This window comes from Amborella trichopoda, chromosome 11, assembly GCF_054954075.1.
Source record: "Amborella trichopoda isolate Santa Cruz 75 chromosome 11, AtrichopodaSantaCruz75HAP2 v2.0, whole genome shotgun sequence".
NCBI lineage: Eukaryota > Viridiplantae > Streptophyta > Magnoliopsida > Amborellales > Amborellaceae > Amborella > Amborella trichopoda.
In genome coordinates, this window is record NC_142346.1 from 4347183 (window position 1) to 4418434 (window position 71252).

A 71252-nucleotide genomic window follows, 5' to 3' on the forward strand; every position below is an offset into this window, starting at 1 on the left:
TCTTAGAGAGAGCTGAGTTTGGAGAAATGGGAATCTTCTCCCTATAAAATGGGATCTTCGCCTACATGCTTGCAGGATCCCTCCAAGGAGATGAGCTATATCATTAATTGAACTACTACTACTCCTCTCCTTGGTATTATAGATACATTTATTTAGAATATGTTAAATTGTGGTGCATATCAGAACGCGGTATACCAGAATTGTGGTATTAAAAAACTATTGGGAATATCATAGTAAACCAATTTATGATATCATTAAATTGTATTATTGTAGTAAATTGGAGTACTTTAACCATGACATTGGTAATAAGTTAAGGTGTATGATAATGCATTGACTCGATCGTAATTCTGATAGTATACTAGTAATTGATCTCGTTTTATGTATAGTAGAGCTTAGATCCCTCCAAGACAACCTTGACGCCAGTGCATCAGATCTTGCTTCCATGTATCCGTTGTCGTCATCATCATCAAGAGCCTTTTCCTAACCATTTGGGGTGAGCTATATGAATCCTGGTCCGCCGTTCTGCTCTATCAAGGGTCATACCCTTAGTGAGGCTTCCACCCTATGGTGGTTCGGCGTTCCCTGAACCGAACCTGCTACCGCCTCCAACAATTATGACACAAATCCAATGTGTTTCAATATCACTAATTTCCTTAAGGTGCGTGAATTGCATGTCCTGATTATGTAATGTGCACTTCTTTTACAAACTGTTGAATAATTTATGAACATAGAATGAGTGCAAAGCTAATCCCAAACTTAGTTGAGGAACCCATGCAACATGTATAGTATAGCTTATACGGCTTTGGTAAGGCATATGGAACAAAGCCATGGTATCTTTTATTTTCCCAATGAGCACAAATATTCTAACATTGAAATGGTATGCACATCCCACCTCAATATATTAATTGTAGTCATGATGGAGCATATCAAAGTTAATCTCCACCATCCACCAATGAGAACAAAAAGTGGATGCACTTGCATCATATCATGTAACATATAGAGGTCCAGTGCAGTGTAAACCAGAAGGTCAGCTTCTATTTCAAGAACCTAGTTCAAGATTTCCTCAAAAATTCAGAAAAAGTGACAAGCATAAAGAAGGCTTGCTCAATTAGTACCTTGGGTTGCAATAAATCAATGTATGCAATGCGCACCTCTTCGTCTTTTAAAATGGGTTTGATGGTCCGCAAAGTTATCATAGGACCCTGTTTTGATGGGCCTGCATCCCACAAAAAAGCAAAAGAAAAAGCCAATATAAATTTCAGTATGGATTACTACAGGAAATCTCATTTTCAAACTATATATATGTGTGTATGGAAAAATATCACATGAATGGACCAGCCTATAGTACAGCACAGGCTGGATGGACCGGATTACACAAGCGGCGAGATTGCTGTGTTAATAAATCATTTTTGTGAAAAAAGTAGGGATTTGATGGACCCTAAATTTTGCACACATGTGGGGTCTGATCTAGGAGCTCAACACAAAAGATTAAAACTAAGTTGCATACACATGAAAATTTTGGGGTAAACTGAATCCATGGTTCTCAGCCATGACGTTTTTATTTATTCAATCTCGGCTCTCTGGCCTATACTATGCTATAAGTTGGTTGACACATAGGATCATACACAGACACACGTATGCACAGATCGAGAAATTTAAATCCACCTGAATTGCATCCACCTCCACTCCACATTCGCACCTACTAAATCCAAATATTTCATCAGACCAACAGAGCTATTTTCCACAAGTGAATCACAAAAATCCAACCATTAAAAAACTTCTAAAACCAAAGAACCAAAAATCAAAAGTCACAAACTTACACTAACCATGGATTCATTGCTTATCTCAGCATTCTCCGACTCTGGTTTCAAATGCAAACACTCATTCCCCATAATTTGATCGTCATTCGTAATGTCCAATTCTTTGCTAAGTGAAAACCAGTAACAGGCATTGGGCCTACAACTGTGATCACACCATGAAAACAGAGGCCCATAAACAGCACTACCAAGAACCAAGCCCCCAACCTCAACCTGAACCCCATTCGTTATAACACAGCACAAAACTGCTTCTTCCAAAATGTTTTCTCTCTCTTCAGTTTTCTGATAACCCTCGATTCCATGAACCATTTCCCTTCTCAAGAAACGCATAATCCTCGCCCATTTCCTAATATTCTCACGCAATTCAAAATCCTCTTCATTAACAACAGGTCTCTGCAGGAATTCATGGCAGTTTGTTAATAAACCCCCAATTCTTGAGTGATCCAGGAACGCTGAAACCCTAAAAGCGTGAAGCAACCGAAGAGCTAAGCGTATAGCGCATGAATCTTCTTCTGAGAAAGAAGAAGAGTTGAGAATGTGGAAATAAAAGCATTCTCCACTCGATACATGGGAATAAGAGTCGGATTCAAGGCAATGGAGAGAACAATAGAGAACAGAGCCTCTGCAAGTATTCGTGCAAGGAAAGCGAGAGCTAGGGTTTTCCGATAATGGCGAGAAGCATGAGGAGCAGCGTGTGTGAAGCAGTGGGTCGGAGAGGGAAGCGGCGACTGGAGAGATTTGTGAGATTACGTTTTGGGCTCGACTCAAATCCTGGAGAGCTCGCAACTTCATCTGGTAGGATGAGCTGGGAATTGGGAGTGGAAGCTGGAGATGGTTTAGCTGATCATCATCGTTTAAAGAGTAAAGATCCTGGGAGACCCAACCCCACCTGTTGTGTACGATCAAAGGATCGCTATTTGCGGGACTTTACACGATCCGTATCAAATTTAACGGTGATTAATGGGGATATTTTCGATCGAGTGAAAAGATTTTATAAAATTATTATTAAAAAATAAATAATAAATATTAAAGTACAAAAAATAAATTTTTTTTATAAAATTACAACCTTAAAGTGTAGAATTAAATATGTCCTTAAAATAGTCATCTAAAAAGGTTGTTTTAATGTTGAAAACCCCTCTATTACATCATCTCTATAACAAAATATGAATATAAATAAATAAGAAAGATGTTGAGTCTTAGAAATAATATATCTTGTAACACATTATCTAGACCGTCCATTTTAAAGATTTGCATAGGTTTATAAATCTATTTAATTTAAACTATTTTTGGAGTTTAAAATTTTATAATTAGATATGAAAATAGATTTTAAAATAATACTAAAAAAATTTTATATCAAAATTATAGTTTATGATAAAATTTGGAGGCGCACCTTAATTGAATTGTTTAATGTTGCAACTTTATAGAAATCACACCCATTAAAAATAGTCAATTTTGCATTATATTAATTGGACCGTCTATTTTCAAGATTTTTGTGCTTATAGATCTACTTGATTTGAACAATTTTGGAGTTTAAAATTTTATGATTAAATACTAAAATAGATTATTAGATCATTTCAATACCGAAATTACACTTTGTAACAAAGTTTGGAGGCACACCTTAATTTGATTGTTTAAGATTGCAACCACAAGCAAACCACACCTTTTTAATATTAATCATGTTAAGATTATCGACTTGTTAAATTGAGAGGAGATTGCACTTGAATAGAGTGCATCGGCTAATATACCAATTATACTATCATAAAAGCGATAATAATTAAATAATAATAATCTTTAAAAAGTTTACATCGTCATTTTATTACAAGATAATACACACTAAATGGTCAAATCACCTTAACCCACTAAACAATATAGTTGGTTCAGGACCGGAAACCTTCAAGACTCACAAGGCATGGGATCTGCTAACACTCGAGTAGAAGGCCCAAAATGCTGGAAACACATGTTGTTCAAGGTTAGCAACACAAAACTACCCAATAACAATAACAACCCTAGTTGTTCAAGGTTAGCAATATGGAACTCATTTTTTTTTACTATAAGCCGTTTCAGCGGTATGTATGTAAGCCCATGTTCTGGTTTTAGTGGTATGTATTCGAGACGGACATTAGGGATGTTCATGTTAATGCAAAGATGTGATTGTTGAGTACTTGGATTGCAAAACGAATTGAACATGCATGATATGAAGTCCAACTTGCATTTTATGTCATCCACCACGATATGCAATTCATACTATATATGCCATATTGATGATCAAACACCTACATAGGTAAAAAAAAAGATGATCCATATTCCTTTTTACCATTGTGTGAGAAGCGTTTTCACAAACACAAGACTCAACTAGGACACTATTGAAAATAATAGTCCTCCGAGGGTGGAATAATGTAGGTCACAAGGGTAAACCATTTGACATGACATCCCACTTAGGCACATGAGTACACATTGCGTGCATATTGAGCATAATTGAATGTGAAGCAAGTTATCTCTCAATCTTGACTTATGAATGATTTGTTAGGAACTCGGTCCAGTATAGTCAAATCGGGTTCAAGGCAAATGGATCTATTTATGCATTCTTTTGTAGGAGAGATGAGGTATTTTATACCGGCCGGTTAGTAACTGGATATGATTCTCTACACACATTGCTCAAATAGGTCACACACTGTATTTTCTTATTGTATAAAAGAGTATTCGAAATGCAATACTATATTGTAATTAAGAAAAGTCTCTCATTAGTTATTGCCCCCAACCCACACTATAAGTGGGACACAAGCATTAGGTTGTGTCTTTAATGGGTGCACCCAGGGGTAAGCATTTGGTTCTCCTCATAAATAAGGGCATGCATGATAAGAGGCTTCCCTCATCATCTATGAGGGAGAGCTGCGATGGTCTTTTGAGGGGAGAGAGGGTCTAGAAGAAAGGAAAAGAGAGAGAAACCCAAACTCCACCTTTCATTTTAGAGAGAAAAACTCAACCTTAATTTGGGACCTGAATCCTTCATGAGACTTTACTGTTAAATCAGTATATAAATTTCTTTACGACGACCGAAATAGAATTTTGGACTAGGTCTTTCTAAAGTTTAGAGTATGCATATTCCACTGAAAGTACAATTGTTTCTATAGGTTGCTTGTCAAATTAAGTTGGCAACCATAAACAACCTTAGGAAAAGCGGTTTCATTTTCATTAATGTTTGTCTATTGTGTAAGGAAAACAATAAATTTGTGGAGCATATCCTTCTTCATCTGCCCTTCGTGAAGGAGTTAGGAGTTGTAGTAGACAATTGCTCACTTTGCAAATTCTTACACCTCAAAATGGATGTTGCTCTACACAGTGGATGAACCGCGGCATCTCAAAATTAAGGGATGGTTGTATGGAGATCCATTTGGGATAGTTTTATGTGGAATGCAATAGAAGGACTTTTGAAGAGGCTCATGTGGATATTGGCGTACTTAAATTTAATATCCTAGCCATGACTGCTGATTGGACTTCGATTCACAGGAATTGCAAATTCATTTATAAGAACTAGATTATTGTAAATCTCACCACGAAAATCAGAGAAGGCACGTTTTATTGTCTCCTTTACCTTTGGATTGTTTTAAGCTACATTTCGAAGGTAGTGCCTTTGGGAATCCTGGTCCTACTGGTTTCGGTGGACTCATTGGAGTCTAGAGATCATAGGGGAAACCTAATTATTTCCTACTTGGACCCCTTGGTTATAACAGGCATATCACAAGGAGTTGCTATGAGGTCTGAAGCTTATTAATGGGGATTCAATCAATGTCATGGCTTGGGCTAAAGGGTACGTAAACCCACCATGGAGACTGGTTACCTTTTTTTTTAATGAAATTAAAACTCTCTTGTTCTGGTATTCTAGTCTCGCTGCACTATGATTTTAGAGAGGCAAATTCTCGTGCAAAGGGTGTACACCAATCATCGTTCGTAGTAATGACCTTCACTTAATCATTGTTCTCCCACTTCTTCTTGTAATCCGTTTATTTATGAGTAAGCACTTTGTTAATGTTCAAAAAAAAAAAAAAAAAAAAAAAACAACGAAAAGAAAAGAAAAAAAAAGAAGAAGACCAAAAGAAAAAGATCAAGAAAAAGAGAGAGAAAAAACCTGCCCCCATAAAACAATGTCGGTCCCATAAAATAAAGAGAAAAGAAATGTGAAAGAAAATTGAGCCTAGTCGACTTGAGCCTAGAGTCATGCCCAACTAGAACCGTATGCTTATAGTTTGAGCGTACCACTTGTGAAAGGTTCTTTAATAATGGACCTTATGAATATCTTAGGGCAATGATTGGTTAGGTCCTGGTATTCATTACTTGAACTTCAGTTCACTACCCCGTTCTTTAAAAAACTCCACAAATTGCTCCCAAAGCTACTAAAGGATATTTGCTTTTCTATAATTTCCACATAAATTGCTCTCTCTCTCTCTCTCCCCGCAGAAATGATGCCAATGGGATGCCATCCAACAAGAGTAATACTAATCCATCAAAGCCGACTTCGATTAGTTGGGAAAAGACATCGACTAAAAAGTACACTACTGCTTCTTTCCTTCGTTTTTTACACTTTTTAAAAGATAACTAGGAAAACCTCAATTAGCCTTGAAAATGTCGCTGTACTGCATTAGCAAACATAATCACAACTCCCATACCCACCACGTTCCTCTGAATCGCAATTGTTTCAAGCCAGGATGGAAACCTTCACATGAATTATGTGCAATCCCAGGCTTCACATTAATTATGCGCAACCCTAGGAGCATTCATCGTACACGAGTTGAACAAATGATTCACAGGTTGACTCCCTCCAGAAAATTGCAAAACCAGAACCAAGCAAAAACAATGAAAATTTGTGTGTGAGGGTGTAAGAGAGAGAGAGAGAGAGAGAGAGAGAGAGAGAGAGAGAGAGAGCAACATGAATTATGTGGAGACTTTGAGAGCATTCTCTATACGAGGGATAAGCTGGTTCGCAGGTAATGCTCCTTCCTGAAAATCAGTGTATGTTACATGTTAGAAGAAAAACAAGAAGGTAGTTAATCATGGGAGAGAGAACTGATTCAACTCACAAATCGATCACAAGGCTTCCCATCCTTGAATATGATGAAAGTGGGTAGTCCCTCCACTTTATAGCGGTCAGCGAGCATTGGATACTTCTCAGTATCAATTTTTACCTGCTTTCCCAGTAGAACAGTAAATATGTGAGAGAGAGAGAGAGAGAGAGAGAGAGAGAGAGAGAGTGAGAGAGCATACCACAGTGATTTTATCTTTCAAGGCAGTTGCAACTTCATTGAGAACTAGCACCATGTACTGGCAAGGACCACACCTAAATCACAACCAAATTGATCTTAAAGACCACAGAAAGATGCCCCACACGAAGCAGAAAATTATAGGCCAACTTTGCAATGGTGATTGCAGAGCATTATGCTCAAGGCTTCAAGTGCATTTTGCCTCTTAAGCTAAGACGCCAAACGGGGGACACATTTCACATAACAAGTCTTCTTAATGGGGATTATAAATATACCTATTTATGGATCTCCCCTCTAGTCTAATATCACGAAACATCCAAAGGAACTCAGCTATAACTTTTTAGATTTTATGCAGACTAAATTTTCAGCAACACTCACCAACTCCATGGATCTCAAAAGTTTTAAATGATTATTCAAGGGTTGATTAAGAAAGAGGATCACCACCTCTAATCTACCATTTACTGCTTTCTTTTTGGTAAGTAGCTCATACACACTTACAAATAAAAGTATGAAGTTCCATTACAAAAAGGAAGGCAGATGATAGAAAGGATGGGAGTTTTTGATATTATATGAGGGATCAGTTTTCAAGACTCAGCCAAGTTACTCGGACTCGCCGTATTGGCAAGGCAAGTTTTTGCCAAATTGGTTGTACATCATGTATATATGGTTTATACTTTATACATATAATATGTGAATTTTGATGTCAAATCCGTTCAATGCCCTAGTTGTAGAATGCATGGCCATTGTTCATCATGCTTCGGGTTCCATTCTCCTTGTGAACACTACCTTTCGTACTTTTGTACTCAGCACCTTTGTTTTTAACAAGTTAAAAAAAAAGTTCCTAAAACTCAAGTTTGGAGATCGAGCTCAAGACCTCTCTGACTGAAAGGCATGCAAGGGCAGTAAAGATAACCAGCACGCCATTTTGGGTTTTATGCAACCATGTTGCAGATTATAGATATATATTGAATTTTTGGCCTTTATTTTGTTTTTTTAACTTGGATTAGACTTGGCCATATCGAACTCCTCTTCAACTCTTAAATTAGCACTTTCTAACCTTTTCAACGATTTTTTTTTAAAAAGGAAAAAAAATGACAATTAGACTACAATCAACCTACTCGAACCCCCCTTTAAAACAAAATTTACCTAGCATATGCTCTACAAAGCCCTGGTGTAGATAGCCATAAGAGATCTCCATACCCGCTTTGTGTCCCATCCATGGTCTTCATTTTGTCTTGATCCATGAACTCGTTGCACTAGTTGCCACTCAAAGATTTGCCTAATTCTATCAAGAAACGATTAGACAAAGGGAAGTAACAATCCCTATAAATCTGCAGTGTTAGAAAAGAGGACCTTGCTTTGAAATAATCCATGGGCTTCAAACCAATTTGTTTTTTAGGGGGGATTCAAACCAATCCCCCTAGCCCATCAAACTGTGCCCGTGAAAGCAATGAAAAATCTCCCTCAAATTTGGATTCCTTGGTCTTCCAAGTTTAGTCTCCTTTGTCTGATGCAAGTATTAGCATAGGTACAAAATCTCCCTCAAAAGGGTATGATCGCTATTATTTGTTTGCATATCCAGTAATGCCATTTTCAGTAACTATAGTTCAATTAATTTTTTAAATAATTGGGATAAGGTTTGGATGATGCTAGTTCAATTGATTCTCTAAATCCTAAAAAATAAGATACTTGAAATTTCAACAGCTAGAGCACTCCTCCAGGTAGAATCTCAGAGGAGCACCGAATATCTCACCAGAAAACCCACAGCAGCATGCTTCATAGAAGCTAAAAAAGGGATGGCGTGCAATAACTTTCTTAATATATTATTACAAATTCAGGAAAAATGTAGGCAATATCTGACTAAATTCAAATCTAAGTCAAGGACAAGTTTTTGTGAGCATAAAGTTCAATTTTGAGTTAAACTAGTTCAGATTACTGCAACCGGTTAGAGGAGTTGATTTGGTTCAAATGGAAGGCTCTAAAAAGGCAAAGAGAAGCCCAAATGGATATGGATGGAAGTAGTGAGAAAAGATATGGTGACTTATGGCCTGACTAAGTTATGGCCCTGGATAGAGCAGAATGGCGGGACAAGATTTGTGCAGCGGACCCCAAGCAGTTAGGATAAAGCTCATATGATGATGATGATGTACACAGTATATAATGTACATAGATACATGCCAAGCAAGACACATAGGCACACATGTGACCAAAAGGCAAAAGAAGTTTAGACCCACTTCGTAGGTACACAGATTATATCCACTACTCATACAGAGTGAGTGAGAATGCATGATAAGTTGGGTCTCACATTGAAATAACTGAAAAGGATTGTGATTTTTAAAACCACATCTAACGACTTGATAAAGGCAGGATAAAAGCCCTATTTAGGTACATTCTAAGATAAAGAAGAGTTACCAGGTCGCATAGAAATCAACCAATACAGGCTTATCTGAATTGGCAAGCAAGTCATCGAGTGATGAAAATTTCTGTTTCTTTGCTTCTACCTGCAGAAGAAAGTCCAGAATAAAGAATTAGTAAGTGTTCTTACAAAACTACATCTATGTAATAAGAATAAAAGATATATTATGTGTTCTGATAGGCATAAAAGAAGTTTGCTTTTTGACAAAGACAGTACAAGTCCATATAACAGAGCTCTAAGCTAGCTCTCTGGTGAAGTATGGGTTCATTTCTCAATCCCGATTCTTAATTCCAGGCCAGTAGCAACAAGAAACCAACTAAGAAACATTTACGCTAGTTTACCCAGTGCATATGAGTTCAATTCTCAATCTAGATTCTGAAACTTGCAAACAACAACCATATCCTTGGAAGTCCATAATATGGATAATGTAATTCAGTTGTCAAAAATTGTTGATTGGATCTCCATAATAAATGAGATAAATTGAAGACATCCCCTAAAATCCCACCCACATGAGAAATTCAAAGCTTGATGTCCCCACAAGAAAACCATCTTCTTGTTGACACCCTTATGAACATCACAGGAGATGGCCCACAGAAGCATGATCACTAGATAAGTAAAATGCAAACTGGTGCAGGATAGAAAGTGTAGATATTCCTAGGGAATACCATCGGGCCACGTAAGTTCTGGTCTACCGATCTAGAAGATAGAAACAATGTTGGTTTATTCTTAAACTTTCTAACTAAATTACTCACCAACGTACTCAGCAGTCACAAGCCACTAGAACCATGTGATTGAAAAAATTTCAATCAAATACTGAGAATAAGTGCTACATCAAAGAAGGAGAAGGTTAAGCACAAGAATCAAACAAACAACGAACATGTTTTCAGTACAATTCCAACTAAGTAACAAAAGCAAGCCTGCAAGTTTCAATAAAGAAAAAAGAGTTAAGTTTAGTGACAAGAGTTCATGGGATTCTTAGTTTCATAAACACTTGCTCTTGACCATCAACGTACACAACCTGAAATTCTTCTATTTCTCGAAATAATAGTTAGCATTAGTTTTGTTTTTGGTATGTGTCCTACTCTTACAGATATACAAAAATTTTCAAATCCTGGGTGATTTTAGACACTATACCCTTGAGTTAAGGTCTTATATAAAGAATGTAACTTTGGACCTGGAAGTTCCTATAGAAAAGATGTAGACTAGAAAGGATTTTGAATTAGATAGTCAGTGAACTTCTTGCTTTTAGTTCAGGATTAGTACTGGGATACACTATCTGCCCATTGTATTGATCCTTTCTCTAGGAAATAAAGAACCTATGTGTAATTGCCAAGGAACACCTAGATTCAGATACAAAGAGAGAAATCTTGGTGTAGCTATACACAGTTTTAAAGAATACCCTCCATTATGGATACTCCAAAAGCTCGCAACGCATCACAAAAAATAACTCCTCATCCCACTTTCCAATTAACTTTTCATAGGAGGTTATGAGTCAGTAGATCAGCAGACATATTCTCTTGGAGGCAGTGTTTAAAAATTTGGCAAGTCCAACTCGAACTTGCCCGAGTCACTCAAAACACGCAGGGAGCCGATTAAAGATGAACCCAACTCGGATTATCCAAGTCTGATCTGAGTCTGACTGAGTTTGACCGAATATGGTATAAGTCTATCCAGGCCTTTGTAAAAACCAGTGAGTCTGATCCAAGTCTTGGATTTCTTGACCAGGCAAAACTTGGGATTTGTGGGCCAAGTCGCCTGCACCCTAGGACCTGTTCCATGTTTGTAAACATTGCTTGGGAGAGTTGAGTAAGCGCGCTCCGATTTGTAGATGTTTTATACCTCAAAATAGTTTGAAAAATGGTAACTCAGGCTCAGGTTCAGACTTGCCTGAGTCACTCAGACCCAACAAGGTGCCAAATCCAATTCAAAACCTCAGGATTAACCTGAGTCCCATTGGGTTGTGGACCCTACTATGTTATTTCAACAAAGGCTCGGTTGGGTCTTAGTCAGATTCAGCTGAGTTGAACTGCTAACCTGGGCTCGAGACCCTAGCAAGTCCGAGATATAGTCCCCTTTGTTAATCATTGACACATGCCTTGTTTCCACTTTTTAGAATTACAATCACTTTAATATGGTGCTACTAAAATTGGATGAAAGGTTTCAAGAGCAAATCAGGTTGCCAATGGTTCAGTACGCAAGGTTGAAAAGCATTCCACCAAATTCCATGGGCTCCTTGTTTACATTTTACAAACCCTCAACATATCTTTAGGATCATGTCTGTTGTCTTTATAAAGGCCCTAGATAAATCCCACAATGCAATAACAATATATATTAGAGTTGCAAAACCTGGCAAGCCTGATTCAGACTTGCTCGAGTTGTTCGGACACAGCTGGGTCCCTTCAAAAAAGCCTCAGAAACAGGCGAAGGCTCGCTGGTTCCCAAGGTTGCTATATTAAATTTTCATAGAATAGGTCAGGTCGTGTTGGGATTCGCCATGTCAGATAGGTTGACTCGGGCTCAGTGGTTCCATGTTTAGTCCGATTTTTCAAGCATTGATGCATAGGATAACGTTATACATCCGGTTTTGAGATTTGTGATAGCATTATGGAGGTGGAGAGAATTTGAGGAACGCTTATAGGAAGGCTGTGTGTGTGGGTCATGAGCATCACCATCATCATCATCATCATCTAAGCCTTATCCCAACTATTTGGGGTCGGCTACATGAATCATATTCCGCCATTTTGCTCATAGGTTCAGGATTCATGACAAGATTTGGCAGGGTTTTAAGATGGCTGCCCTACCTAACACAACCCTCCTCCTTTACCGAACTTGGGACCGGCATGACCAGCTTGGGGCCGCCAAGGTGGAGTTATGTAACATGAGCATCATCATGCGAAGGCAAATAAAATTGAAGGTTTGAAAGCCCAAGGAGTTCAAGGTGACTAGAAGGTGTTCATGTTGGCCAGGGCATTATTTGCTTGAGGCTGCCGAATAAGGCCTTAGGAGATTAGGTTTAGGTAGGAGATACAAGCAAATGGATATAGAATTCAGGAGAAGAATCAATACTGCAGTAGCTGAATTTAGAAAGGGGAGTAGTTAGTTTCTGGTCTGGGGCTGGCTATGGTGAACATGATGTAAATATTTGGTTACATCATTTGGCAAAACTAGTCTTGTTTCCTGAAGAATTGGTTACAGAACATATGCAGCAAAGAGGACAGGGCAGTGTACCACAAGTTGTTTAGAAGGGACCACAATGATATAAAGATTAGGATGTAGGATGGTTGTTGGGTTGCCTTGGATTGGCTGTGGAGTAGAATAACGGGGGCTTTTTCTCATATAAGTTTTGCCACAGGCTCTTCCGATGAAATAGATGAGCCCTTATTCATAATGGGGGATCTAGGCTCTGCCTCATAATAGAACCTTTGTTTGGTTCGCAACCTCAGGCAAGATGCTTAGAATAAACCATCTCCAAATGCATATTTTAGGGATGCTTTTATTAGATGATTATTTAGCGGTCATACCTACAAGGACTTGATTAGTTTTAGGGCAGAGGTCACCAAATGTTGAAGTTAATTATTCGGAACAATCCTTTCGGATCTAAACCAAGGGTATCAATCACCAAATGAGAAGAGGAATCCAAACCCTTGTTTAGGACTTTACATGAGATGAAAAAAACACTATAGCATTATAATCACACAATTCATGCTTTAGAACTCTTAAGAAAATGAAAAAGAATATCCGTAAAAATTGCTTGTAAATTTAATTTTTCAAAAAGAATAACATAGTTGCTTGTCTGTCTAACCCAACGGAGATAAAGTTGTCATATACAAGTTTTTGCTTATAAGCTTCATAATTTGCAAATTCCTCTATGGTCGGAAATTGAATTGTACAATGTGAAAATCCGTATCTCCCCACCAAAAGCAGTTGAAATTTCCATCAAACGAATACACTTGCATCCTCTTGATGACTATTACAAATGTCAAACATTGGTCTTTTTATCATGGTCTTTCAAAGTTTAAACAAAGGTCCCAATGTTATAGCAAATCAGTACAATCTTGAATTCCATGAGAGCGCTATCAGCAGTCGTACCCAATAAAGTTTAATTCCTTTTAACACCACTTCCTATTCAGAAAACAAACATTTTGGCACTAAATTCCTCTTTTCTCTCTGATTGAGCAGAAAATAGCAATAATCTGTGACGAGATTACTACAAATTCAACAATTGCGGAAACTACCTAACACCAAGGCTAGGCTTCAGCATAAGAAGTCAAGTAACTTCATGTGAAGTCTGGTTTAACTAAATTTCCAATTTTGTGTCAGAAGTTATAACCATAGAGAGAGAAACTAAACCCAATTACAGAAGACGCGTTATCACCAAGAAAGAGAGAGAGAGAGAGAGATGAGCTATTACCTTTATCACAGGTGGGCGTTGTGAATAGAGGAATCTGGAACTTCCTCTTTTCAGTCGTAGAAGAGGCTTTCCCAATCCAGAACCCCATGATAAGCGCACAAAATTGGAGGAGGAGAAGGCCTTACGATTAGAAAGAAGAGAAGGTTGAAGAGGAGAGAGAGTGGCAGAGATACTCGCCGAAAACAAAGCCATTTGGGTCTCTGCAATTCCAAAAATCTAGGATTGGGAGACGGACATGGCAACACCCTCTTGTTTTGAGACACTTGAAGCATTCAATATATTAAGGGTGGCAAAGGGCCCAGGACCCGCTCTTATTTTTTTGGGCCGCCCCAGGTCCAGGCCCGGACAAATGAAGAAAGAATCCAATAAAAAGGATTTTCTATGAAGAACCTATTTATTTCAGCCGAGGCTTTAAAAATTAAAGTAGAGCCCACCTCAAAAATTGCACATCTTCAAATTGGTCGTCGCGACATCAAGATGCATACACATGAGTAAAAAACTAGATTTTAAAGTTTTAGAAATAGTATATCTTGTAATACATTTTTGGGTCGTCAACTTTTAAGATTTTCAAGTTTTCATAGTTATGCTTAATCTACAATATTGTTTGGGTGTAGTTTCTATAAGGTTGCAACATTAAATAATCCAATTAAGACGCACCTCCAAATTTTATCATACCATGTAATTTTGGTGTAAAAAGTTATTAAGATTATCTGAAAATCTATTTTAATATCTAATTATAAAATTTTAAACTCAAAAAATGGTTAAAATCAAGTAGATCTATAAACATATGAAAATCTTAAAAATGGACAGTCTCGATAATATGTTGCAAAATACACTATTTTTGGGACTCAAAATATTTTTTTTTTTTATATTCATACATCTCAATGTCGAGATGATCAATTGGAGGGTTTTCAATATTAAAACAACCTTTTTTTGATAGAGTTTTAAGGTGCATATCTAATTCTACATTTTAAGGTTGCAACTTTGTATAAACTTTTTCCATATTTTTTAAGCTTTAAATTTTATAATTAAATATAAAATTATATCTTGAGGCTATCACAAAGATTTCCAATAATGAAACCATATTTCTCGACACTATTTGAAGGTACACTTTACTTCAATTATTTAGAGCTTCGGCTCTATACAAACCGCACTCATAAATCTTTTGTATATGGAGGTGACAATTATTTTCATTCATTAGATGTCAAATTAGACGGCTTGGGGTGAGTCACGAAGTTTGAGAGTTTTTTTTTGGAATTTTGTGTCTATTTAATGGCACTCTTACAATAACCCATTTTGAAATTCAAGGGATAAGAATGGTTGCGACTTCTTTGTGCAAAAGATAAATAGCCTCTTTACGGACAATCTGAAAAAAGTTAAATAAATAAATAAATAAGTAAAAGGCAGGCCAGGATGAACTGGCATGGCCGATCCCTACTTTCTTAGATCCGGGCCAACCAGCTCTACAATATCTGTCCATTTGCAAATGCTTGGGTAAACACGCATCCTCGTGTAATTGCACAAACTCCTGGTGTGCCATGTTTGGTATGAGACAATAGTCTCGTACCAACATTCACCGTCTCCTTTTCTATGGATGGCAGATATTAGTAACTACTTTTACTTAAAATAATTTTTGACATTTAATAAATGGCCTCATAGTGTATCCTCTATATTATGAAAAAAGTTTATAAAGAGCCGAGACTCTAAACAATCAAATTATAGCGTATCTCAAAAATTTCACTAGAAGAAGTTATTGTGATACCCAAATATCCTCAAATTGATCATCTCGATTCATGGACAACAGAAAAAAATAGATTTAAAGTTTTGGAAATAGTGCATCTTGTAATGCATTTTTGGACCGTCAACTTTTAAGATTTTCAAGTTTTCATAGATTTCCACGATCCACACTATTTTTGAAGCTTTAAATTTTATAATTAGAGATAAAAATATGTTTTAAGGTTATCACAAAGATTTCTAATAATGAAAACACATTTCTTGACACTATTTAAAGGCGCGCTCTACTTTGATTGTTTAGAGCCTCAGCTCTATATAAACCACACCCAAATATTAACGAATATAACTTATCGTAATTCTACCTCCTAGTTAGCAAGACTCCGTTAAAAACACGATGTTTTTTCAAAAAATCTCCGCTTTTTTGAAATCCGTTAAGAACTCTGAGTTTTTCAAAAGATCTTCAAAAAATCGTGTTTTTTAATGGAACCGATATAAACCTGTATTTTATCTTTTTTAAAAAAACTTTTCAAAAAATTTCTTCCCTATAATTTTAATTTTTCATTAACTTAATATTATTGAATTTTAATTTAAAGATAAGCACATTAAGAATCTCGAATTAAAGTAAAATTCCATAAACACTTTCATCCATAAATTCCCTTAAAAAAAGTGTATAAAAAAATACCAGCAATATATTCCCCCAAAAATAAGATATCAAAATAATCGTATGTACTAAAATAATAAACAGAGTTAACCCATGAAAATCTTTTTCTTTTTAAACCCAGAGCGTCCTTATAAAGAACAAGAGAGATTCAATGATACCAAAGATTTAGGCAGCTAGGAATCCGATGTGAGATTTGGATTTGCTTAGCATTTTGTTGCTTTTTCTATGCATAGAGAAATTTGATTAATTGCTTATTTTTATTTTTTTTATTGGTATATACAACATAGCATTGTGGATGAACCACTATTTTATATATTTGGATCTTTGTATTTTGTTTTAGTTATTTGCAATCCTACACCGCTGTTTTTTTTTTATCATTTTTTTCTTTAAACAATAATCCTATACGTTGATTTAAAATTCTTATTATTTACTAAATGTAGTTCTTGTGTTAAGTATTATTGTTGTTGTTTTATTTTATGCTCCCCATAAATTATCAAGTATTACTGTACTGACACTAGGCAAGGATATAAAAGTATTGTACAATGGCTTTAATATATCTGTACAATAATTGCAAATCATAATCATCTATTAGTCATCTTCATATATCTGATTTTTTTTACTCCATTTTTTTAAATAGATCTGAAATATTCATGATTTTGTAACTTTAACTTATTTTTTGACGATCCATATTTTTTATCCAATTTTTTCCTCCGACTACTTGAAAAAAAACCGATTCGATATATATTACTATTTTCCCGACTTGCTAACTATGGTCCAAAAATAGAATTCTTCTTCTAGGTTAATAGAAGATACATCCTCGAAGGGCTCCTGAATTTGGCTGAAAAAGGATTCATCCTTTGGCTACAGGATCCCTCAGCTCGGTCAAGCCTTTTAGGGGAATCTTATTTTGAAAGTTTTTGAAAGTTTGCTATGTACTTGATCAATCTTTCTTAAAATAAATTTGAGATCAATTTAAAAAGAGGGAGGCATTCATAAAAATCGTAATTAGTATCACAAAATTTGTATAAAAATATAAAAATTATAATAAAACTATTAGTCAAAACTCACAATTAATATCACAAAATTATTATCAAAAACCACAAAACTCATTTTCTCCATCATTTATTTACTAATAATCACAAACTGAGTATAAAGTTTTTGGTACAAATATTGTATTAAAATTAGTATCAATAGATACTCACACAGAAAACAGCCGCTCAATATTCATGTATTTTTGCAAAATATTGAAAGTCCATGATACACTACCCATTTTTTTGAAACTCAGGAAATAACATTTCTAACATTTTTAATATCATTATGAACTTTTTTTAAAGCCAAATCAAGCCAATCCGGCATTCCGGACCACCGATTTGCCAATGTAGACCGGTTTGTGGGGTGGGCGATATAGGTCACCAATCACTTTTTTAAACACTGGTGAATATAACAGGGGAATGAACTGTCACTAAGGCCACCTGAAAAACCAACATGGCCCAAACTCTCCAAAAGAACTACCCAACACGAGCAGAGCCTACAGGTTTCCAAAAATTATCCAAATAGATATGAGATGATAAAAGCTTATGGCTAATAAACAGTCTATAAGGAAACAAGCATAATATTAAAACAAAAACCATCAAATTACAGAAGCCCACCAGCAAGGATCTTCACCCATCAGTTGTCAAAGTGAAGGCAAGGAGTGCAATACCAAGAGAAAAAACTGTGGTTACACAGGCAAAAGTCCAAAGTGCCCACTTTGCAGAAGACTTGTTTTCTAACCTCGATACCTCAACGTCTTTTAGAAGCTCCCTTACTTCACCAATGTCCCCATCTTTTGCAGCTTGCACCAGTCTGCTATGGACTTTATCAAGCTCAACCATCCTTTTGGCTCTTTGAGCATCTTTGGAGGACCAAATACAGCTTGTTGTCCTCCATAAAAGAATGCCAACATATATCGCTACAACACAATCGACACTGTAATGATGCCTCTCTCGAATTTCCCTCTGAGCACTGTGCAGAAGGAGTAGCCATATGAGACCAGATGCCCAGCCCCCATAGGCTTCCTATTAGCAAGAGGGTATCGAAGTTAGTAAAAGCCATAATATGTTTAAAATCTACCAACACAGGTCCATTCATGTGAGCAACAACAGTACCGGCCATGTCAGGTAAAAGACAAAGCTGAGAGCAAAAATGAGGATGTTTCATTGCGGCTGTGAATTAGGGAGAGAATGTGTGTGTATTTTTGTGACACAGAGAAAGAGAGAGAGTTTTTGTATGTGCAAGTGCATGCACTTGTTCTCTTTTTAATGCATTTTTTTTTTTTTAATTTGTTGACTCTTTTTTTAATACATATTAAGGGAATCTATTTGTTTCAACACAGGATAAAAATTACTCAAGAGACTTACTGTCCATGCCATTGCTGTCAAAACAGCAACAAGCATGTGGCCACTATAAACGAGATCATTGCAGCCACCACCGGTTCTTTTAAGGGTCGCAAACCATGAAGATCCTTCAGAAGACAAAGTGGGCCTTAAGAGATCAACCAAGAAGCTCATTGACCCCCAATCTGGTCGGTATTCAGGAGGGTGATCCTCAACTGCAGCTAAGTAACCAATACATGCAACATAGCAATTAGGAAAGAATAAAGCTAATAAGAAGCAAAAGGGGAAGTAAACCCTAATGAGCAATGGATTATGGAATGTACCTACACAAATTTGTATCAGTCTAGATATAACATACCATAATTTGTATCAGTCTGGATAAGTCTACGGATAGCATTACGGTCAAAAGCATAAGGCATGTAATACTCTTGAGCCCACGGATGAGGGTGCTCAGGTATTCCAAACCGAGCAGATGCACACCAAGGCCGAGCAGAAGGAAGAATAGTGGATACAAATGTGAGCACCCTAAGAAGACGGCCAACTGCCATTGTGAACATGTATCGTGCACCAAGCCCTAGGCCGGGGGCTTGTACACAGTCAAACAGAACCGAGAAGGCCAACATTAAGAAAAGCATTAAGTAATGGTGCAGGCCAATAAGATGAGCCCTTAATAATTCCACCACTGTATGAGGAAGCTTGTCATTTAATGCCAGAAACAGCCACTGGCCTGTGTCTGGAAGTGGATGTGCATTTCTGTCATTACAAATACCATAACACTTAGTCATCCTTCTTGCTTCTTGGTACTTCAGTAGAACATAGCAGACAATATTATGGAAAAGAACTTCAAAAATAATGTGCATGTGAACCCATTAGGTAGGAATGATAAGTCAATGATGCCTATTGTGAAATGAAGATTACTAGATTAATATCAGCTCAACCGAGCATCATGTTCTTCAGATGTCGAAATTCAATAATTGTTGTACAATTCAACAGTGGCCAAGAGACCCGTATTATAGGAATAAACAAGCAAGGAATTGGCATTATTATTGGTTCATTTAGTGAAGCGTACAATATTGGTTTATACTTGATTTCCAAATCTTTCATTAAAATCGGCCAGTCACCTTTTACCAAATATTAATAAAATGAAATTCATTGCTTTCACCAGATTGATTTCTCTCCTTGGCCAAGTGGAAGTTTGTCGGAATACTGTGTCCATGAAGGTTAATACAGTTTCTAAATTAAAGAGATATATTTTCCTACAATTTATTGCAATGACATAAGTTTTTTAATACACAAGGGTCTCACATACATCATTTATGAGTGAGTAGGTGATTTCTCTAATGGAGGAAATCCTAAATGATGTAGAAGATTTAACTACTAATTTCAATAAGCTCCTGTTGACTCACCTGATCTTTATCTCTTGCTCAACTTCTTATATATAAATAAAACTCATGTGAGCATCACCCATTGAGCATAACCCAATCCAATTTCGTAGAGAATTATGGGTATGCGCTTTTGCAAAGTAGGGTTGTTTAAATTCACTGAGAAAGAGAAGCCATTGCCAGATCTGGGGAAAAAACCAAAAGACAATGAATATTTCCTGCAGATTAAAGGTACACTATATCTTATGAGCTATGCTTCATGAACCAATTAATTTGTAGATAACATATTTATTTCCACATAAAAATATCTGATTTTGAACAGGAAGAAGAACTGCTCGCATGAGGTTGCCCTTTATAGTGAAAATGACATAAGGACAGGTGGGCAATCCCTTTTTCTTCCTTCTTGAGTAGGGGAGGGAAGCGGGGAGTAATCATGAACCTATCAAAAATAGAAGCTCTGTCTCATATTGACTAGTGATTTACCCCATAAGAGAAACTACTTAATGGCATATGCAACCTTATGCATTTAAAACCCATATGTCCCTACTAAATATCACCCAAAAAAACACAAATTTTTTATTTTAAAAAATAGAAACTATCTTGACCACATGGCCACAATATTCCAAAAAAATTCCAATCCGACACATTTTTTTACGAAGCTTGCGTCCCTCGACAGGTTTGTTTTCACCCTCAATTTTGCCACCTTTATTTCTAGATGTCAATATTCCCATCTAGTGTAAAGTATTGCAAAACTGCCACCCAAGTATTGAGATCCACTCATTTATACTAACTTTTCAAAGTTCTAATAATTTGTTTGAATACTGCCCTTCATATAATAATCAATAAATGGGAGTGTGTACTTTCTCTCATGAGATCATACTAGAAAAAAGTACCTGGGAGATTTTTATAATCTGAAATTTCAGGATCCACTTAAGAATCGCCAGATGATTATTTTCCAAAAAAAAAAAAAAAGGATTTTAAGTTAATTAACACATAGATGTCGTCCTGCAAAAATTGGATAGTCAGTGTTTCAATCTTCGAATGATTTTTTTTAGGCACATACAGAAATCTATTTGTGTTTTTTTTTTGGATGCTAGTTGCTAAGTTGAAGAGGTTACATTCCCAAAATCTGGCATCCTAAAAATACTCCTAGATCGGGTTTTACATGATGGAGTAAATGGAAGTATGCTCCCGTGGGACCATAGAATCTTTCAACTTAATAATTATTAATATCTTCATTTTTTTTAATATCATTATTAATATCATTATTTAGGGCTGTACATACTATATAACACCATATTAAGGGCTATACATACTATTTTGTTCCAAGATTGCCCTTCAAATTTGGATAGTCAGCGTGATATATGAAGAACTAGAAAATATTTAAAAGATGGCATAAATGGGAGAAAATCGTTACTTGGGTGGTAGTTTTGTAATAATTCAACCTAAGATGCCAAACAAAGGTGGCAAATTGAGGTTCTCCCTTTGTTTTTTCCTGCAAACCCATAAGTCGACGAGCATCTTAATTTTAATCTAAAACTTGCCCTGTTGCAAAAGATTTATATCCTTAACCTCATTTGACAGGACACATTCCAACTTGAAAACACTAAGAGTATTCCATCATCTCCATGAGTCTTCTGTGCATTGGGTTCTGGATCATCAATTAATCAACTAACTGAAAATGTGAATCTAAGTTGATTTCCTTCTCTTTTTCTTTCCCAAACAATGTTAATTTTCAGAGGTCATTAATTTGTTACCTGAAAGCAGTTGTTTGTAGCTCAAAACCTCATCAATTTTCAAGGCAAATAAAGATGAAACTTTCTAGTTCAACAGCAACAACTCATGAATATATAGGGAAATTTGTTTTTCATCAGTTTTTTATTTTCTTTGTAGTTATTAACTATGTGTGTGTGAGGGTGTGTGTGTGTGTGTGTGTGTGTGTGTGTGTGTGAGAGAGAGAGAGAGAGAGAGAGAGAGAGAGAGAGAGAGAGATGATACTGACACGAACAAAAAGAAATGACAAACCAACCAGAGACAATGTAAATACTGATAAAGTGAGTCATCAAAGGAAGGAAAATGAAATAAACCTTATCTTCAATTGTTAGATATTGTTAATTGTAGTCTCAAGGTTTGTGAATTTTCAAGGTTTAAATGCTCATAGTGTTACTTGTAGTCATGTTAAAAGCGTTGGTTACTAACAAGTAGACATTTTTTGCTTTGAAATGTTATTAATAAGTAGGCATACTAATTTGTTATTCTTTTATTCATCATTTATAAACTATAATATGCTATTTAGTATTAAACTTTTATTTTTAATATATATATTTTTTATACTTAGGTGTAATACACATTGGACATCATGTTTGGATATGAAATGGGTAATGCTAACATAATATTACTTCTTACATTATTTTGGCATATGAATTATAACTTTCTTAAAGTCGTTTTTGTTAAGTTGGAATGCTGATATGTACTAACTATACTAATTTCATTTTTGTTAAACCATGTTATGAACGTTAAAAATATAGAATGACAACAAAATTTTCAATAAATCATGTCATGCTACTATTATGTGGTAACTTTGACAAATTGTGTAACACAGAGATAGTTCGATACACAGGAATACTGATTATATTACTATGCATACGGCATATATCATCTTTTAAAAGAAAAATAGATTTTTGAAATTTCTAATTTTCTATAAATTAGCGTACTACTGTGAAGATAGGTGTCTCTCTAGCCTCTCCAGGCCCCTACATATCATAAACTACTTCGGGCTACATAATGCTTTTTAACTAAAAAGATTGTGGCGATGATCACCACTACTCGCTGAAAACCAACAAAAAAAAAACACAGATAAACTGTTTACGGTAACCCATGGAATGAGACAAATGATTCTGTGCAATACTTTGGAACAAAAATATAAACCATACAAGTAAGACATGGTTCCACATGGGGCAAGACTACATATAGGGACAACCAGCAAGAGTCAATCGTCAACTTGAGAAGTGTGGGAGAAAGTTACACACTTACAAAGATCAAGCACTAAAAAGAGAAACGTCAACATACAAGCCATAAAAGACTCCAAAGCACCACAAAATATCAACTTATTTCTCGTCTTCCAGGGTATCTACACATAACAACATCTGTGCCCTCTCAGTTCCCCTATACCGCTCATTTTACCTCTTTGTCAGGTCTTAGAGGTTCGATTTCAATCTTGCTTTTTATCGAGGGGCAATACTCAACTCTTTGTGCTTATTTCTTTGGTAACATCACTCATTCTTAGAATAAGAGATTGAGTTTTCTCCAAAGTTTTCAATCCAAAGGAAGCCAGAGATCACCAAGTTACAAAAGCGAATAACCAAATGCCCAAAATGCCTTCAATCTCACACGAGATATCTTTTACATGATCATATTTTGCAAATAGTGGATTCTTATCACCCAAAAACAGTAATCGCCACGTCAATGACACTGCATTAGTTTTGTCGTGCCAATAGTTCCCCATTTTATTTTTTATTTTCTTTTTCATGCGTACCCACTCTTATTTTCTTGAGACCTACGGAAGTAAAGCTTGATAAAATTAAAACAGATCTTGTGAGCATATCGATTAAATATCCTATGTTATACAATCACTCATTTCCAATAAACTTCTGATACTATACTGGATTACTGGATTATGATTTTCTACTCTATTTTTAAACCGAATTCTGAGTCAAGAAATATCACTCATCGATAATTTTAAATAGACTTATCTCACTCACCAATCCTTGATCCCAAACTGCTTTCTTGTGAGAATATGCTGTTGCTATGTGCCCAATCTTGGGCAGCTGATATTCTATAATATACCAAAATACCACAATCGAATAAATCTTTGACACCTAACATATAGTTAAACCAAAACAAGTGCCTCATACTGGCCCTTACCTCATCATGATCATTGAGGAAGTATGCATCTACAAATTCAATGTCCAAATATACATCTCAAAGTCCACACGACAAACTGTGAGTATATCAAATGTGATTGAATAATTCATAATGCCTCCATATCCTGATGCACGTGTTATGCCATATCCCAGCGCAATTTCTGAGATTGATCATATATGACTTACTAAATGAGTTTCTTTCATCTACTGAATTCAGGCTGTTGTTGGGAGATAACCAGAAAGATAGGCTAATGAAATGTAGATCGGTATTGCCTTGCTCACATGAAACTTGGAAGTAACTTACACAACCCCTTTTGTGCAAAAGGGGTACAAGTTTGACCATAACATGGAATTCCTACACCTAAGGATTTGGGTAGCTGGGCAAAATTTCTCCAAGAAGGAACTTCAAAGACGAGACATCTCGCCATTCAAAGACTTCAAATGGATACTCTGACAAATAGTCAACTCTCTCATGCAAGTGACTTTCAGAAGCCTAACGTGTTCCATATATGCAAGAGAAGGCTGTAGATTGAGGCTATCAAGGAGGCAATCCCAAAATGATGCATTGGAATGCAATAAAATGAGTCATTCAATGATTGAAAGGCACATTGGATTTTTCAATCATAATCAACAAAGACGTCAAAATGTATACAAAAAACCAATTAGATTTCTCAATCATAATCAACAAAGACCTCAAAATGTATACACAAAATCATAAACATGACTTTTACACAACTATGGGTACACATTTCAGTTTGCAAATGGACCAGCAAGTTGGACGTTTAAGCTTCAATTAACAAAGCATAACCACAACCAATACCAACTAACAACAACAATTAAAAGTTACAAAGAAACATTTCTTTGAAGGACAAGATACTTAAGGTATCCAACAATGTTTTAAGACTCGAACATGGAACTGAGGAAGGCTTGAGCCCAAATCATCAGGTCTAACTCAGCCAATTCTCAACAAGACTAGGCCGTGTAGGAAAAAATAACACAGTAACCTCAACTCAGCAGTCCAAAGGTTTTTTTGACAAGGACCCAGGACCCTGCTGCGTCCAAGTAAATTAGGAGAATTTAAGTTGGAATCGCGTAATTATAAAACAATGGAATCCAAAGTTATATATGTATTTCATGACAACATCAGGACAATTTATTTAGTTAAGAAAATGGTTTAACAAAAAAGAACACTGTAAGTAATCAAGGCATATTTTGTGCATTTGACAAAAATGCCATAGCAAGTTGTCCCTTGTTAACTTACAAAATGAGGCCCCGGTGAGAACAAACTATCTAATCATCTTAGAAACACGGGAGATTGACAGAGATATGAGCACATGGGAAATTGACAAAGATATGAGACCGGAAATGGTAAGCATTATTTACTTGATAGGTAAGTAAGACTTGTAAGTAACATTAGCCTGTATTGAACTCGATAAAGAAGAAACATGAAGCGCGTACAGAGGCCCTGCCAAGTTTTGGGCACCCATGGTAAAGTTCAGAAGCTTATAGTAACTCAAAATTGTAAAGGAATTCCAAGTTGTTGTAGTTCCAATGATACTTCATCATTGATATATCAATAAAGTAGCTAGCTTTTTCACATTAACATATAAAACCAGTAGCAATAGCATAAATTAACAGAATGTTAGGGTTTTCCACTAACCCATTTCACTCTATCCTCTGATCTCATAGATCACAATAAATTGATGTCAGGTAAAACAAAATCTCAAACAAAAGATAGAATGCATGTCTTTTAAACAAACAAGATCAAACTTTCTATCAAAGTATTCCAACTGAGTCTACCATTATAGAAATCCAACCAATTCCAGTAGATCTCAGTGAACAACAAAAACAAAAAAAAACAAAAAGTGAAAAAAAGGAAAGAAAAAAGGATCCCCACAATGTCAATGGCGAAAATAAATGTTAGAGAGAGAGAGATTACTGGTGCCAATCAAGACCTAGAACAGCGGTGACGAACTGCACAGAAATGGCCTCAACTACAAGGGCAGAGAGCATGAAGAACAGAGATCCCAAGAATGGAAGTGAAGCTTTGAGCTCAGAAGACCAGTGTTTGTAAAAGGGGGCCTTGGCAAAGGCGGCAATGGCAAGAACTCCCCATAGAAGGGGTTGGAGAACAGAGTGCAAAGACGGAGAAACAATTCTGAGGTAATCGACTCCTACGTAAGCCATGGCCACAAGCCCTAAACTTCCTCTGGCCAGTGGCCGTGGCCGTGGCGACGCCATGGGGTCGATCCGTGCTCGGTAGAGATGAAGAAGTTGAACCGCAGCACGACAATGGAAGCGTTTGGACTTTAGACATTGGACATTGGACCTCGGACCTCGGACCTTGCGCAATAATAGGGACCACTATTTCTGTACCTTAGTCCCTCGGTCTGAAGCCCTACTTCGATGATAGCCTAGCTCTAAACAATCAAATTAAAGCCTAACTTTATCAAGAAATATAATTTCAATTGGAAATTTTTGTGATAGCTTCAAAATATATTTTTATTTTTCATTATAAATTTTAAAACTTAAAAAATAGTATAAATTGATCAACAAAAACTTGTAAATCTTGAAAATATGTTTTTAAATATTTTTATAACTTACTTCCCAAGTAGATTGTTGACCATCATCCCCACAATAAAAAGACTATATTCCTCCATCAAGAGATTACACCTCTATATTAACAACCTTTGTAGAATGAAATCGTACATCAAAAGTTTTCTTTCTCTTTTAAATTTTAAATGTTTTCTCTCTTTTAAATTTAGAAAAAGTTTACATAGAGCCTAGGCTCTAAACAATCAAATTTGAGCCTATCTCAAAAACTTCACTAGAAGAGGTTGTTTTGATGCCAAAATATCTTCAAATTGATCATCTCAACATCAAGAAGCATGGATATGAAAAAAAATGGATTTCAAGTTTTGGAAATAGTGTATTTTGTAACACATTTTTGGACCGTCAATTTTCAAGATTTTCAAGTTTTCATAGATCTATCGATCTACACTATTTATTAAACTTTAAATTTTATAAATAAATATGAAAATATATTTCAAAACTATCACATAGATTTTCAATATTGAAACCACATTTCTCGACATTATTTGAAAGTAGGCTCTAATTTGATTGTTTATAGTTTATGCTCTATGCAGACCCTTTAAATTTAATAAAAACCATATTTCAAGACACTATTTGAAGGCACCTTACTTTGATTTGTCTCAGCCTCCGCCTTATACAAACCGCATCCAAATTTAAATTTTTGAAAAGTAATATGGATTTAGATAAGTCTCCCTATTATTTATTGGATTCCTATATGGTGTTCCCCTAGACCAATATTTCATATGGTCTCACGGCCAAAAACACATATTAGGGGATTTGTGTTAACATAATCCTTTTAAAATATCTTTGTTGAATAGTAAGATCAATATAAAAAGGAAAGAAAAGTGATTTTGAGCTCAAAACTTCCGAGATCTAACGTCCAAATTCAGCCTCTGAGTTGAATTTTTATTTTGGGCACTTTATAGCTCCAATCCTTTCTTTTTTTCTTTTTTAAACTTAATTCGACCTTAGACAACTAGAAACATGAATTTTTCAACTGCTAGAAATATGTTTTCAGAGATCAGGATCCAACAAATACCCCTAATTGACCCAACGAAATGGTCTCATAATCATTGTCATTATTTATTTATTCACATTCCTCCTCTGTTGAAACAAGGCAAGAACTTTGATTATTTTTATTTTTGAAGCGAATTATAAAATGGGGCAATCTTATGCTATTGAAATAAGATGCACGTCAAAAATCCCCCATAAAAGGTTGTCACAATGTCGGAAAACTCTTTAATTGATTATTACCTTGAAATGGATCAATATTGAAAAAAAATAAAAAATAAAGTCCTAAATTAAGTGCATCTTATAATACATTATCCGGACCATCCATTTTCAAGATTTTCAAGTGTTTATAGATAGGAAGAAATCTAGATAAGCTTGTAAACTTAAAATGTAGAATTAAGGTGCACCTAATCAGAAAAAAGCTATTTTGATATTGAAAAACCCTTTAATTGATCATCTCAACATTGAGGTGTACGAATATGACACTCAACATTGAGGTGCATAAATATGATAAAAACAAAAAAAGATTTTGAGTTAAAAAAAATAGTGCATCTTGCAATACTGTACCTAGCCAGTTTATTTTCAAGGTTTTTTATATGTTTATAGATCTCCTTGACTTGAACTATTTTTTAAATTTTAAATTTTATCAATAGAGATGAGAATAGATTTTTAGATCATTCGAAAAAATTTTGATACAAAAATTACGTCTTTTGATAAAATTTGGGGTGGACCTTATTTTGACTGTTTAATATTGCAACTTATGCAAACCGCACCCTCATAAATGCCTTTGATCTGCATTACTTTGGAACTTAAATCTTATAATTACAGGTGGATATGGGTTTCAAGTCATCGTAATATTTCCAACTTCATAAGTGCTTCTTCCAGTAGAGTTTAAAAGTGTGCCTTCCTTTAATTGTTTAATTGTTTAAGGAGGATGCCTTATAAAAACCCCACCCTATTATTTTTGTTGTAAAAGAATCATCATCAGAGGCCGTTTGGATCGTAGGAAAACGAATGTATGGAAAAATCTATTTCGTTTAAAATACATTTCTTGAGAAAAGTATTTCATATAAAATATATTTATTTTGTTTGGATGGTACATTGATGCATAATATTTTTTGAATATGTGAGAGAAATTTAAAGTTTGGGTTTTAGAGAGAGATAGAGTTTTGAGAGAGACGATGATGGGAAAGAGAGATGGAGTTTTAGAGAGAGAGATAGAATCATTTCATAAGTTGTTGAAGTCAATAATATATGGTCAAAAAGGTTTAGGGGGTTGGAAAATATAAAAGATGGTGTCTTTTTACTTACAAGTGATATTTTCAAATTTTGGTTCTGATGAGATATAGAAGTTAAAACTAGGGGATAATAGGATATTTTTTCTTTTTTTTTTTACTTTTTGTTAAATGCATTTGCTTGTATTATTTATTATATTGTCATTTTCATTAAATTTGAGATAGTTTCTCACTCTAAATTTTTTGAAAGAGTTTATCTCTCTAAAATTTGATATAATTTCTCTCTCTAAAAATTTCAAGCACTTTCACTCTCTAAAATTTAATATAGTTTCTCTATGTCAAGATACTTTATCTCTCTAAAACTCAAAATGTGAGATAGTTTCTCTTTAGAAAAATTTTCTAGTAGTTTTTCTTTAAAGCTTGATATGATTTCTATCTCTAAAATTTTAAAATATTTTCCCTCTTTAATACTTAAAACTTGAAATAGTTTTTCTCTCTAAAAATTTAGAGATAAGTTTCTCTCTCTAAAAATTTTCAAGTACTTTTTCTCTTTGAAACTTAAAATTTGAGATAGTTTCTCCCTCTTAAAATTTTGAGATAGTTTATCTCTCTAAAATTTTTGATGTAATATCTCTCTCTAAAAATTTTCAAGTATGGTCTATCTCTAAAACATAAAATTTGAGATAATTTCTCTCTTTAAAAATTTTAAGATAGTTTTTCTCTTTTAAAAATTTTGGTATAGTTTCTCTCTAAACTTTTTAGTGTATTTTCTCTATCTAAAACTTAAAATTTGAGATAGTTTCTCTCCTTAAAAATTTTGGGAAATTTTCTCTCTAAAAGCTCTTTAGGTCTCTAAAACGTAAAATTTGAACTAGTTTTTCTCTCTAAAACTTAAAATTTGAGAAAATGTTTTTTGACCGAAAAGAAAGTTTTCAAATTTTAAGTTTTAGAGAGAGAAATTTGAGAAATTTTCTCTTTCTAAAAATTTTCAAATAGTTTCTCCCTCTGAAGTTAGATGTAGTTTATCTCTTTAAAATTTTAAAATACTTTCTGTCTCTAAAAATTAAAATTTGAAACAAATTTTCCCTCTAACTTTTGGGGGTGGTTTCGTAGAATTAATTGTATTCTATATAGTGGGTATCTCCATCACGTAGAGATCTAGCTAGAAATCAATTTCTAAGGATAAAAACAAGGATACATATTTCTTTAGTTTTGGCTTGAAATGAAGAAATTAATTTATAACGGAACGTGTCCCAAAATTTCAATCCAAAAGCTAAAAATGTGTCATAACTGTGATGACTTAAACCCAACAGAAAAAGGATTTGAACTCTCTATGACCATCACGACACTGAAGTAACCGTGATGTCCTTCACAAACCTCACTCTATTGTGAAGGTTATTTTAATAAAAAGTGCAAATATTGATAAAAAAAAGTATGAATGAAGTTTTATAAAATTTGACATTTTTTTTCAATAACCTCAAAAAAGAGGGATATACTTAATGATTTCCTTTTAATATATAAAATATTCAAATTTAAATCTTAAATGTACTTACATTTGTTCATTTTCTTCACTTCATATATGCATATTGACAAGACGCATGGTCATTATGAAAACTTGTGAAATGGATTCTTGGCAGAAGAGAGTAGAGTAGAGTTTGCCACAAGATGACATCAAAATGCAAAGAAAGATCTCTGAGATGGACCCTTTGGCTTTTAGGCCTATTATGAGATATCCGCATGAATGAAAAGAGAGTACGGGACTCGGCCGAGTTACTCGGACTCATTTTATGGGAGGGGTCGAGTTGCACCAAGTTGTATGTAGTATGTCCAACTCAGGGGATAATTTTTTTTAAAAAAAAATTCAAAATTTGTGAAAAATCTCTCTCTTACCTCTCTTCCCTTCTTTTCTTTTCTTTTTTTATTTTTTTATTTTTTATTTATTTAATATTTAACAATGACTTTCATTAATATAGAGCGGAGCTCAAAATTACAAATTACAAATCTCTCTAACCCTTTTCATTCCCTTCTTTCTCTCTTGCTCCCTCTCTCTTTCTCAACCTCTCTCTCTCTCATTTGCAACATAAACCCCTATCCACACTGTCTCTCTCTTCACTTGATGAGGTAGCAAGGGATTGACAATGGGAGGGTGCACCGGAGATATGCTGCAAAGGATCCACGATGATTGTTGAGAGTACTCTACAAAGAGAAAGGGGGGCCTATGGGATAGGTGGAGAGACATGATGAGAGACAGATTTGAAACAAATAGAAGAAGACAGTGGCGTGTTGTCGATTATGCCGTCTATTTGAATAAAGCAATTGTATGGCGTGCTCGTTCTCTTGATTTTGTAATCTTTTTTATTTTATCTAATGTTACTAGGATTCCTTTTAAGGATAGAAGCTGTTCATGTAATACTTCTTTTGATTCCTTAATAAAACGGGTAGAAGCCTAATATCCCTACTGATTCACCCCAAAAAAGAGGGGCTGAGAGAGACATGAAGAGAATGCCCCGTCTCTATTTTTTTTTTTTTCTCTTTTTGGTTTTTATTTTATTTTTTGAAACATACACTACCCGAGTGAGTTATATGGACTCACATGAGTAACTTAGTTTGGACAAGAGCCCAGTTCTTGGCCCGAGCCAAACTTCGAAACTTTGAATTTGATCCTCAAAATGAATCCATGTCTTGTTATTGTCATTTTTGTACATATTCGAGGAAAGCATGAAAATGAAACCACTTCCTCATTGCATTAAGAGTTTAAAAATCTTGATATCCTTCCACAGTGATTCCATGTAATAACTTCCATTACGTTGAGCGTAAACTCCAAACTTGAAGTAATGAGAATGGCCTCCTCGATCCATCATCTCCAACTTTTGAACTCCATCTATAAAAACAATAACCTTGTGTGCATCCATATCGTGAATAACGTTGAGCTTGAACTACCTATCATAAATATGTGAAGCCAAGACTTGGGATTGGTAATACATGAGCTGACCATTGTAGACTCTGATCTGCAACGTCGTTGCACTGTGCGCTGCGAGTAGGATTTGCATGATGGCAACACCTGTTGTCCTATTCGGAACGAAGGCATGGCCTTCAAATTGCCATACTCCCGAGGAATAATCGTATCCCTGCTAAAGATAACCTTTAATGCAGTTGCAAAAAATTAGAATTAGGCTCGGCCTCGGCAGGAGCCCAAGATCAAGCCCTTATGATTGGCTCGGGGAAATGAGACTCAGACTGTGTTGTTTCCAATAAAAACAGAAAAAGAAATTCAAATGATAAATTAATTAAGCATTTTGAAAAATGCTTGAGCCTATGTGTAACATTTTCTAAAGAAGTGAGACTCGAACTAAAATGTTGACAATCATGGCTATACTCCAGGATCTTCTCATATTATGTTAGAAACTACTTACTCTTCTCCCATGGTTGGATTGTGGTAGATGGAGTAAACCAACAAGATAGATGCCATGGCTTCAATATTGGGTCCTATTTTCTCAACATCGCAATATACAATGGACAGTGATGGTCCTCATGACTACACATCCCTGGTTGTGATCACAAGTCTCATAATATACTTCTCATAATCTCAGAATATACTTAAAGAATGTGGAGATATTATCGGCTTGTCTGATATTTGGAAGCTGGAACCTCCCTGGAAGATCTCCCTTTATGGAGGCAGGAACTTGTGATATTTGGAACTCGCAAATTCGTGGTTGATAACTTGTCTGGAATTTTAAGAAAGTCTATGAAATCACATTTGATTGTATCTAGAATTTCGGAAACCTAGAACTCTAGGGTTCTAATCTAGTTGAATGCCTCGGATCCTACCTTTAAGGATTCCTTAATATATGCTTGCTATTAAAATAAGATGCCAGTAGGTGTGTTCAAGTAAAATATTAGCCTTTTTCTTGTTTTTTTTTTTTTTTTTGGATAAGTTAAAGGGTGGGGTTTGTATAGAGCCTAGGCTCTAAACAATAAAATTAGAGCCTACCTTCAAATAGTGTCGAGAAATATAGTTTCAATACTGAAAATATTTGTAATACACTTAAAATATATTTTCATCTTTATTTATAAAGTTTAAAGCTTAAAAAATAGCGTAGATTGATAGATCTATGAAAACTTGAAAATCTTGAAAATTGACGGTCCAAAAATACATTATAAAATATACTATTTCCAAAACTTGAAATCCATTTTTTTCTCATGTCCATGCATCTTGATGTTGAGATGTTCAATTTGAGGATATTTGGGCATCAAAACAACCTCTTCTAGTGAAATTTTTGAGATAGGCTCAAATTTGATTGTTTAGAGCCTCGGCTCTATATAAACTTTTTCCTAAGTTAAAAGTGGTAAGTGAATGCCCCTACCTTTTGGTGAGAATGGAGTCAAAGACCTCACCATGGGGCTCGCCAAGGCCCCAAGCCATTCTCAACAAAATATTAGCTTGCAATGATAATGTTGCCAACCCAACTAGAGAAAAAGATCAATAAAACCTGTGTCAAAAAAGTCGGCGAGCCAACTTGGACTCACCTGAGGATTCTCTACCTTGGGGAGTCTGAGTATCCTTGAGTTGGGTGGTGCAACTCGGGGATCTTAAAAAAATAAAATAAAAATTCTATTTTTAATATTTTGTTTATGTTTTCTATCATTTTGGCAAAGATTTGGAAAGTTCATTGGCCATGAATACGTATTTTTTTATTTTTTTTCTTTTTGGATTATTTCTAAAATACCTCTTTCCCAAATTGATTTTTTCAGAATCCTTTTTGTCAGTATTTTTTTTAACCTCATTTAGATCTGTTTTGTTGAATTTTATTTTAAAGATATTATATATTTTTTTGAGATTTTATTTTATTTTTTTAACGCTCCTCATTTGGGCCGGGATTGGACTGGCTCGAGCCGTGTAACTCGGACTCCGCACACATTACTAGGCTCGGCCATGGGCCTATCTCTGAGTCATGGTTTTAGTGGTAGAAACAGCCTATCCATCTAGTATCAACATTAAAGTAAGATAAAATAATATAGCATAACAAAGGAGATCCCCATCTAAGGAAACAAACGACACACCTTTTAACTCAGAAAATCATTCTCACGCCCATCTTAATGAAAAAGCTGCAAAATGAGGGGGAAGGGTAATGCTTTCATGTGTAGGTTAGCTTATTATGAACCTTGGACCGTATGAACCCAACTGCTCTTGCCACCAAGAACTCAAAGCCTGGCTTACAGACTCTGTAAGCTCATAGAAATGACTTTCCCAATCCTTGATATATACAAGTGTTGAGAATATTTCTTACCACCAAGTGAGTCAGTTAAGTCCGAGTTTGGGTGATCAGGTAAATTTATCTGTATGTTAATTTGGAAACAAGTGTAAAACAATTGTTTTATTTAATAGGCTTCTGAGCATTTCGCGACGTTGTTCCAAACGACGGGAGAGACAAACAGACGTAGTTGAAGTGTCCAAACACTCCCGAAAACTATTATCTAATGGACGAGGAAGACAATTCTATGGTTCATGTTTAATTGGTCTGTTTAAATGAGGCCTTAAAAACATAATACAAGTGAGAGACAGATTGTTCATCGATACTTACACTTATTCGGATCTCAGTTCGGGGCTTCGTATTGCTAGTTGGGGTGTGTGGCTTATCGTCGGCAAAGACCCACATTCTATAGACTCCACCGCAAAAGCTAAAGCGTTGCTCCGCTGCTACATCGTAAGGTCTCTGGACATCCAAATTCTGACTTTGTAGAGGAAGTTCAGTGAAGCCATAAGTGGAATTAGCAGATTGCATTGCACTAACCGCAACTCTTACAGAAGACATCATAGAAAGAAAAGCTGAAACTAACTTAAACAACCCCACCTTCCCTATACTCAATGGCAGCTTTGCCATGTTTAGGGATATCGTATTCTCCACTTTGTTTGGGTTAATCTTATACATATATAAGGGAAATGGCATTCTTCACTTCGGATGGGTTAATCTTATATATCATCATCATCATCGTCAATATGATCTTCATGTTATATGTTTTTTGGCATGTCTGATCATTAGATAGAGACATCCATCGCGTGAAAATTGTTTAGAGGCTGTTTGGTTCTTTTGGGGTAGGTTGATTTCTCGAGGTACTTAATCTAATAAGTTTTATTAACCTTCTTTATTAGTTTAGTAGGAGAAAATATAATCCTCAGTAATAAAATGAAGGTAAAAATTGAAGTAACCTGAACTGGGGCAAAGTTTAGCGATTTCAAATTTCAAATCAATAAACTATGGAGTTTATTGCTTTGGTACTAAAAAATTTTAATCAGAATTTGGTGGATTCTGAAAACTTAGGCCACAAACTGTCAATTGCCAGATTTAAAAAACCAAGCAAATATAACTTTTATACCAGCCTTTATCTAGCTAATTTGCAGTTTTGCATTAATTGACGCTTTATCTACCATGGTTCGAATGATTTTTTAATTGACGCTTGCAGTCGACCATATTTGGTTTAGTCCCTAATTCCACGAACAATTTAACGCGCGTATCCCTCAGGGGAACATACTGTGAGATGACACCCTCGAGCAAACCAGTTACGTAGGAGCTTTTTTTTCTGTCTGAAATTTTGGCTTCCACTTTAAAATTAAAAGTACCAGTATTCTCACAAAAAAAAGAAAAAAAAAAAAAGAAAAAAAGGAAAAAGATAATGAGTTTCTAAACACTTAAATCTAACCATTGGTCCACATCTTAAAATGATTCTTTTTTCAGGCATATTCAAAGACAGGTTTTTCTTTTTCCTCGACGTTGTTTGCGAGGTTGAGTAGGTCACATCGGGGTCACAGGTATCAACATAGGATTTTATAGAACGGAGTAAATTCTGGCTATGCTCCCGTGGGACTATATAATATTTTGACATCTTTTTATTAATATTTGCAGTTGAATAATATTTTTACATGTGAGTAGTTGTAAAATTGTTTAACAAATCAATACTATAATATTTTGACATCTTTTTATTAACATTGGCAGTTGAATCATATTTTTATGTCTGAGCAGTTGTAAACCTTTTTAACAATACAATACTTGTACCTGCTCAAAAATCATGTTGACTAATGACAAACAATAGTTGTGTAGTAATAATACCATAGTATGCCTAGCACCTCCAGAGCCATCCGATGTCAATAATAGACGATTGAGGCGCATCGTACCCTCTAAAAGTCCATGAGAAAAGCGAAAATGATTCCCCTAAGCTGTTGTTTGTTGACATCAATGGCTGGGAAGGTAGTAGCCACATGTAAGAAACTCAAGTGCTTGCATTATATTCATAACCTAAATAACAACAATAGGAATAGTCTTCATAGTTAGAACAGAGCTGGTTTGTACATCCCATGTTTTCAGTGATTAAAATCATATGCTTTTGGGAAGCTGAAAGTTAGCAGGGTGGATTTACATGCTTAAAGTGGGTTTCAAATAAAAACTTAGTAATAAGATTAATTACACCAAAACCAAAAAAATAATCATAGGAGTGGTTGGTTAGGGATCATGGCATCTTACACCAAAGCCAAAAATAATCATAGGAGTGGTTGGTTAAGGGGTCATGACATCTTTGTCCATACTGCATAATTAGAGGATGCTTGGTCCTGGGTCACAAAATATGGCTAGTTGTGTAAGTAGCTGGGGAAACCCTTATCTGGTGAACTACCCCAAAGAAAAACAGAAATAAGGCCCTCTAACTTCTCTTGAACAAGGCAAGGACATTGTCCTTTACAATGTGGCTCCCAATATCAGACAAATTCTTGGTTGATTTCATCATTCAATTTCTCTTAGAGCATTGGCCGTTCACCTTTTACACGACTCTGTCCTTTACAATGTGCCTCCCCATATTAGACAAATTCATAATTGAATTTCAGGTTTCAACTTCTCTGAGAACACTGGAAGCCTTCACATTTTCCCTAAAAAAGGTGCCCCACCTGTAACTGGTCCTAGTTTTCATGGAGGGAAGGGTCTTAAATCTCACTTTTGACCCAAAAGTAAAAGAATGAACAAAATAAATAAAATATGGAAAACGTTAATATGAGGGTGAGGTTTTATACAATCAAATTAAAATATACCTAAAAAATTCACTGGAAGTGGTTCTTTCGATGTCCAAAAAATACTTAAATAAATCATTTCGATCTCAAGAGGTACGGACATATGAGAAAAACTGGGTTTCAAATCATGGAAATAGTGCATCTTGTAGTATATTTTCTGGATCATCAATTTTTAATATTTTTCAAGTGTACATAGATCTGATCAATCTACATTATTTTTTAACCTTTAAATTTTATAATTAGAGTTGAAAATAAAATTTCAGACCATCACAAAGATTTTTTTGTTCTTAAACAAAATATATATATATATATTCTGGTGTTCAACACATGAGACCAAAATTTATAAAAAGAGAGCCATATACGTTGGTCCAGTATTCCTAATATCGGAGTCCCATAACTACCCCTATAATACCAACTTATGTTCTAGGTTGTTTGCTGGACCACAAACATTTTAAAATTTTTTCCGTTTCCTTGATTTCATGAGCACACTCTTACTTTTCTGAAATGGCGACAAGCTCTTAGACTACACTAATTTCGTCAGATTTTAAACTTTTTTGTGGCACACTAGGGTTTTTATGGTAAGATGGATCACCTAAGACATTAAGACTTTAAAAGTCTTAGAAAGCTTTATGGGAGAGTCGGTCCGATATTGTAGACATTGCACCAGCCTATTTTATTGTCTTTCTGAAACTTTGGTCTTGCCTCCAACATCGGGCCATGTGCTTTAAAAAATTACTAGGGATGACCGGTCTCATATTTTCAACATCAGACTGGTCCCTGCACTTCAAAAAAATAAATAAGCAGTCTCATGTTTGGAACATTGGACTTTGAGCAAAATAAGAGAAAAAAAAAAGAACGGGGCATATGGGAGTTAATGCAGTTTCTATAAGGCCTAGGCTTTATGAAAATAAAATAAAACCTCATCTGGAATCCTCATCTAGAAAGCACTTTGGGCATTGAAAATCTCCATGACGGAGCTAAAATCAATTTCCGACACCAATTATGAAATTTGGAGCTAAAAAAATGGTATAGATTTTGCAGATCTATGAGTACTTATTTTAGGCTGTAAGTCTAGATAATATGTTACAATATACACTATTTTTAGATTTTGAAATCCTTAATTTTTTCACACCCCTAACCATCAAGATTGAGATGATCAATTTGAAGGTCATTGGACGCCAAAACTGCAAATTTAAGTGTGTTTTGAGGTTGGACTTTACATATTTGATAGGGAAGCAACCCTATCAAACCATTTTCCTTTAAAGAAAAAGCATCGGTTTGATGTTAAATATCGGATTGGTGTTCTTGTATGTAATGTTTCGACAAGTAAAATAGTAGTTTTTTAATGATGAAAATACACCCCCCGGTCTCCCCCCAAAAAATGTCTGCATTCTTTTGCTCCTCTCCTCTATTGAAGCCAGTCTGGCGTACTATGTGTCGTATCAGCTTCACTTGAAAAAAAAAAAGAAAACATCAGGGATTCGGTACAAAACAAAATCAAAGAAATGTGGGTTATAGGAGATATTTTCATCCTAATAAAGAATGTTTTTCTAGGGGCTGGGTACAAAAATAAATAATATTAAGATTAGTGGCATGGTTTAAAAAGTGTAAGTGACGTCGATTGGGTATCTATAAATTTTCTTCAAAATAAAAATCCTTAAAAATAAAAAGAAAAGATTTGGAGCTAGAAAGTGCCCCAAACAATAAATCAACTCCAATACGGAATTTGGACGTTAGATCTAAGGCCGTTTTGAGCTTCAATCATTTGTCTTTCTTTTTAAATTCAACTTAGTACTCTATAAATTTTGAGAAAATTCGAGGTATCCCCCTAACTTGGTGTTTTTTGGCTGCGGAAAAATATGAAAATTTGTGCTCCACGACTATGAAACATAAAATAATGGATTTCAGGCCCTAAATTAGTCCATCTTAACAACTCTCTAGGCACCTATTTTGGACCATCCATTTCAATGGACGGTAGATCCATCATGTTTGCATCATTTTAGGTGCTCCAAAACCAATTTTAAGTGGGAAAATGGATTCTACAGGTGTTTAAGCAGATAGTACGGGTTTGTCAATCATATATCAAACGAGGTCTAGTTAACATCGGGTGGGGGAATCAGTAATTTTGGGCTCGAACCTAGACAAAGTTATAAAAGAATGCTATGTTCATCAAAATTTTGGGCCTAAAATATGGAAACATTAATTAAAAATAATTAATTGACCATACTATCCTCAATCATTTTAGCAGTATTTTTGTGAATTTATTGTCATGTTTTATTTTAGGTGTGTTTGTTTGAGAATTATGAATGCTTAAAATTTCATATAAATTAGATTTATAAATATTTTTAAAATAAGTATCTTATGTGTAATAGTAATTCTTTTCTTTTTTAGTATCTTATGTGTAATTGCAACTCTGTTTATTTTTTTTAGTAGATCAGATAGTGGTTTTCCAATGTGTCAGTTGGGAGTGGAATTATTTTTTTTAGTAGATTAGTGGATAGTGGTTTTCGAATGTGTCAATTGGGAGTGGAAACTTAGACCGGTAGCTGAGGCTGAGGTGGTGCTACCACCACGACCTCAACACCATTCAACACCATTCACATCTGTCCATTTTCTTCCTTTTCAATATGTTTGAACAATGATAGCGCAATATTTACGTGTCCAAGTGGTGTAAGCACTATAATTTTGGATGAAAACTTCTGGGATGGTTTTTTTTTTCTTTCTATATATTCATGGAAAGCATGAAAAGAAACACCCTTTCATTGCATTAAATCTCAAAAATCTTGATATGCTTCCACAGTGATTCCATGTAATAGCTTCAGTTACGTTGAGCGTAAACTCAAAACTTGAAGTAATGAGAATGGTCTCCTCGATCCGTCACTTCCAACTTTTGAACTCCATCTATGAACGATTCAAGAACGATCAAATTGCCAACCCAGCAGATCTGAATCAGGATTGGGTGTGGACGATCTGCCTCACCGATTCGTTTTCTTAGACATTGGTCGTTACTATTACTAAACAATTATTATTTATCATTAGTCGACATGATCTGTGACCATGTACATGAATTGAATTATTAAAAAGGTTTCATATTGTTCACTGCTTTCATACATGCATCATCCTTTGAATCATTCAAACCATGTTTGCATGAAATCATACAACACAAGAGTTTCCACTGGGGGAGGCCGAGGGTCCGACATTTGTCCAATAAGAACACTAGTCCTACCTAAAATTAAGATTAAAAAAAAAACAAAGGGGGGTTAGTACCTCGAGGTTAAAGTGTCATACTAGAGGACATCTCCTTTGCTTAACTATCATTATTTTTATTATTATCATTGTATATGAATTTCTTTTTCTTCATTTTCTTTTTCTTCTTTTTTTTTTTTCTTTTTTTTTGCTACACAGATTTGTAGTAGGAGTTAAACTCGAGATGCAGCATTGCTAACACTAGTTGCTAATCACTCAAGCCCAAGCCCGATTCTCATCATTGCATTTGAAGTTAATCTTTGATAACAAAATGAAGAGCCAAATTGTAAACCGTTTCAATGCAGAAATACAATTGAGCTAGGTAAAGGCTGGCCTAAAAGCTATATTTGCATGTTTTAAACCTGGCAATGGACAGTTTTTGGTTAAATTCAAGTTTAAAATAGAATGTGGCTTGCTGGCATGTGTATATTTTGGCCTCATTTTTCAGAATCCAATAAATTCTGACAAGAAATGTTTGGCACCAAAAGCAAGACATTCCACAAATTCGAGGTTTGAAATTTGAATTAGCTAAACACTGCCCAGTTCAGGTTCCTTCATTTTTTTACTTCATTTTGTTACTAAAATCTAAGGACTATATTTGCCCCCTTAGGGCTAATACTAAACTTATAAAGAAGTATCCCCTTAGGGCTAATACTAAACTTATAAAGAAGTATCTAGGATTTATCTATATATTGCATACATTGAGAAATCAGCCTACCCCAAAAGAACCAAACAATCTCTAAACAATTTTCACACCATGAGAGTCTCTATCTTTGCTCCCTAGGGCTACTACTAAACTTATAGAAGCTTCTAGGATTTATTTATATATTGCATACCTTGAGAAATTAGCCTACCCCAAAAGAACCAAACAACCTCTAAACAATACACACCATGAGAGTCTCTATCTAATGACCAGCCATGCCAAGAAACAAATAAAATCAGAATGATAAAGTATAACCTATTTAACATGTATATAAGATTAACCCACCCATGGTGGATTAATGCTCTATCCCTGAACATGGCAAGGCTCTCACTGAGTAAAGTGAAGTTGGAATTGCTTAACTTAGTCACAGCTTTTCTTTTTGTGGTGTCTTCTTTAATTGTGCGAGTCGGTGCATTGCAAACTGCTGATTCCACATATGGCTTCACTGAACTTCCTCTACATGGTCGGAATTTGAATATCCAAAGACCTTATGATGTAGCAGTGGAGCAACGCTTTAGCTTTTGCGGTGGAGTCTATAGAATGTGGGTATTTGCTGACGATAAGCCACACACCCCAACTAGCAATACAAAGCCTCGAACTGAGATTCGAATAAGTGTAAGTATCAATGAACAATCTGTGTCTCTCTTGAATTCTGATACTAGGCCTTGCTTAGACATGCCATTTATACATGGGTGATAGCATTCTCTTCCCAGTCCATTAGTAAATAGTTGCAGGAAGTGTTTGTTCTTGGTTTTTCTTTTCCTTTCTTTCTTTTTTAATTATTTTGTAAATGATCCTGTTGATGGTTTTACTCGATCTAGCATAATCCAACCATGGGAGAAGAGGAAAGGAGCCTCTAGTATAATAACAGAAGATCATGAAGGACAGCCACATTTATCAAAATTTTAGATGGAGGTGTCTCACTTCTTTAGAAAACCATTTTTCTAAGGGTTACTAGAAAATAAAGTTATAAGAAGCAATCGATGGTCAACCTGCTAGAGAGATAGCCGTTAGGGTTGAAAAATCGCTCAATCCGAATTGGAAAGTCAATTGCTCGGTCCGACTTGGGACTTGACCATGTTAGACATGATTAGGAGCCTGGTCATTCTAGGTGGGAAAACCCTAGAACTACCTGTCTCCTGATTTTAAGTCCTTTTTGTTGAAAACAACCCGGTCAGAATTGGACTTGCCTGAGTCAGACTTGGGGGACTTGGGCTTGGACAATAGCTTGACTCGATTTTTTTACTACTTTGCTAAAGGTTCTTTGAGCAGGGATACGATTACTCGTCGGGTTTATGGCAATTTGAAGGCCATGCCTTCGTTCCCAACAGGACAACGGGTGTTACCATCATGCAAATAAAAAACGCGGCGAAGGACCATGCGGCAACGACATTGCAGCTCAGGATCTACAATGGTCAGCTCATGTATTACGGATCCCAAGTTTTGGCTTCACATATTTATGATCGATGGTTCAAGCTCAATGTCATTCACGATATGATCACACACAGTGTGATTGTTTTGGTAGATGGGGTTCAAAACTTGGAGGTGAAGGACCAAGGAGGAAGTTCTCACTACTTCAAGTTCGGTGTTTATGGAGCAAATAACGAAAGCTACTACATGGAATCATGGTGGAAGGATATCAAGATTTTTAAGCTTTAATGCAATGAAGGGGTGTTTCTTTTTCATGCTTTCCATGAGTATGTACAAATATCAGAAGGAAAGAACCTTCCCAAAAGTTTTCACTGAAAATTATAGTGCCTGCATCACTTGGCCACGTAAATATTGCGCAATCAATGTTCAAATATATTGGAAAGGAAGAAAATGGACAGTTGGGAATGGAGTTTAGATTAGGGTGGTAGAAGCCACTTAAGCATCCAAAAGCCACTAATTATTTCAACTGTATCCACAGATCTACTCAAAAACAAAAAAAAAACAAAAAAAAAGAGAGAAAATGGACAATTACAATTACACATAAGATAAAAAAAAAAAAATGGACAGTTGCCATTACGCAAGGTATTATTTTTAATGACGTTTATAAATCAGATTAATATGAAATTTTAGGCATTCATAACTCTCTATCAAACACACCTAAAATAAAATATGACAATAAGTTGACAAAAGTACCCCTAAATTTTTTAAGGATATTTTGGTCAATTAATTATTTTAATTAATGTTTCAATATTTTAGGCCCCAAATTTTGATGAATATAACATTCTTTTGTAATTTTGTCTAGGTTTGAGCCAAATTTCAGTGATCCCCCCACCCAATGTTAACTTGGTACTATAGTAGATATGGAACTATAAATATCATGTTATGGCATCTTGCTCAACTATAAACATCATGTTGTGGCATCCTGCTACCCTAACATCGTTCTACTATTGACGAGACGGGTGTTCTATTCTTTAATGTGTCTAGCTTAAATCACCAAAATTATGCGTCTCCCCCTTCCCCAACAAAATAAACGAATACTATTTGCTTGAACACCGGCAAATCCATGGTTTTGGAGCACCTAAATGATGAAAACATGATGGATCTAAGGTCCATTGAACTGGATGGTCCAAAATAGGTGTGGAGAGAGTAGTTAAGATGGACTAGTTTAGGGCTTAAATTCCATTATTTCATATTTCATAATCCTGGAGCTCAAATTTTGGTTCTTATGTTTTTGATAGATTTTGAAGAGGGGATGCTGGGCCGAATACCTTCCCTGGTCCATTAGCTATTATTTATTGGGTTCGTGTACCCCAGGCCAAAATTTCACATGTTTCTGCAGTCAATAACACCTTAGGGAGAATACCTCGAACTTTCTCAAAATTTATTGAACACTAAGATGAATTTGAAAAGAAAGAAAAACGATTGGGGCACTTTCTAGCTCCCAATCTGTTCTTTTTAGTATTAAGGATTTTTATTTTTAAGAAAATATTATAGATACCCCATGGATGCAACTTTTTAGGCATGCTACCCAACACTCTTCAAACCATACTATGATCCTCAATACTATTTATTTTTATACCCACATCTTAAAACAGTTATTTATTATGATGAAAATACTTTTTATAATCAACATTTCTCTCATTTAATTTTGCACCCAACTCCACATGTTTTCTTTTATTTCAAATGAAGCTGATCCGACAGATAGTGTGTTGTGTTGGATTTGGTGCCATCCAAAATCACCTACTTAAGGAAATCCCATATTATGTGGATTGAGATATTTCCTTATTATGTGAGATTAATATTGATAATTGATAAGTTTACCAAATGAAATAGAATTCCAAAATAGTTTAGAACTTTTAGATATATCTCTCGGTCTTTTTAGATATATGTAACATTAATAGGAAGTTTCCTATTTAGTATGACTTCCTAATCATATATGTATAAGATGAAAGTGCTTAGAATTTGTGTGCCGTATTTGGGCCACCATATGGGAATGGTGGTTCCTCTAAAGGGAATGAGGTAGTGCCTCATGTGCATAAGATGCAATTCCCTCTTAGAGAAGAGTGTTTTCTATGAAGAGAAATATTGTGATTGTGCCTCATGAAGATTGAGAGGCTTGCTTCTTGTAAAGAAGTGGTTCTCATTAAGATATTGGATTGTTTCCCTTTTTTAGTGAAATAAAGTCTCGTTTGCTTTCAAAGTTGTTCTCTTCCTAGACAATGGTCTAGTTAGAGTCTCTTTCTAGACAGTGGTCTAGTTATGAAATAGAGATGAGAGATCTGCATAGTACCGTTTGGGAGAGCGGGTTTAAAAGGATTTGCTTGATTGTATTTTTGTCGAGGTTTGTTCCAAAATCTTTGATGTGACTTTCATTAGTATAGTGAATTTATGTTTACCGTACCCGTGGATGCAGCCATTTTGGAGTGAACCACGTGAATCTTTGTGTTTTTGTTGTATGTATTTCATACTTTATTTCTCATACTTTATTTGTCAAAAATCAACCCGTAGGGTTTAGAACTTCCATGCACAACATGTTGGATTGGCTTCGATCGCGGGAAATGAGTAAAAGAACGTGGCTTGTTTTCTTGTGGGGCGGGGGGGGGGGTGGGGGAGTGAATGCAAAAGTAAATAATAGTGGAGATTAGTAGTGTAGTTTAAAAAGTAGGAAAAATTATGTCCATACTGTATTAAAATACTTAACTATGGATTGATTACAATTTTGTGGAACTATTACATGCTATTACAAGGTCCGATATTTGAACATCGGACTGACGTTTTTCTTTAAATGAAAATGATTTGATATGGCTGCTGCTCTATCAAAATATGCAAAATCTAAGCTCAAAATCCACCAAAAATTGCAATTTCTAGCATTAGATGACCTTCAAATCGATCATCTCAACCATTATGGTTGTGAAAAAAATAAGATTTCAAAATCTAAAAATAGTGTGTAATGTAACATATTATCTAGATTGTACATTTCGCCCTAAAATAAGTGTTCATGGATTTGCGAAATCTACACCATTTTTTGAACTTCAAATTTCATGGTCGGTATTGGAAATTGATTTTAGAGCCATCATAGAGATTTTTGAAGCCCAAAATTCTTTCTGGACTAGAATTCAAAGTGGGGATTTATTTTGTTTTCATAAAGCCCAAGCCTTATAGAAATTGCATTAAACCCCATGCCCCTCTTTTTTTTTCTATTTTGCCCCAAAGTCTGATGTTCCAAATATTGGATTGTTTATTCATTTATATATTTATTTATGGTTTTGAAGTGTAGGGATATTGAAAATATTGGACCGGCCATCCCTCATAAATTTTTAATGCACATGGTAGGGTAGTCAAATGCATTGTTCGCAAAATTGTCCGATCTAACTGCTAACCGCTCGGTTAGATCGGAATTGGCCAGTGGCCGGTTCTGGTTTTGGGCAGTTGGGGTGATCAACCGGTATTTAAAAAAAAAAATTAAAAAAATGTATATAAATTATCAGGAATAAGGAATTTGACTTGTAATGCATTTTTAAATATTATTTACATTATGGTAAAGATTAAAAATTGTTTTGGTCATTAATACTCACTTTTATATTTTCCCATCTCTTTTAGAAAATTTTAAAAATAACCATTGAAAAATATGAATTAGGTTAAAATCCATTTTTTCATGTTTTGTTTTAATCCTTCTTTATATGTTTTTCATATTTTAGTAGTTTTTAAATTTTTTTTATTTTTTTCAACACTTTTTTTGCCGTCCGGGACTTGCCCGATTAGAGCGGTTGAATCAGCCGGTTTATTGGTTAGGTAGGTTAAACCGCTTCTAGGCCATGTCCGGTTTACGGTTCGGGTTCGATTTTACGAACACCGGTCAAATGTCTACAATATCGGATCGACTGACTTAATGTCTTAGGTGGTCCACGTGAGCATAAGGACCCTGGTGTACAAGGAAAAAGTTTAATGTTTGACAAAATTTCGAGAAGTCTAAAAGCTGAGATAAAATCATTTCAGAAAAGTAAGAGTGCGCTCATGAGATCAAGGAAACGAATTTTTTTTTAAAAAACAAATGTTGGTGGTGTGGGTTTTTTTTTATAAGTTTTGGTCCGATGCTTTGAGTACCGGACTATATACTTTAAAAAATAAATACAAAGTACAGGGCTGTGCGAGGATTTAAACTTCAGATTGGTTCCTATCTTTCAAAAAATTTTAAAAATAAAATATAAAAGTGATTCGATGTTTTCAACATCAAACCAAAAAATAAAACGAAAAAAAATTAAATGGACCTTCACATGAATTTTCTATAAATTTGAATCAATCCGTATCTAGCATATTAAATGTGGCACAAACGTAATTTTTTCTAAAAACATTGGGAATGGCATGTGCCTATGGGGATATCTATAATTTTCCCTTGTTTTAATTGAATTTTATCCTAGAGTGCTAGAATCATAATTTGGTAGTACTAGGATCCATCAAATACCCTTAATGGACCTAACCAATTTGGTTCCAAACAACCATACAATCTTGTTTACTTATTTTATTGAGTATATATATATATATATACTATGAGATCTTTTATTTTTTATACAAGAATGTCACATCATCTTCAGTCATTATATTTAAAATTTGGACAATAAAAACAATGCACAAAGTTCAAATTTTTTTTTTATTGAAACATACCCTTAGCCGATGGTTAGAAATAAATGTGATCCCCTTTGTCAAAAGTAAATGGTGTACTTTCCCTATTTTATTTATTAAATTATGTATTTAGTTATTTACTCAGTTTCTCTTTTTTTGTTTTTTGTTTTTGGCTGAAGAGATGAAGCTGTTAGTTTTAATGAAAAAAAGGCAAGGACTTTGTCCTTTACAATGTGGCTCCCCATATTAGACAAATTCATAGTTGAACTGCAGCTTTCACCTTCTCTGAGAGGCCTTAACATATTTCCTCAAAATGGTGTCAAAGCTCTCCACCTGTAACTGCTCCAAGTTTTCATGGAGGGAAGTGTTCCAAATCCCACTTTACCCCAAAGTAAAAGAAGCTCATCGAACAAAACAAGTAAAATATGGAGAAAGTTAATATGAGAGTGAGGCTTTAAACAATCAAATTAAGATTTACCTCAAAATTCACTAGAAGAGGTTGTTTTGATGTTCAAAATCCCTCAAAAATCGATCATTTTGACTTCATGATATACAAACATGAGAAAAATGGGTTTCAAGTCTTGGAAATAGTGCATCGAATTTTTTGGACCATCGATTTTCAATAGTTTTCAAGTGTTCATAGATCTGATCTACACTGCTTTTGAAGCTTTAAATTTTATAATTAGCGATGAAAATAAATTTTCAGGCCATCACAAATATTTATACTATCAGAAACAACATCTTTCGACATCATTTGAACGTGTGTCTTACTTTGATTGTTTAGGGCCTTAGCCTAATACAAATGACACCTATAAATTTATTTATTTATTTATTTTACTTTTTTTTGAGGTAGTTCAGCAAATAAGAGTTTCCCAAAACAAAATAGCTTAGCTACTTACACAACTAGCCGAATTTTTTAGTGACCTAGGACCAAGCATCCTGTAACAATGTTATAGGGGTAAAGATGTCATGAGTCCTAACCAACCACTCCTATGATTATTTTTGGTTTTGGAGGAATTAATCTTATCACAGAGTTTTTATTTGACAACCACTTTTAACAATTAAATCCACCCTGCTATCTTTCACCTTCCAAATGCATATGGTTATAATCACTGAAAGCATGGGATGTATAAATTATTAATATAATTCCTATTGTTGTTATTTAGGTTACGAATATAAGAGATTGTTTACAAAGAGACCACTTATGTTTGGACTCGATTTATATGCGGTCAAGCCCGTATATCTAGAAATGCGTGCTTATTAATAAATTTATTTTTGAGATGGATTTTGGACTTAATTTTTAAGGACATGTAATCTAAAACATTGAGATCATGAATATCAAAAACTAAATAAATTAAAAAAACCTGAAATAATATTTCTAATAAGAAAATATTTGGACCGTTAGTTTCCATTTTTTTTAGATGGAACACCTACTTGCATCCATCTTAAAGATAGATGCTTTACATTTTTGGACTGTATATATAGTTATGCGTTCCAGCCCGCATCAAACAATTTTCCTTGATGTTTTGTACATACAGGCCACAATCATTCTTGTCCCTTAAATTCCAAATTAGGTGGTTGTAAGAGTGTCGTAAGTTCCAAAAAAAAAAAAATCTCTTGAACTTTGTGACTTACCCCAAGCCATTTAATTTGACATCTAATGAGTGAAAATGATTGTGACTTCTATATTAAGAAAAAAAAATAGTTTTTTTTTTATCCCTGAATATAATGCAAGCACTTGGTTTTTTACACGTGGCTAGTACCTTCCCAGACATCTGATGTCATCAAACAACGGCTTAGGAGTGCCATTTTCGCTTTTCTGATTGACCTATAGAGGGTAAGTTGCGCCTCAATCGTCTATTGTTGACATCGGATGGCTCTCGAGGTGCTGGGCATACTATGGTAAACCCAAATTTCTAGTGTGAAATACATTTCCTTGTTATTATTACTAAACAACTATTGTTTGTCTTTAGTCAACGTGATTTGCGAGCAGGTACAAGTATTGAATTGTTAAAAAGGTTTACAACTACTCTTAAAAATATGATTCCACTCCCAATATTAATAAAAGGGTGCGGGTTGTATAGAGCCCACCTTCAAATAGTATCGAGAAATACGGTTTCAATATTGGAAGTCTTTTTTATGGCCTTAAAGTATATTTTCATATTTAATTATAAAATTTTAAGTTTAAAAACTACTGTAGATCAAGTAAATCTATGAAAACTTGCAAATCTTGATATCGACGGTCCCAAAATACGTAATAAGATGCACTATTTCCAAAACTTGAAATCCATTTTTTTCTAATGTCCATGCATCTTGATATCTAGATGATCAATTTGAAGATATTTGGGTATCAAATCAGCCTCTTTCAGTGAAATTTTTTAGGTGGGCTCTATATAAACTTTTTCTTTAATAAAAAGATGTAAAAATATTATATAGTCCTAAGAAGCATAGCCAGAATTTGCTCCCTCCTATAAAATCCTATGTTGATACCTAGAACCCCTCAACCTCCAACCAACGTCAAGGGGAAGAAGAAAAATAATAATAGTAATAATAATAATAATAATAAAATATCTCCTTGTATATGCCTGAAAAAGAATCAAAAGAGGATGTTGACCATTGGTTAGATTTGAGTGTTTAGAAACTCAAAAAAAAAAAATTTGTTTTTTTTTTTTTTTTGGAGAATATTGATCTTTTAATTTGGAAGCCAAAATTTCAGACCGGAAAAATGCTCCCAGGTAGCTCTTTTGCTCGAGGGGGTCAGTGTACAGTTTGTTCCCCTGAGAGCAGGCTGTGCGCTCTTTAAATTGTTTGTAGAATTAGGGACTAAACCTAATATGGTTGACTGCTTTCCACATGTGTCCATCTGTGAATCATTCAATTTCAAACCATCCTTGCATGAAATCATCCAAACAAGTGTTTGCACTGGGGGAGGCTGAGGGTTCGACATATTTAAGATTAAAGAAACATAAAAAGGGATCAGTACCTAGTTAAGTGTGATACTAAAGGACAGCTCTTTACTTGATTTTACTATAGATATTTTTATTAGATCATTGTATTTGAGTTTTCTTTTTTTTTGGTAGTACAATAGCAGGAATTGAACTTGAGATGTAGCACTGCTGACGCCAACGGCTAACCTCTTAAACCCAAGCCCGATTTCCATCATTGTAATTGCAGTTGCTCTTCGAAAAGTAAACTTAGTTGATAAAAAAGCGTTTAGTACCAAAACAAGAAATTCCACAGTTTCTTGGTTTGAATTTTGAAATGCTAAACGCTGCCTTATTTGTAAATCGTATGTGCAGAAATAGACAGAATCCTTACATGAAAAGATAGAAAATAAAAAAAGAATACGTAAAAATCAATATGCTGAAATAGAAGACAATGACCATTAAGATAGAAATAATGAATCAGAAAGGGTGTTCGGGTTCAAATTCTATATATGAACAATGAGAGAAATAATCAATCAAAAAAGGAGATCGGGTTCACATTTTATATATGAATATGACTAGATGAGATTATCTATAATAGAAAAAAGAAGCAGATATAGATCAGGTTCCTTCCATTTTTACTTCATTTTATTAGAAGAGTGAAGACTACATTTGCTCCTACTAAATTAATAATGAAGGCTAATAAAACTCATCATATTGCATACCTCGAGAAATCAACCTACCCCATAAGAACCAAACAGCCTCTCAACAATTTTCACACCACCCAAGGTGGAGAATACCGTATCCCTATTTAACATATGGAAAATTGTTTCATGCGGGCTGGACCGCATGATTACATATGTGGTCCAAAAAGTGTAAAGCATCCATCTCAAAGATGGATACAAGTAGGTGTTCCATCTAAAAATAATGAAAACTAACGGTACAAATGTTTTCTTATTAGAATTATTATTTCTAATTTTAAAAATTACTTATTTTTTCATCACGATCTCCATGTTAGAGATTAATCAAGCCCAAAAATCCATCTCAAAAATCAATTTATTAATAGGCCCACATTTCTATATATACGGGCTTGGCCGCATAGAAACTGGGTCCTTAACATATATGGTATATAAGGTTGACCCACCAAGGTGGAGAATGCCATATCCCTAAACATGGCAGAGCTGCCATCGAGTATAGAGAAGAAGGGGTTGTTTAAATTAGTTTTAACTTTTCATTGTGTGGTGTCTTCTTTAAGAGTTGGAGTTAGCGCAGTGCAATCTGCTGATTCCACATATGGCTTCACTGAACTTCCTCTACAAAGTCAGAATTTGGATGTCCAGAGACCTTACGATGTACCAGTGGAGCAACGCTTTAGCTTTTGTGGTGGTGTCTATAGATTGTGGGTCTTCGCCGACGATAAGCCACACACCCCAACTAGCCACACGAAGCCCCGAACCGAGATCCGTATAAGTGTTAGTATCGATGAGCAATCTGTTTCTCATTTGTATTCTTCAGATATTTAGGCCTTATATAGACAAACGATTTAAACATGAGTGATACAAGTGTCTTCCTCGTACATTAGATAATAGCTTTAGGAAGTGTTCCATGCTCCAACTAGGTCTGTTTCTCTCTCTCATCTATTTGCAAATCGTCGCAAAATGCTCCGAAGCCTACTAAATAAAAACAAAGACAAGAAAAAGAACCGTTTTATATTAGTTTTCAAATTAAAAGGAGCAAATTTACCTGATCACCGGAGCTTGGACTTAATTAAGACTCAGTTGGTAGCAAGAAATAGTGTAATACATGGTATAACGGGGGTTGGTAAAGACAGTTCTATGAGCTTACAAAGTCTGTAAGCCAGTCTTTGAGTTCTTGGTGGCAAGAGCAGTTGGGTTCTTACTATGTCCATGGTTCAAAATTAGCTAACCTACCCATGAAAGCATTACCCATACCCTTCATTTTGCAACTTGATTCATTAAGATGGGTGTGAAATTGATTTTCTGAATTAAAGGTGTGTGGTTTGGTTCCTTGGATGGGGATCTCCTTTGTTATGCTATATTATTTTATCTTTAGTTGAGTATTGATATTAGATAGATTGGTTCTTTCTATCATGAATAAACCACGACTCAGGGATAGGACTTAGCCCATGGCTGAGCCTAATAACGTGGCTGAGTCTTAATTACTTGGCTTGAGTCAGGCCGAGCCTGGCCAGCCAAAATGTGATAAAAAATAAAAAAAAAATAAAAGAATACTACAAAAATAGAAAAAAACTTTAAAGTAAATTAAGCAGAACACATCTAAATGAGAATAAAAACAGTAAAAAACTGGATTTTGAAAAAATCAATTTGTAGTTGAACGTAAGGAAAATGTAAAAGTAAGCATTCATGGCCAAATCACTTGCCAAATCTCTGCCAAAATGATTGAAAACATAAAAAAAGTTACTCGGACTTGCTAGGGTGGGGAGTCCGAGTTACTCAAGCAAGTCCAAGTTAGCTCGCCGAATTTTTCGACACCGGTTTCTATTGATTTTTTCTTCGGTTGGTTTGACAACATTCTCAATGCAAGTTAATATTTTGCTTGAATCACACCTACTCGCATCCTATTTTAATACAAGGAAAAGTATATAATAAGACCATTTGTCTTTGGTATAAGGTATTCACAATTAATCTTGACCACTGGATGTGATATTAGATGGATGCAGTTATTTCATTGACCAAGCTCAAGCTTCAAAAGAATTCCTGAGCTTTGTGATACATCCAAGCTAGCAGATTTCACATCGGATGGTTGTAAATAATTGTGACTTCCTTGTATCAAAAGTTGATGGTCTCATTGTATACAATCCCTTAATACAAAGGTTTACATATCCATTTTTTAACAACTGCACTAAAAGTTATTTGAGCAGGGATACGATTATTCCTCGGGTGTATGGCAATTTGAAGGCCACGCTTTCGTTCCCAATCGGACAACAGGCGTTGCCATCATGCAAATCCTACTCGCAGCGCACGGCGCAACGACGTTAGCGATCACAGTCTCCAATGGTCAGCTCATGTATTACCAATCCCAAGTCTTGGATTCATATATTTATGATAGATGGTTCAAGCTCAACGTTATTCACGATATGGATGCACACAAGGTTATTGTTTTCATAGATGGAGTTCAAAAGTTGGAGGTGATGGATCGAGGAGGCCATTCTCATTACTTCAAGTGCGGAGTTTACGCTCAACGTAACGGAAGCTATTACATGGAATCGCTGTGGAAGGATATCAAGATTTTTAAACTCTTAATGCAATGAGTGTGGGATTTTTCATTTTCATGTTTTCCATGAATATGTACACAAATGACAATAACAAGACATGGTTGGTAAGGATTTGGGTTCCAGATTCAGAGTTTTGAAACTCAGGCTCGGGCCAAGGACTGGGCCTGGGTACAAGCCGAGTTATTCACTTGAGTTTTAAAAATAAATAAAAAAACACTAAAAAGAGAAAGAAAGAAAAAACAGGAGACGGGGTATTAGCCATGTTCTTAGGCACTTGGCCTCCTTTTGGCCAGGAGCCGGCTTTCTTTTAACAAGTCTTCCCCCTCTCTCTCTCCAATTGTCAATCCCTTTCTATCTCATCAAGCGGAGAGAGACAGACGGTTATGTTGCAAATTAGAGAGAGACAATAGAGAGGGATTGAGACAAGGAAATGAGAAGGGTTAGAGAGAGAAAGAGAGACTTAGTAATTGGGCCAAGTCCCGTCACACTGATCAAATTATTTACGTTCATGCAAACTGGATGTCACTGGCAAAGGACGCGATTAGCATGTGGCCAGCCACATTTTTTAAATATAATTGATCTTAATTTTTATAGAATATATAATATTTGACATGGAGATCATGAATATGAATAAATAAATAAAATTTGAAAATTAAAAATAATAATTATATTAAAAAAAATATTTGAATCATTAATTACAATTATTTTTAAATAGACCAGCCTTAAGATGTATGCTTTATACCTCTGGACCGCATATTGTATACAGCCTGCCTGAAACAAAAAGCCTAAAGGGCCATCTAAGAGAATTCTTTGATCTCTTTCCTTTTCAGACCTAGTGGGAATGAAACTATACAAGTAGCATTTTGAGGGCACGTTTGGCAAACTTTACCCTACTTTCTTCTGCCACGAGTCCATTTCCAAAAGGGTTCATGATAGCTCTACATCTTGTCAATGTTCATATTTGAAGGGAAGAAAATGGACAAATTCAATTACATATAAGATTTTATTAGAATATTTTATATACTAAGAGGAGATTATTAAAGATATTTATTTTTTTAGGTTATTGAGAACAACGTCGAATTTTTTAAAATTTCATTCATACCATTTTTATCATTTGTTTGCATTTTTTAACTAAAATACCCTTCACAATAGTGTTGAGTCTGTGAAGCTCATCATGGTTCAAAAGTGTGATGGTCATAGAGGGTTCAAACCACTTTTCTGTTGGGTTTAAGTCTTCACAGTTCAAGCACAACCGTGTTGTTAAGTTACTATTTGAACCACCGTGGTATTTGTAGAACTATGATGGTAACGTAGACCATCAGGGTTAGTTCAATGCTAACCACGACAATCACACCACGGTGATAATTAGATGATAAAAAATATGAATGAGGTTTTAGAAAATTTGAGGTTTTTTTTTTTAAAACAGGGGTGATTTTGACTTCCCTCTACTAAATTAAGATGAAATTTAGACATTCGTAATTCTCAATCAAATGCCCATGAATAATTTTAGCAATAAATTGACAAAGATATTTCTAAAATATTTAAAGGTATTTTGATCAATTTATTATTTTATATTATGACACACGTAAAATCTCATACAAATCTAAGACGCAAAAGAAATAAAATAAAATAAATAAAAATACCAAAATACAATCATTGTAACCAGTTCTCTTCTCATCTAATCTAAACCATTTAAGGAGGGCTTGAGCACTTGAGCATCTATGTTTTCAGTCTAGTCGTGCACACGTGTACACAGAGAGGACAGGAAATCCATAATCAAATTATCTATAATAAATTATCAAAAATATAATAATGCCGTTTCTATAAAGCATAGGCTTTATTAAAACAAAGTAAAACCTCATCTCAAATCCTCATCTGGAAAACATTGTACCAAGAATCTCTATGATGACTTCAAATAAATTTTCGAGAACTAAAAAATTAGAAGCTAAAAAATTGGTACAAATCATGAGGATCCATGAACACTTAGTTCTAGGGTGAAATGGACCGTAAACATAATATAACATACACTATTTTTAGGGCTTGAAATTCCAATTGATCAAGGCTGAGATGATTGATTTGAAGGTTTTCCTAAACCAAAACAACTATTTTTTATGAGTTTTAAGATAAGGCTTTAATTATTTCAAAAGAACTGTGGCCATGTCAAAACATTTTCCAAAATATAAAAGGTATATAAAATATGTGAAAGCAAAAGAAAAAGGGTAAGTGTATTTTGCAGTAGCAAAAGGCCCTGAACACTAAAGCACCTTTATGTTAAGCAAAGCACATGAGAATGCTTTCCACTTGCAAGCGCTTCAGGTTCGCCCAAGTCTGGCTTTTCTTCACAATGCTCCGATAGTTTGTAAAGTGAAAAATCCAATCAGATACCAAGAAGAATAAATATTCTGGTGAAGATCTGTTGCTGGCTTGAGTTTATGAAAGAAACTCTTTCTAAAGCTCAAGCAATCCTGTAACAATTGCAATCGGTTTCATGGCACTTTTTGATGAGTTATGAATAAATGATAAAATTCATCAAATCAGGAAAACAGACCTGAGTTTATCTTGTATGCAGAATGCAGTTTTGAGAAACATTGTTTATGGGAAATCTGAAATCTGATTAAAAAGATGCATATGCTAGATAAATATACAGATATTGATGTCCCAAAATTTTCATTACACTGGCAACAATGTACATTTACAAATAAGCAAGCACCATTGCCCTATTACAATTTAAACAATAATACTTGATCTTACATCTTTCAAGACCAGATTTGAAACACGTGGAATATATCAGGAGAAAATTGATATGACTACAAAAACGGTAGATTCAAAGCAACTTCGTCTGAGAACTATATTACACATCAATCCAAATGGGAAGAAGATGCAAACTTCACTTTTGTCCCATCCATCTTCTATCATACTCAAATGACAATGTCCTCTCATCAAGCTTGCTAGCTGATCCACAAAAGCAGCCAAGAGTTTTTCCTAGTTTCTGTAACCAATAGAAGCACAAAAGTTCCAGCCATGAACTCAAAGAGACATACATTGACAAAATACATACCACATTTTCTAGAGATTCAAACTAATTTTACATTTTAGTAGAAATATATTGCATGCGCTTCAGGTCTATTGATTACCTGAATAGGAGGGAAAATTGAGGGGGATGAAGGCTTTGGTGAAGCCTCAGGAGTTTGTTTGCCCTGAAACTCCCCCGGGCTTCTGCTGAAGAAGTCCAATCCATCTTGGTAAGGACTTGCATATCCAGGAGATTTGCTTGTATTGTCAAATTCGAAGTACTAAAAGCACAGGAAAAATTAATCAGGAAAATAAAAAAGTATCTGAAGGAGCTAGAGAATGCAGTGGCTCTTAAGAAAAGATAGACTAGAACACTATTAGATGACAATAGGTATTCCTCAATGCATGTTCGATTCATGAAATAAGTCGTTACCAACATCAATTGATAGTTACTTACAAGAAAGATAAGACTGGTACATTATTAGGCACCTGTAGTTATTCATTAACGCATGTAGAATTAACTAAGGCATTATCAGTTCTATCAAAAGCCATTTTCAAAATGGAGCTCTAAAAAAAATATGCCTCATGTAATGAAAAATGTGAAAAGTAAAAGTTAGTTATAGAAGCAGCTGCGACAATTGGCAAAAATAGACAGGTTTATGCCTTTCATGCATTTCCCTTACAGGTGAATTTTGTCCGGATGAACTAGTTCCCATCCTTGGTGGTGTCCTTGATGGTGTCTGATCGGTTGTAAAATCTTGTCCATCATACTTAATTCTTCCCTCATCATTTGAGACTATATTTCTGTTTGAAAGTGATGCACTCTGCCAGCAATTTGCAAACTATCAAAAAGATGCCACTGATGCGACAAATAATAACAGAAATGCACGGACATTAAAAAAGGATTTCATTGACTGGATCAAAATTATGCTGTTCCGTTCAATATAAAGTCCTGATTGAAGTAGTAATAACCACCATGCAATTTCATGAGACTCTTCTAAGCGGTAGACATTATAACACCACTTTCTGAACTAGATCACCACAGTTCTTTCTCCCATTTTACAATGATATACATTACTATTTTATGCGAGAACCTACAGGAATTGAACTAAGTTTCACATTAAAATCCAAAATCATTCTCACTTTAGGGAAAAAAATACCTCGCAATCAGTTTTATTTGTGTTGGTTTACGTATACAGGCACATTCTGTATATCCAATCTTAAACAGAGAATCAAGATCAAAGAAAAATAAAAGTGCTTAAGATGCTACTGCTTTACCTGCATACTTTGCACAGCTTATATTAATTAGAAAGTCAAACATTGAAGAAATTTGATTAGGACTTACTTGAAATATCTTTCCCCAGATCTTCAGAGCCTTTGCCCGTGCTCTTGATTCTTCCTTTGGTATGGAATTGTCTTGCAATACCTTTGATTTACAATGAACTTCCTCAGTTATATGAAAAATATTCACGGAGAAGAGAACTGTAGAAAGGATGGAAGACAAAATCACAATATATTGCGAAAGTATTGACATTGCAAATATCATTGTGCCACATAAATCTCCTCATTTACCAAAGTATTGACATTGCAAATATCATCCAAACAATTAACATGAATAAAACTCACAAGGTAAACAAAGAAGTTGAAATGACTATCCTGTGAAACTGCAAAAATGTTGAGGGTGACCAAAACTGTCAGAGATAAAGAATAAAAACAGGAATGCCTTAAAAATGAGTAACTTGGTCCATGTAATTAAAATTTAACTGTTTATCCTAAATATTTTTCTTTGCTTTAATTTTTGATGTGAATAGATAGTATGACATGAATTATGAAAATTTATATTAGGAAATCTGACAAGCCAATTCGCTTTCCCCTGTTTTTCATCCTAGACCATTGTAAAATCACATAATAGAATGACATACAAACCAATGAAATTAAGGGGGGACTGAACAAGCCGGCTCAGACCAGGAACTGGCGAGTTGGTGCCCCGGGTCCCAAACCTGGGGGAGCACTGAAATGGTATTGAACCAAAGAGAACCTGGTCTGATATCAGTCAAAACCAGCTGGTTTAGATCAGTCAAACCGATGTGAACTGGCCAGTTTGGACAGGTTTTGACCAAAATTTTTAATATTTTTTATTTTTTGTTCTAGTTTGAAACCATTTTGACCTATGAACCAGTCGGCTACTCATCTGGAATGGACCGGTGGTCTCACAAGTTTGATGGCATACTCAGTTCCAATAACATAAATACAAACAAGAAATGAAATACATTGAGTAATGGTCGCATCCTACTCAGAGAGAAACATGAAAGAGAGCAAGAATGGTTCCTAAGTTTAAGTGAAACAGAAAGCAAATTTATCAATTTCCACCTTAGCAATATTATTTCCATTCCTGTATTGAATTGCCATTCATATATGACCAAGTGATTTGTCATTTTCTCATGCAGGTGCCATTATTGAAAGACTGGTTCACAAAATTGACACAAAGGATGAAGACTATGACACGAAGGGAGTATTATCTAAATTCGTAAAACAGGAGCCTGCTACACAATAATGAAAAAATTATCATCAACAAATAGAATGAATGAAAGATACCTATGATTTTCAAAAGATAATTGGTGAATCATTCACCATTAAACATTACATTGGAGTGTGATGTGGTAAAATTCAAAAGTGACGTCACTGGAAACCTACCATCTCACAAACATGCGTCAAGGTTGCTTCAATGTCAATGATGTTCAGCTTCCAGAGTGAACTAATCATCACACCCTTCTTGGACAAAAGAAAAGTTTCAATATCATCTTCGCTATATTCCTTTTCAGCACCAAGATGTCTTTTTATGTCCTCTTGTAATTTGAATAAAGCAAAAGCACCTAAAATAAAAAATACAAGGAAAACAAATTGCATTCTTCAAAGACATTATTTAGCTCTAATGGAATATAAATGGAAGGTTCCAGAAACTTATAAGCACATCAGTTCTGCTTGCCATATTTCAAAATACAAGATTAAAGAGATAAAAGATAAGCATAGAAAAAGACTAATTTATCATCTATAAACTCTTAACAACTTCGAAGATCTAGAAAAATGTTATCAACTACGTAATTTCTTGCCTAGGATGTTGCTGCTAAAAAGAAAAATTTTAGAACTGAAATGAACTTAATTTTGGCTTAACTTTTTATCATTACCAATACCTAATTACAATGCTTATCCTATCAATTAAGTTCTTTACTGGCAGAAAGACTTCTTAAATTTCCAAGATGGAATTAAAAATAAATTCTATTGCAATATTAGGATGAGGTTGTGGTTGTTGTTTACTTTATTAATTTCACAAATGCAAATAAGAATTCCATGTGATGGGTGAATAGCTTAAGCAAACCTAAATGTCAACTGATTATATTACATGGGTAGATGAGATTTTCTAATATATCATTCTACATCATTTTCTATTTATTTTTAATAAAAAACTACATTAAACCAAATGAACATGATAAACAAAGTTCCGAACTCAAATACACCAAAAATATCAACATCAATTAAATATTTTCTCATGCAAAAGGTCAATATGTAAAGTAGACGTACCACTTGCTGCTGTGACCTGTGACTTCAAGCTGTGCCCCTTGTTTCTAAACCATTCAGCCAAAAAGGGCAAACCAAGGTAAATGGCCTTCTTTCCAAGTTCCTTCGCAGCCTGTCTGACATATATATAGCCAATTGTATGCAGCATCTCAAGGCCAAAAGCTGTGAAAATGTTCATGTTAGACCAAATAATGGCAAAGACATTACATTTGTTAGAGCTTGATATTCCATTTATGAGAAGCTGCAGTTGAAAAGGCTTCTAGCAAAAGAACATGAGGAAGGTTATTAGCATGCATTGTTGATGTTAAACACCATTTTGTATGAGGATATATGGACAGAATGTTGATGGTGAATGTCATTATCCTTTTTGAGTATTCCAAAGTGATACAGGAAGAGTACTCATTACCCACATCAGATTTAAAAACCATAATCATGTGAAAAAATTGACCTTCAGCATAGGCATGGAAATGTCAAAACTCAAAAGCAACCAAATGCATTTAACTTGTACTTTAGAAAGTATATCCAAATATACAGTGAAATCATATACAAATATAACATAAAACTGAGGCCCAGATAAAGAGGCAACTGTAGTAAGAATCCAAGGTTCACTATGAACTAAATCAAGAGGAACATGTTAGAACTTGTCAACAAAATTAAGAGGAAGTACAGTATAGTGTGAAGTTGAAGGGGAGTCACTCTCGCGACCTCCTCTTCATCTTCCTCCATTATCTATACCATACTGAGGGACCGTTTTTGAGGGGAGTTTATGGCCCAATGTGGACCTTTACAGATGAAGCACGCGGATAAGTCCTTCTTAGCACCCGTTTTGCTAGAAGACTCCCCCTTGGGTCGCCCACCTGCTTGTCCGCCCCCTTGCTGCTTGGGGTCACCATTACTCTTTCCATTTCCGTTTCATTTGCTTTGTCAGGAACCCTCTGACGAGGCATTGAGTTTGTAGTCCACTAGGGACTCAGCAGCAGTCACAGCTGCTGGGAGATCCTTTACTCCCTGCCTCCTCAACTCGGCTTTGGCCCAAAGCTGCAGCCCAGCCATAAAGTTGAAGAGCTTGTCATCTTTCAGACATGTTTCGAATGTCCAGCATCAAGCTCGAGAATTGCTTGACATACGCACTCACTGTGGCAGTGTGCTTGAGCTTAAGTAGGGTCTCTCTAGCCGTCCACCCAGTGTTCCCTGGCAGGAACTGATCCTTGAGCTCTCTCTTGAGGTCCTCCCAACCAACAATAGGAGGCCTCAACCCATCGGTCATGCGAGTCCTCCACCAGAGTATAGCATCTCCAGTGAGGTACATCGAGGCTACAGTTTACGCAGTCCTCCTCGCAGGCACTAACAGTAGTGAAGTACTATTTCCAACTCTTTCACGACTCTAGCCCCGCCAAAAGGCTTAGGCTCAGGCACCTTTGACACGGTTCCTCAAATATGCCAGAAGAGTTGCTGAAAGCCCTCTTGACTAGGCTCAACTTGTCATTCAACGTCTTGAGGTTTTTGTTAAAGACATCGGTCAAGAAGCAACCTCAGCCCCAAGGTCCCCCAACAGGGTTACCAAGTTGCCAACGTGCTCCTCTTGTGAAGCCATTAGCTCATCAAGTCTGGTGCTTAGGGTCTGGGCTCTCTCCTCCGAGGTTGCCAGTCGAGCAACAAATTCATCTTGTCCTTCATCAATCAGACTAACACAGTTGCTCACATTTGGGGCCATTGCTTCGAGCTAATTGTGGAACCTGCCTCTAATACCAACTGTCACAGGGCCTGATTCTTTTCTTTAGCTCCGTGCATCCTTAACGCTTAGCCAAGCTGCTGAGGGTTAAGTTCAGCCCAACCAACACACTGAGTAAAGGGACTTGCACAGACACGCACTCAGACCAACACAAGGCTAAGGGATTCAAGGGACATAGCCTCTTTATTAAGCTGTACACTTACAATGTATGATGCCACAGATGCGCCCTCAAGGGTTTGGGCTAGGGGTTTATATAGCCCCTCTTTACAATCGTTTTGCAAATTCAAATTTGTACATGTGGTGGCCAGCCACAGCTTAATGCCTGCTTGTGGGCCGCTGCCAGGCAGACAGGCTGCCCACGTCCTGAGTAATTACGCATGAGGCCGTCGTCCACAGGCCACGTCCTAAGGTGAGGCCTTCTAATGGGTCAGCACGCCTTTGCGCCGTAACCGCCACCTTTATTTATGTGGCCCACGTCCTTGCCATTATGCCCATGTCTTGGCCGTTACACCAATGTCGCCCACCTCTTGGCTGGTTTGAATTTCGAACCTAGCGCTTGCCCAGCCCAGGTGCCTTAAAACCCATTCTCAGCTCCCAAGTGATTTGTGCCAAGCTGTGGTGTGCTCATGCTCATGCACCGGCCCACCATGCTGCTGTGCATAGGCCTTGTCCACTGCTATCCGCCAGTTGGCTCAAGGCTTCCACCATCCCCTCAATAAGAAGTGTATCCCTAAAGAACTTCGAATCCAAGAGAGCACGTTCCCGGTTTCCAGGTGGCACAATTGTGCGCTATGCATGCATGGGGTTGCCCGAGCACCATGCTGGTGCGTGAGGCTTGTTGAGTCATGCCTAAGGCTATTATCAGGGCTAGGTGAGGCCTCAAGCCGATTGGGCGTTGCATCAAGGGAGGTTTACGAGCTCATCCTTGACCAACACGCATGCAGCCAGCAGGGGTTCTGACAGTAGGCCTATTGCATAACTTAGTGAGAAACTAGGTGATGCAGCATCATTACTCAACCTATAATGTAGAGCACAATGAGAGTTTTTCTTAATTTCTTACCATGAGGTACTTTAAAATCATTAAGAGCCAAAAGAAGTTGAAAAACTGACATGAAGAATGTGTACCATCCTTGCAAGAGTTCATTTTTACCAAGGTTTCAAAAAACACTAGGCGGCCCCTAGGTGGCCTGCCTGGCGCCCAACGCCCAGAACCTCGAACGCCCTGTAGTGTAAATTCTTAGCATTTTTTTGATATAATTGCTATCCAAATGCACATATATACATATATTTGTGTCAAAGTTTATAATTTATTCCATTTGAAAATATCGCAAGTTCACAACATACGTTTTTATATACAAACATATCACATATCTCAAGTTGAGAATAAACTTATTCAAATTTCAAACCATGCAAGATATTTAAAAGTCTAATAGGCTATTGTAAGGTCTCCAACTCTCATATTCTCCATATTCCATATCCATAAAAAAACCATAATAACATCCAAGTCTCCAACTCTCCAAGTCTTCAACAAACTTACTTCCAAAACTATAAAAAACCATTAAACCACACAACAAAATAGTCCAAGAAGGCAAAAAATGAATTTCAATGAGAAAAGAAAATTTTTTCAATCCACAAAAAATACTTTCGATTATCAGAAATTACTTTAGATTCTCAAAAATAAGTTTAGAGATTGAGGGTTTCTTTTTTTTTTTCAGTTTGGGGGTTAAAAATAAAACCCATAACGTTTTTATACAACCTTGGGGGTCAAAATTACTCATTTTGCCCTTTTGGGCAATTTAAAAAATCGAAAAAGGCCTTACGGCCCTGGGCGCATGCCCAAAACTGGGCGCTAGGTGCCCCTCTAGCCCGCCTGGGTGCCCGCGTAGTTACAACCGCACGTGTAGGTCCATCTGGGTCTAGGCGTGAGGATTTTTTGTTCAGGCCGCCTAGGCGCCAGGCGGACCGCTTTTTAAAACATTGATTTTGACATATGAACAAAAAGGCTGGTTTTCAAAAAAGGTCGTTGATGCACTTAGTAGAAGAGATTTTCTGCTATCTTATATTCGGAGATCATAGGTTTTGAATGCCTCAAAGAATTATATTCTGAGGACCCATATTTTGCAGTTATGTATGGTTTGTTTCCATAAGATAGTCATAGAAAAGATGGACATTTGTTGTGACATGGCTTTTTATTCATGGAGACACATCACAGTATTCTTGAGAGGTCTTTATGAGGCAGCATCATTCATAAGTTGCATGCAGGAACAATGGAACATCATTTTGGACATCATAAACCCTTGGTCTTGGTGGAGGAACACTACTTCGGCCTAGACAAAGGTACGATGTCATCAAGTACGTCAATTGGTCTAGAACTGGCTTTACGCTCCACTTCCTATCTGAACTTGATGTTTAAATGGACATTGTAATGGGGCTTCCAAGTACAAAAAGAGGTGTGGATACCATTATGGTTGTTGCTGATAGACTTTTGAAAAATGGCACACTTTATTGCATGCAAGAACACTGATGCTACCCATGTGTCCAATTTCCACTTCAAAGATGTGATGAGGCAACATGGTCCCCCAAAGAGAATAACCTCAGATTGTCTTGAGCTGTTGGGAGAACAGGGATATATATAAGTATGTTCGGGGATGTGGAAGCCAATCAACAAAACCTGATTTCCTAGATTCAAACAACCTCAAAAACCCTAGATCTAATTTGGAACATTTTCCGGAATTAATTTAAAGTTATTCTACACCCTCTTCTTTTATTTTGGATTTGAGCAGGAACCAATCTATTTGGCTGATTTTGCCAAAGGCAGACATTAGTCCTTCCTAGATTTAGAATCTCACCACCCAGATCTTAAATAAAGCTGCTAGATTTGTTTGAATTATAAGGGAGTTCTGATGGAAGATTGCTGAAAATACAGATTTTTAGCCTCATTCAGATCTGTAGTTCTCTCCAAGCATGTTTCTCGGTCATGTAATCAGAGACTATTGTGTGACTGATCTTAGGTTACATCAGTAATCCAAATCCTCAATGTTCAGACTATCTCAACACGAGGTGGTACTTATCAGCAATGTCTAGTTCAATAGGAAGGATTACCCATACTGAAAGTTAACAAGATTCTAAAGCTGAGTTGAGAAAAATAGATGAGGATATGTTGTGGTTGTCTGCTAAAGAAAACTCACTATGATCATGTTCCTTTCTATGGGGGTGAATGATGGAGTTTAATACTACAAAAATGAAGTCTTTTTTATTCTTTTTGTACTGCAATTTTAGGTGTAAATTGTCAAAATATTAGTAGGGGTAGTCTAGGAAGAAAGAAATTTTTTTTTTTGGGGTCTGGTTCAGTTTTGCATATTTCCTATGTAGAATCTGATTTTGGTAGACACTGAGTTTTAGGTAACTTTTCATCTTCCAATGTATGGGGACTTGGAGAGGGGTCTATAGAAGATCTAGACTTAGGTTTGCAGTCTATAAGAAGTCTTCTATGGTTGTCTAAAAACAAAATGATAGACTTTGAATTTAGTTAACAAGATAGCCCATTGGATTTGTTCTTCTTCTTCTCTCTTTCTGGTTTGTATCATTATATAGTGTAGTGAAAGTATCCTAGTATTATTTACCAACGGTATTCAAATAGTAACATGTACAAACAATATAATGACAATATACAAGTATCTGCATATGTTTCATTCATACATACTTACCTATCGCAGAAAATTTCATTTGTGATAAACAAGAGTAGAAATCCAATTTTCATGCAGTTCTCATATCTCAATCAGCAAACTGTTAATTTACTTCAAATGTAGAACTTTTTTTTTTTATTTTTTTTTTTGGGGTAGATCAGTGGGGATTGCAAGCCCCTACCTATTTTGGAAAAAGTTAATTTTTGGAAAGGGTTAGTGAGAATGATGGCCATAACCTTTAACTTGGACTCAGGTGGTACTACCACCAGGACCAAAGCCCCATTCTCTTCAAATAAAGAACTGTGCACATAATACTCTGGCTTATCCATTGTACTTGCAATGTTGCCAGCCAAGAAAATCACTATTACGAGCCACAAGGGCAACACTTTATGGTCGATCATGAATAATGAAAAAAGATGAAGCATAGCTTCACAAGAATTTCTCATTATTGAAAGAAAAACTAAAAGTTTCTCAAATTCCTAGCAGGTAGCATCCAATAACAACATTACCTGCATTGATCAGTCTTTTAACCTCAGATTCAGCATGAATGATAAAAGCTTCAGAATCACCTCTCACATACTGACTGAGGATGTCTTTTAATATTCGAGCAAGTTTTTCCTCCCTTTCACTTTGAATAACCTGGATGATATGAAGAATATTAACAGTCAGCGCTCAGGGAAGAAAACAAAGCAAACCATGCAGCACAGGAGGTTATGATGCTAACCTGAAAAGTAATGATACTCATTTAAACTTAATTTTTTCAAACTTAACGAAATCAGCTTTCTTGGTTTCCCTGAAAACCATTAGATGTTGGGGTATCAATTGATAAACTTATTTTATTCATAAAAATGTGATGTCAAAGAAAAAACAACTATAGCTAAGCTTGTGGGTCTGTCAAAGTACCAAGACAACAGATGCATGCACATGCATCCCTGCATGCTTACTTGCAAATACATATGGCCATGCGTGTTTTCATTAGTTAGCGTAACTGAATTAACAAGGTAAGACTCATTTAAAAATTATCCAGATTTTGATGCAATCTCAAACTTCTGCCAAACATAAGAAACAACATTGCAAGTAACGACAACTGCAAGGTATTTGATATGTGCTCTGATAATACGATCACTACATTTACTGAAAAACACAATGCAGGATGAAATTCAATTAAACAAAGAGGCTAATTATGACACCCACATTTGTGATAATGGTCACCCAAAACAGTGTGTAGCATTCTCAAAAAAGGACATGACTAGAACTACCACCCCTGTTTTTTGGTGGCAATATCTCAGAATTGGTGGAAATACTAGCCCCGTTAAACATAAGACAAAATATGTTAGGGAGTAAAAACATAAAATTAGAACCCGTAACCATAAACCACAATCTATCAGTTGTTTAGTTTTCTAATTGGAATGCCACATTCCTATACAGTGCCTGAGTACTCATAAGGAGGGCCTGTAAAACCAAGATGACGACCTAAATGAGCACATGAGCCATGTAATGTGTTAATAGTCTTCCAGTTGTGGTAGAAGAAAAGGAAAATGAAGAAGGAAAACAACCAATTGGATTAGTTCCTCTTATTCTATAGCATAAACAAGCGGTAACTTGAAAGATGTACTGTAACAAATAAATAGAAACTATTAAATACCTTCATCTGCTCTTGCAATTTCTTGAAGTTCAAACCTTCCTCTTCATTAGAAATATCAAATGATGCCATTGACGCCATTGCAAACTGTCCAATATAATCCTCAAACAACTCATTTCCAAAAAGCATGGTAAATATAGTTGCTGGATCAAGCATGCCCTCCCTGAAAATCCAATAGGTTAGAAACAAGTACGATACAGAGAAGATACTACAAGTTATACAAGTCTAATTCCAATTATACTAGAGGCACGAAGCATATTGGCATATGTGATCATGAGGATGAACGACAAATGCAGCAAGGCCTACAGTTGATATGTGAAATACCTTTCACATAAAAATAAACAGTCTAAAGTAAGAAATGACATTGTCTGCAAGCTGAAGGGCCACTAAATGATACATACCTCATTAATATAAATGCCCGTATGAAGTGTTTTCAAGTGTTAAAACCAACACAAAGGAATTTAAGAAAAAATATATAAGAAAAAAGTTGTTTACAATCTCATGGACCAGTGAGTTTTCTAAATGCTTGTTTTTTTACTTTTTAGACTGCACCCACAATTTAGGATGCAAGACCAAGTGCTACACTCCGCTAGGCTACAAGGTGGATCTATGTTCTTCTTTATCACCATGTGAATTTGTGGAATCACGGTACTCTTATTCTGTCATGTTGGATATAATCTCCCTACTATTGCAAATTGCTATTTTTTTCTCCATATCTAAGGATCTTGTGGCATCATCATCATCATCTTGTGGCATCATAGATACCCTAAATGTAGGTCGTATCATCATCATCATGTTGTGGCATCATAGATTCCCTAAATCTAGGCTTATGTTCTCATGTACTAAACAAGTTAGTTATTGACATTTCTCCTCAAAGATTTAGGTCTTAAGGTTTTCTCTGTTTCAAAGTAGAACATATGACATAGTTGACAAAGGACTTCCTACATATAGATATAGGACAAAATGCTCAAATCATTTTCTTGATAGATTATGATAAACTGATTTGGACTACACCCTTAAACATGCTTTTAGAACAGTGCCACAGTTGTAAGACCATCTCAATCAGACAGAGAATCCACAACTTTATTCATTATTCAACTTTTAGGTCCCATTTTTTATCGATGCTCTTTAACTCATATCATGGAACTTTGTGACACATTGCTGCATATGGCACATAAAATTTTCATCACAAATCACACAGAAATAAGAAATAATGAAGCAGAATGGCAATCTAAAGATTTATGGCTGACTATCTTTAAACTAGAGAAATAAACTCATTTGCTTTAGTGAATGAACATTACTTTGATATACTTGCTTTCCCCAATGTGTCATAGGCATCTCGTTTTGCAGGATCACTAAGGATTTGATAAGCCTCTCCCAATTCCTGAAAGTTCATAATATGGAATGAATGGGGATAATTGAGTGAAAACCAAATCACCTAAACAAAGTTTCTGTCTAAAATTAAGCACATATAGATGACGTGATGTCAAATAGTTGCAAGTAAATGATAAAGGATGGTGGATAATAATCCCAAGCTAAACAGTGTTATCAGATTCAAGGATGCATATTATGGGCTCTTTCTTCAGTCTGATGAGTGGAATAGCATGGGCATAATTGTGTAGTTGAAGGGGATCCTAAAAAGGAAGACCCACACCCCCAAATTAATTCAATTAGAATAAAAGAGCCTCAAATTCATGGAAGACCAATCTAAGGAGAGAACCACAATTGAATAAACCCAAGGAAGCTCTTTGTGCAAGCTCAAGCCGATGAGTAGCTCTATGTAGCCTCACACACAAAGAGAATCAGCCAGATCTTGTAATCCTTCTAAACGGGCTATATTAGAATCTTTACAAAGTCACATGTAGAAAAGCAATTCAAGTCTGTAAGGGACAGGATTGTGCTGAGAGTACATGCTTTGAATGTGGAATTCAACCTTTCCTCATAATCAATGCTGTGTGACTGTTCATCCCATTAAGTGGAATTTGTAGCATTCAAAAACCCCATTAATCATGTAGTTTAAGTTTGCACACCCATCAATAACCATCATTGCTCCTAATTGCTAGTGATAAGATAGGCATCCATTTCCGCTCTTTGTTGAGAGAAACATTATAAAAGCATCACAAAACATGCCTATTGAGAAGGAGGATGACAACCATAAAAGGATCAGAATTATGATTGCTCAACAGCATGTGAAAGAAACACCAAGCACTTGGCAGGAAATGCATCACATGAAAGCACCCCCCTCTAGTCAAGCAATTTAATAAAAGATCGCATAGATGATAGATTCTCAAATTACATTCTATTAACTGGATGTTCCAGAATGGAAATAGATGGAGATGATGAGACTGCAATCGATGAAATAGGCTCACAAGAAGTATCAGGATCATAAATGAACGATCCTCCTAAGACAGATACTAGAGAAAACCCATAGGGAATATCCGTAACAATAATTAGTTTTGCTGGATTCAACATTTCTCAAAAACAAAACAAAGCCCAAATGACTCTCTCGCTCTTGCACGTACACATGTCAAAATGCATATCAATATTAAAGCTTTCCTAGAACGAAGCTTCAACGAGAGGGCACTAGATTAGATTTCAGAAGAAATGAGGCTTCCAATTTCTATTAACTAAAACAAGAGAGATGAATACCATTCACATATATTTTGGAATTTAGGAACTAGTAGGATTGGCAGACTAATAAATTATAGTCTTCCCTAACTTGATGATAGCATGTATACATACAAGCCAGAAATGTAATACAAATATACTGCATCTAATATGGAACTGACCAGAAATATTTATATAAGAAGCATGTTTTCTCTTATCCACTGCTAGTTGGAAACACAAGAAAAACTTGCCTGGAACTTCGTAGCTGCTTGTGGGTCATTTGGATTTTTATCAGGGTGAACCTGCCTTGCCTGCATTCTTGACATTTTAGATTTCAATTACTAAGCCAGATTCATGTTCATCATCTAAGCAACAAACTTTATAAACTTTACACAATTAATCATTTGAAATTTATGCTTGCATTGAACATTTAAACGGTGACCGTGCTATTAAAAACGAATCAACAGTATTCATTCCCCATTGTGGGATGCTCATCCATCTAAGCAGCAAACTTCAAACAATTAATCATTTGAAAATCATGATTGCATGGTATACTTCAAAGGTAATCGTGCTATTAGAAACAAACCACCAATATCCATTTCCATCATGGAAATTTTGCTACACTATCCCTGAAGTCTTGAAGCTCAACAGTTCTCGGCCAAATGCAGTGAATGCATGCTTCTCAATCTTAGAAACTTAACTGTACTTAGGGATTCTTTTGTGCAATTTGAAGTAATTGCCTTCTCTTAATTGATCAAAATCTTAATTATAAAGGTATAAACAGTAGAGATACTTACCGCCATAACACGTAAAAAGAGAATATAACAGTAACATAAACAGCACTTATGGAAACTCAAAACAAATATAATGAATAGCAATGGAGAATATCAGAAATTCAAAATAAACAGGTATCGAATTTGTTGCATCAAGTCTCTTAACTACACACCACGAGTAAAACCCACATGGTTGCCCTTCAAATTGTCTCTGATTATTTCAAAATAAAAAACAGAAAACCAAGTCCCAGAAAGCTCAAAGCTGGAATTTGGACCCCGAAGCAATAACTCACACAACAAAAAAAAGTCAAGAACTTTCAAATTCTAAAACCAGAACTAATAAGACTGGTAAGAGTTATAGGGGAATCACCTTTAAATAATAAGCTTTCTTGATCTCGGCCTCTGTTGCAGAGGGAGAAACTTCCAGAACGTTGTAGTAATCCAATTCTCTCACCATTTTTTGCGACACACAAGTAGAGAGAGAGAGAGAGCGAGAGAGAGAGGGCGAGAGAAGTTTAAATTGGGGCTCTATGACTGTGTTGGCGGCATGAGGAGAGAGAGAGAGAGAGGGGTGAATTAGGTAGGAGGAGATAGAGAAAGTCTTTGGTTGCAGGTGGGTTCAGGCAGCGCGAGGGTGGCTGACGTGGATGTCGCATGTGATTTTGCTCAAGGGGATTTTACGAGGGAAGAGAGAGAGAGGAACCAAACGCCCTGCATTTTTAGAGAGAGAGAGAGAGGAACCAAACGCCCTGCATTTTTAGAGAGAGAGAGAGAGGAACCAAACGCCCTGCATTTCTAGAGAGAGAGAGAGAGAGGAACCAAACGCCCTGCATTTCTAGAGATAGAGAGAGAGAGGAAGGAAGCGGGTATGAACGCCTTCTTACCACGGCTATGTGAACGGCGCGGTTCCATTCAAATATATTTCCCTTCCTTATCATGAATATTGGAAAATGACGAAAACATCCAACCAAGATACTTTCTTTTGGACATTACAAAACTGAATCTTCCCAACTGTGTGTTTTGTACGAGGCTGAGAATTTAAGGGGGAGGCCCAAAATATGTTGTTTCGGTATCACGAATTTCTCTTATCTTATGTTTTCATCTCTAATAATAAGAATTGAAGACTAAAAAAACATGGTGTGTTTTCCATTAAACCATCCATTTAAATTGCACCTTCAA

The 71252-nt window shown here is 35.6% G+C and overlaps 6 protein-coding genes and 1 pseudogene across 29 annotated transcripts in view; 2 read left to right on the forward strand and 5 right to left on the reverse strand.

Annotated features, from left to right (window-relative positions):
* LOC18441238 (SET domain-containing protein) overlaps positions 1 to 2636 on the reverse strand; it is a 10468-nt gene extending 7832 nt beyond the window's left edge. For 4 of the 16 annotated variants that reach the window (XM_088850798.1, XM_088850797.1, XM_006851359.4 and 1 more), the window contains exons 1-3: positions 1827 to 2636; positions 1666 to 1699; positions 1116 to 1216 (exon numbers count right to left, since the gene is read on the reverse strand). In XM_088850798.1, coding sequence (XP_088706924.1) covers positions 1116 to 1216; positions 1666 to 1699; positions 1827 to 2609 — 918 coding nt within the window. In that variant the 5' untranslated portion in view covers positions 2610 to 2636. Of the gene's footprint in view, positions 1 to 1115; positions 1217 to 1665; positions 1703 to 1820 lie in introns of all 16 variants that reach the window. The other 12 variants (XM_088850796.1, XM_088850795.1, XM_020671685.2 and 9 more) reach the window with 7 other exon arrangements.
* Positions 2637 to 6311: 3675 nt separating this feature from the next.
* Positions 6312 to 14150, reverse strand: LOC148779689 (uncharacterized). Of its 2 annotated transcripts, XM_088850803.1 has the most exons (5): positions 13900 to 14150; positions 9485 to 9573; positions 7077 to 7149; positions 6893 to 6997; positions 6312 to 6812 (listed from the first exon to the last, which is right to left on the reverse strand). In XM_088850803.1, the coding sequence occupies exons 1-5, from the start codon at positions 14089 to 14091 to the stop codon at positions 6747 to 6749; spliced, it is 525 nt and encodes a 174-aa protein (XP_088706929.1). In that variant the 5' UTR covers positions 14092 to 14150; the 3' UTR covers positions 6312 to 6746. The 2 variants fall into 2 exon arrangements, with proteins under 2 accessions (XP_088706929.1, XP_088706930.1); XM_088850804.1 differs by lacking the exon at positions 6893 to 6997.
* Positions 14151 to 17890: 3740 nt separating this feature from the next.
* LOC18441236 (Sphingomyelin synthetase family protein) lies at positions 17891 to 26353 on the reverse strand. The gene is made up of 4 exons (XM_006851357.4): positions 25914 to 26353; positions 19028 to 19422; positions 18694 to 18890; positions 17891 to 18351 (listed from the first exon to the last, which is right to left on the reverse strand). Exons 1-4 carry the CDS (start codon positions 26213 to 26215, stop codon positions 17956 to 17958), a joined length of 1290 nt encoding a protein of 429 aa, XP_006851420.1. The 5' UTR covers positions 26216 to 26353; the 3' UTR covers positions 17891 to 17955.
* A 5009-nt stretch (positions 26354 to 31362) lies between these two features.
* Positions 31363 to 34756, reverse strand: LOC148779690 (citrate-binding protein-like; annotated as a pseudogene). Its single transcript, XR_016043625.1, has 2 exons — positions 34395 to 34756; positions 31363 to 31940 (listed from the first exon to the last, which is right to left on the reverse strand). The product of XR_016043625.1 is annotated as a citrate-binding protein-like (transcript).
* A 5519-nt stretch (positions 34757 to 40275) lies between these two features.
* Positions 40276 to 42718, forward strand: LOC18441234 (citrate-binding protein). The gene is made up of 2 exons (XM_006851355.2): positions 40276 to 41429; positions 42087 to 42718. The coding sequence occupies exons 1-2, from the start codon at positions 41055 to 41057 to the stop codon at positions 42471 to 42473; spliced, it is 762 nt and encodes a 253-aa protein (XP_006851418.2). The 5' UTR covers positions 40276 to 41054; the 3' UTR covers positions 42474 to 42718.
* Positions 42719 to 50913: 8195 nt separating this feature from the next.
* Positions 50914 to 53096, forward strand: LOC18441233 (citrate-binding protein). 2 transcript variants are annotated; one of them, XM_088850830.1, is made up of 2 exons: positions 50914 to 51261; positions 52680 to 53096. In XM_088850830.1, exons 1-2 carry the CDS (start codon positions 50962 to 50964, stop codon positions 53079 to 53081), a joined length of 702 nt encoding a protein of 233 aa, XP_088706956.1. In that variant the 5' UTR covers positions 50914 to 50961; the 3' UTR covers positions 53082 to 53096. The 2 variants fall into 2 exon arrangements, with proteins under 2 accessions (XP_088706956.1, XP_006851417.2); XM_006851354.3 differs by having other exon boundaries at positions 52692 to 53096.
* A 2599-nt stretch (positions 53097 to 55695) lies between these two features.
* LOC18441232 (chaperone protein dnaJ 10) lies at positions 55696 to 70960 on the reverse strand. Of its 6 annotated transcripts, none has more exons than XR_016043626.1 (11): positions 70444 to 70960; positions 69552 to 69611; positions 67995 to 68077; positions 66697 to 66856; positions 65561 to 65690; positions 59637 to 59795; positions 58752 to 58930; positions 57403 to 57539; positions 56741 to 56881; positions 56180 to 56338; positions 55696 to 56034 (listed from the first exon to the last, which is right to left on the reverse strand). XR_016043626.1 is itself a non-coding variant. In XM_006851353.4 (11 exons), the coding sequence occupies exons 1-11, from the start codon at positions 70528 to 70530 to the stop codon at positions 55933 to 55935; spliced, it is 1341 nt and encodes a 446-aa protein (XP_006851416.2). In that variant the 5' UTR covers positions 70531 to 70960; the 3' UTR covers positions 55696 to 55932. The 6 variants fall into 6 exon arrangements, 5 of the variants coding, with proteins under 5 accessions (XP_006851416.2, XP_020527360.2, XP_020527361.2 ...); XM_006851353.4 differs by having other exon boundaries at positions 57403 to 57483; XM_020671701.2 differs by having other exon boundaries at positions 57403 to 57483; positions 69552 to 69618.
* Positions 70961 to 71252: the final 292 nt, after the last annotated feature.

Coding starts and splice junctions, on each gene's coding strand:
- LOC148779689 (XM_088850803.1), bottom strand. CDS start 14,091: ATGGCTTTGTTTTCGGCGAGTATCTCTGCCACTCTCTCTCCTCTTCAA. Junction 7,150..9,484: donor GTTGATTTCTATGCGACCTG/GTAACTCTTCTT, acceptor GTTGTGATTTAG/GTGTGGTCCTTGCCAGTACA. Junction 6,813..6,892: donor GGAAGCCTTGTGATCGATTT/GTGAGTTGAATC, acceptor ACTGATTTTCAG/GAAGGAGCATTACCTGCGAA.
- LOC18441236 (XM_006851357.4), bottom strand. CDS start 26,215: ATGGCGTCGCCACGGCCACGGCCACTGGCCAGAGGAAGTTTAGGGCTT. Junction 19,423..25,913: donor CTAGGTCTTGATTGGCACCA/GTAATCTCTCTC, acceptor TTGTAATGACAG/AAATGCACATCCACTTCCAG. Junction 18,352..18,693: donor TGACAGCAATGGCATGGACA/GTAAGTCTCTTG, acceptor TCTTGCTAATAG/GAAGCCTATGGGGGCTGGGC.
- LOC18441234 (XM_006851355.2), top strand. CDS start 41,055: ATGATAAAGTATAACCTATTTAACATGTATATAAGATTAACCCACCCA. Junction 41,430..42,086: donor GAACTGAGATTCGAATAAGT/GTAAGTATCAAT, acceptor TTCTTTGAGCAG/GGATACGATTACTCGTCGGG.
- LOC18441233 (XM_088850830.1), top strand. CDS start 50,962: ATGGCAGAGCTGCCATCGAGTATAGAGAAGAAGGGGTTGTTTAAATTA. Junction 51,262..52,679: donor GAACCGAGATCCGTATAAGT/GTTAGTATCGAT, acceptor CTGCACTAAAAG/TTATTTGAGCAGGGATACGA.
- LOC18441232 (XM_006851353.4), bottom strand. CDS start 70,530: ATGGTGAGAGAATTGGATTACTACAACGTTCTGGAAGTTTCTCCCTCT. Junction 58,931..59,636: donor ACAGGTCACAGCAGCAAGTG/GTACGTCTACTT, acceptor TTTTTATTTTAG/GTGCTTTTGCTTTATTCAAA. Junction 56,339..56,740: donor CATCCGGACAAAATTCACCT/GTAAGGGAAATG, acceptor CTGTGCTTTTAG/TACTTCGAATTTGACAATAC.